General features: G+C 29.7%; 3 protein-coding genes across 11 annotated transcripts; 2 read left to right on the plus strand and 1 right to left on the minus strand.

Annotated features, from left to right (window-relative positions):
• The first annotated feature begins 1058 nt into the window (after nt 1-1058).
• Nucleotides 1059-4621, plus strand: LOC111685703 (protein quiver). The gene is made up of 4 exons (XM_046954199.1): nt 1059-1070; nt 3607-3614; nt 3703-3962; nt 4079-4621. The coding sequence occupies exons 1-4, from the start codon at nt 1059-1061 to the stop codon at nt 4372-4374; spliced, it is 576 nt and encodes a 191-aa protein (XP_046810155.1). The 3' UTR covers nt 4375-4621.
• Nucleotides 4622-26714: 22093 nt separating this feature from the next.
• On the minus strand, nt 26715-28362 carry LOC111685743 (cyclin-H). The gene is made up of 6 exons (XM_023448021.2): nt 28107-28362; nt 27837-28033; nt 27568-27769; nt 27285-27513; nt 27094-27205; nt 26715-26932 (listed from the first exon to the last, which is right to left on the minus strand). Exons 1-6 carry the CDS (start codon nt 28221-28223, stop codon nt 26815-26817), a joined length of 975 nt encoding a protein of 324 aa, XP_023303789.1. The 5' UTR covers nt 28224-28362; the 3' UTR covers nt 26715-26814.
• Nucleotides 28363-29685: 1323 nt separating this feature from the next.
• Nucleotides 29686-42701, plus strand: LOC111685819. Of its 9 annotated transcripts, none has more exons than XM_046955754.1 (11): nt 29686-30164; nt 30978-32562; nt 34432-34567; nt 34654-34895; nt 35044-35198; nt 35267-35434; nt 35506-35735; nt 35850-36253; nt 36329-36429; nt 36532-40196; nt 40816-42701. In XM_046955754.1, the coding sequence occupies exons 2-11, from the start codon at nt 32410-32412 to the stop codon at nt 42345-42347; spliced, it is 6786 nt and encodes a 2261-aa protein (XP_046811710.1). In that variant the 5' UTR covers nt 29686-30164; nt 30978-32409; the 3' UTR covers nt 42348-42701. The 9 variants fall into 9 exon arrangements, with proteins under 9 accessions (XP_046811710.1, XP_046811709.1, XP_046811711.1 ...); XM_046955753.1 differs by having other exon boundaries at nt 29686-30110; XM_046955755.1 differs by having other exon boundaries at nt 29686-29978.
• The last annotated feature ends 14942 nt before the right edge of the window (nt 42702-57643 follow it).

A 57643-nucleotide genomic window follows, 5' to 3' on the forward strand; every position in this document is an offset into this window, starting at 1 on the left:
GACTATAGACTAGACTATAGACTAGACTATAGACTAGACTATAGACTAGACTATAGACTAGACTATAGACTAGACTATAGACTAAACTATACACTAGACTATAGACTAAACTATAGACTAGACTATAAACTAAACTATATAATAGACTATAGACTAGGCTACAAACTAGACTATTGACTAGACTATAGACTAGGCTACAAAGTGGACTATTGACTAGACTACTATATTATAGACGAGACTATAGAGTAGAATATAGACTAGACAATAGACTAGACTATAGACTGGACTATAGACTAGACTATAGAGTAGACTAGACTATAGACTAGACAATATACTAGACTGCACTATAGATTGCACGATAGACTAGACTACTGACTACATTATAGACTACACAGATTATCAAAAGTTTATAAGTTAGAGAAAGTACTAAAAATATTTTCCATGTCTATTATATATGTTCCTGAACAGTGGGTCGTAAACTCAATACGCCGTTTAAGAAAAAGAAACACTGAAAAAAATAACAAGAAAACAATTGCCGCAGTATTCGCAGTATAATTAATCGATTGCATGCCCTAACGATAACTCGTTTACTAGACTACATACATATTTATAAAGAATCCATATACTAAATACATATTTACTTTGTAGTATAGGTTTTTACAATTATCCACTATATACTATACTAACTATTCTCCGTCTATTTTTTCCCGTAAATTTTGTTGTAGTATACATATCATTAATTGTTTTTAAACTTTATTATTTGAAAATTTACGAATTCAGTTTAGGAGTTTAAATGATATACTTTTTAAACGATATCTTTTGACAATATGTCCGATTCTTTAAAATAATCAAATCCCTGACAATGAAAAAAAAAAAACAACAATTACAAATTTAACAATCAGTTAAATTTCAAGAAGGACTTCATTTGGAGACATTTTGCAATCCATTCTCTCGATTATCAAACTAAAAGAGTGATAGTTGGGCGGTTTTACCATTCCTTCCATGTCATTTATTACAGAGTTTAAGTCCACAACTACAATCATTTGTCCCTTAGGGCAATGGAACCAAAGGTTAGTTTACGATCAACTCTACATGACAAGAAGAATAGTTGGGTCCAAAATTTCTAAGAGAAAAATGTTAAAATATAGAATAAGACTAAATCGTAGCAGGAAGTTATTGTGAACTGACTGTCCGATTTTACTTATTTTCATAAGTAGTTCTCATTAAATCCGGTAATAGAAAATGCTAACGATAAGTATCAACATAACTCCCAAATTAAACCCAACACCATTAATGGTTAGATTTAACTTTATCCGCACAGTACTAAACCGATTTAACCTTAAGAACACAAATTATTTTTGTATTAATAAGTTTTTACACCGAATATCATTGCGGACCTAGGTTTTCCATTCTCTTTCTTGAACTACTACAACTTAGTAAAAGCCTTCTAAAGATGGATTGTTCGTACCGATAAGCTTAAAGTAATCATGAGTAAGATCTTATATTATAGCATTCTGAGAAATTGCTGCAAGTGAAGAGAGAAAATGAGACTTTAGAATGGAGAATCAAGGTCTTCAAAGACACCTGTTAAATAAGGCTGATTATAAAGAGAATCAAAATCTAAAAGAAGTTCCTAATAGAACTTTTCAAGGCCTCTTAAATGACGATCTTGACAGTTTTGGTAAAAACGGATTTTGCAATATTTCAAAATTATGATGTTGGGTTAATAAAATTCGGTCTTATCGAATATACACTCATATACATATACATACATACAATACTATACACAAATAGTTTTCTTAAAAGTAGTTTAGTCAAAATTCAATTAACGGCTTTAACAATATGGATTCTTTGCTCGAGGTCTCTAACTGAACTCAATCACAATAATAAAACTAGTTTTTTTAAGTTTCTTAGTAGGCTATAGAATTTCTAACTATTCTACTTTTCATAAACTTAATACTTATAGTATTTTACTCCAGCAGTAAGTTTACAGGATTTTTAGCATAGTAATTAAAACAAAAGTATTATTTATATACAAACACCCTGTAATTTAAATGGAATGTTAACACTTATTAGAGAAATACTAAGAGGGGAAACTCAAACAAACATCAGCAGAATGTAAACTATAGTTTAGAGTTTCCCTTCAATTTGTTTAACTCTATGTTCAATGTTTTTCTTTTGGCTTTTTTATCTGTAGAATATATATGTATTTTAAAAATGCACGAATTAACCAAATTTTAGCTTGTTATTAATTTTAAGTTTTTTTTATTATCAACAAAAAATGTCCAAGCTTTTTGTGTTAATTTTGTAGTGAATTTTTTTTGTAATATTAAAAGTTGCATAATATTTTTTGAAGTAAGAAATATAATTACATTAAACCGATTAATGAAAATTAATTGCCGGAAAGTTTATAACTTATGCTGCATTTGTTTTTTAATTAATTGTTTGAAGAAATTATACATTGCGATTATTTTTCGCATCGCAAAAACGCAGATTTAAGATATTTTGTCTTTATTCTCGCAAAATAGACTTTTCGATTGTTCGATCTCTAATACAAACATGTCCAAAACAATACAGCTAGTCTTTAAACTAAACAATAGACTAGACTACATACTAGACTATAAACTAGACTACAAACTAGACTATAAACTAGGCTATATACTAGACTATAGTCTAGACATAAACTAGGCTATAGACTAGGCTATAGACTAGACTATAGACTAGACTATAGACTACACTATAGACTATACTATAGACTAGACTATAGACTAGACTATAGACCAGACTATAAACTAGACTATAGACCAGACTATAAACTAGACTATAGACTAGACTATGGACTAGGCTATAGACTATACTATAGACTAGACTATGGACTAGGCTATAGACTATACTATAGACTAGACTATAAACTAGACTATAGACTAGACTATAGACTAGGCTATAGACTAGACTATAGACCAGACTATAAACTAGACTATAGACCAGACTTTAAACTAGACTATAGACTAGACTATAGACTAGGCTATAGACTATACTATAGACTAGACTATAGACTAGACTATAAACTAGACTATAGACTAGACTATAGACTAGGCTATAGACTAGACTATAGACTAGACTATAGACTAGGCTATAGACTAGACTATAGACTAGACTATAGATTAGGCTATAGACTAGACTATAGATTAGGCTATAGACTAGACTATAGACTAGACTATAGACTAGACTATAGACTATAGACTAGACTATAGACTAGACTATAGACTAGACTATAGACTAGACTATAGACTAGACTACAGACTAGACTATAGACTAGACTATAGACTAGACTATAGACTAGACTATAGACTGGACTGTAGAGTAGACTATAGACTAGACTGTAGACTAGATTATAGACTAGAATCTAGACTAGACTATAGACTAGACTATATACTAGACTCTGGACTATACTATAGACTAAACTATAGACTAGACTCTTGACTAGACTATAAACCATAGTATTTTCCATTCGACTTTTAAAATATTTCAAGAGGTCAGCTTTTTTACTTTAGAAAAACTATTTTCTTAACGTATTCAATCTCAATTCAAACCCTAATATTTTAGAGTTATAGGTAATTATTTTTATAAATGGCGGTCTAATGTACTTATATTGTAAATAATTCCAAAAAATGTATTATAAAATATATATTTAAATCTTTTACAAAAGCCGATTACTAAAATAAAACTTTTCTTTCTCAAACACAATAATTTTCAACTCAAAATCAATGTGATAATTCAACACATTAATTTAAAACAACAACAACAACATGCAGCACGTTCTATATACTGTTACGAGTGTGATTCCTGGACTGATGCTAGATGTAAGGATCCCTTTAACTATACGGCATTGCCAAGAGATCAACCACCCTTGAAGAAATGTTATGGTTGCTGTGTTAAAATGGTGCGACACTCAAAATCACGTAAGTTTTAAAAAATCCAAAATGAATTTTGAAATTTTTGAAAATTTTATTTAAAACTTTAATAACATGTATCTATTTTTCTTTAATTTTTTTTGTTCTTCATTCAACAAATCTAGTTTATGAAGTTGTTCGGCGTATGTGTACGTCACAATTACAAATAAATTTATTTATGGTCGATCATGTGTGCATGATGGAAAGTTCAGGCAATGGACATATGTGCTTTTGTGAGGAAGATATGTGCAATTCTAGTAAAAATTTATACACTTCATCCAACATACCATACATAGTAGTTACATTACTAACCATATTGGTAGTGCTAAATACACGTCTCTTACATTCAATATCTGCATCTGCATCTTCATCAGCATCTTCTACTATAACATCTATTTTGAATTCTGTAACATTTAGATAAATACTTGAATATCTTTCACTTACATACATATAGATAAACAAAACACACACATACATACACACAGTTACAATACACTCATAGATATTATCTACTACTTTTACTTTATCTTCTTCTTCTCATATATAAAAATATAAAACTATATATCGTCTCGTATTTCGTAGAGTTTGTATTGCTATTAAAGACATGTTTGAAACAACAACAACAACAAAAACAACTAAAAAACTTTACTACTATTTGATTTTTTTATATAATTTAATTATATTATATAATTGTTATAATTATTATAACAATTACTTTTTTGTTATGTAATAAACTTTTTCTATATTTAATATTAAATTTCTTAATTTTTTTAAGTAGCCATTGTTCTGCTTTAAGGTTGTTATTAAATATTTATTTTAATTTTGTTTAATTTTATTATTTTAAGTATTTTTTGTAATAATTGTATACAATTTTTAGTCGTCATTTGGCAAATTTTATTGTAGTAAATTTAGTAAATTTTAATTATAGTTTTTATGTTTATTTTACTATTATCTGAAGAAAATATAAAGAATTTACAAACATAAAGTTAAAAATTGTTAAGTTTTGAAACTTACCAGATTCGCCGGTTTAACCTGTAGATTTTACTAGTACTTGAATAGACCAAATATTAAACAAATTCAAAGTGCTATATGTTTATTATTTTATAAAACGTATTTGAAATAATAATACTTTTTTTAAAAAAAGACGACCTTTTGCAATCGAAGTTAAATGTATTGAATTAATGTTATAATCACATGAAATTAGGAATCTAGGAATTTAGAATTTTATATTTCAAAAAAAAAGTCGACTATTTGCAATTTATAAAAAAAAACCCTTACACAATCGACTTTTATTTTTCGGACTTGATTTTAGACTATTCTGCGGAACAGTTTATTGAATAGGTTATAAAGATGCCTATTAACTAGTCTGTGGAGAAGTCTATAGAGTAGTCTGCGCAGTAGTAGTAGTGGTATAAACAATAGTCTGCGGAATAGTCTATGTAATAGTACGCGGAGTATTCTATTAACTAAACAGTTTACTGACTGTAGACTAGTCTTGGATTAGTTTGTGAACTAGATTCTAAACTACTCAGTGGAGAAGTCAATTGACTAGTCTGCGGACTTGCCTATTGAACAGTCTTAAGAGAATTCTAATTATAAGACTTTTATTGCGTAGTCTATGGGGGTAGTCTATTGCCTAATGTGTGATGTGGTCTATGGACTAGTCTACGAAATAGCATAGTCTATAGACTAGCCTACACAGTAGTCTATATAATAGTCTGAGGAGTATTCTATTAACTAGTCTGAGTAGTTTACTGAATGTTGACTAGTCTAATGACTGTTTTGTGGACTAGATTCTGTACTCTAGTCAATTGATTAGTCTGTGGACTAGTCTATAGACTAGCCTGTGGAGTAGTCCAAAGGTCTATTGAGTAGTCTTGGGACTAGTTTATAGATTGCTCTGTAGTGTAGTCTATTGACTAGATTGTTCTGTACATTAGTTTATTGAGTAGTCTGTGAGGTAGTCTATTACACAGTGTGTGATGTAGTCTATGGACTATTCTATGAAATAGTATAATCTATATAATAGAGTGAGGAGTATTCTATTAACTTTAGTGAGAAGTTTACTGAATGTTGACTAGTCTAATGACTGCTTGTGGAGTAGATTATGTACTATGTAGTGTAGTCCAAAGGTCTATTGAGTAGTCTTGGGACTACTTTATAGACTGCTCTGTACAGTAGTCTATTGACTAGATTGTTCTATACAGTAGTTTATTGAGTAGTCTATGGGGTAGTATATTGCCTAGTGTGTGATGTAGTCTATGGACTATTCTATGAAATAGTATAATCTATAGACTAGCCTGTGGAGTAGACTATAGACTATTTTATTCAAAGGTCTATTGAGTTGTCTTGGGACTAGTTTATAAACGGCTCTGTGCAGTATTGACTAAATTGCTCTGTACAGTAGTTCATTAAGTAGTCTTTGGTGTAGTCTACAGCCTAGTGTGTGACGTAGTCTATAGAATATGCTACGAAATAAACAAACCTACAGAGTAGTCTATATAATAGTCGGAGGAGTATTCTATTAACTGTTGTGAGTAGTTTACTGAATGTTGACTAGTCTAATGACTGGTTTATGGACTAGATTCTGTCCTCTGTGGAGTAGTCAATTGTCTACTTAGTAGCATCTGTGGAGTAGTCTATACAGAGTAGTATATAGAATAGTCTGTAGAGTACTCTTTTATCTAGTCTTACTATAGACTAGTTTGTGGACTAGATTTTGGACTACTCTGTGGAATTGACTATTGACTAGACTAGTAGAGAAGTCTGTGGATTAGTCTAGAGACTAGCCTGTGAAATACTCTATAGACTAGTTTATTCGAAGGTCTATTGAGTGATCTGTAGACTAGTCTATTGACAAGTCCATTGAGTAGTCTGTGTGGTAGTCTATTGTCCAGTATGTAGTTTATTCACAAATCTATTGAGTAATCCGTGGGGTAGTCTATTGACAGGTCTATTAAGTAGTCCGTGCACTAGTCTATTGTCTAGTATTTAACGTAGTCAATGGTCTGTTCTACGATGTTGTATATGGAATAGTCTGCGTAGTAGTCTATAGAATATTCTTCGAAGTAATATGTAGAATCGTCTAGGGAGTAGTCTATAGAATAATTTGCAGATTTCTCTTTTAAATAGTATAAGTAGTTTACTGACTATAGACTATTGACGGGTTTGTGGGCAAGTTTCTCGACTACTCTGTGAATAGTCTGCAGATTTCTCTTTTAAATAGTATAAGTAGTTTACTGACTATAGACTATTGACTGGTTTGTGGACAAGTTTCTCGACTACTCTGTGAAACTGTCTATTAAATAGTATATAGAGAGGTCTACAGACTAGTCCGTGAATTAGTCTGTGGAGTAGTCTGTAGGCTAGTTTATTCAAAGGTCCATTAAGTAGTATGTGAATTAGTCTAAAGACTAGTCTGTGGAATAGTCTTTAGATTGGACTATTGAAAGTTTTATTGAATTAGTATGACTACAAAACATTCTCTAAAGAAGCAAAATTATGATCGCCTCCCCTTTAGATCGGAATAAAATTCTGTTGCAGGTGTTCTAACAGAAATCATTTAAATTTCTTCCAACATTTGTACATAAAGCACTTTGATTTATTTAAAAAAATATTAAAATATTTTTCAACAAAATGGCGGCTTTTACAGTCTTACCACAATAACCTAGTAAAGTTTAGATTAATATGAATAAAAACTTTATTCTATTTCTAAAATTATTTTAAAACTTTTATACAAAAAAAAACACCAAAAACTTCTATAAAAAGAAGCTAATAATTGGGCTAGTCTAGCAAAAAAATAAAATGTCTAAATTAAGAGGTAACCTCAAAATTTTAAATTTACTTAAAAATGCTTTAAAAGTTTTTTGCATGTAGTTATATTAAATTTCTTTTTTTTAGTAAAAGGCATGTTAAGAAAAGGATTTCAAAAAAAATATTTGAAATATTTTTTATTGTTAAAAGAAACTGTAATAATTGCTCATTAGAAAAAGAAAAACATTTACACCATTTCCATGATATGGTTTAAGGAAAACTTTATAATTTTGTTTTATGTTATTTATAATTATAATTTAATTAATTTTTTTATATTAAAATGTTTATTATTTTTTGTTAATTTGTTAAATATATATATATATATATATATATATATATATATATATATATATATATATATATATATATATATATATATATATATATATATATATATATATATATATATATATATATATATGACTGTATTTTGAAAAGAAACAAAATGACATAGAAAAAAAGGCAAAAAACTAATTATTATTATTATTTAAAAAGATTTTGTAGTTTAGTTTAAGTAATTATATATATTGATTGGCTTTATAAAAGATTAACTATATTTTTAATTTAATAAAAATAAAATTTAAAAAAAATTTTAATTATATTTTAACAAAATTTAAATGTTATAATTTCTTTTATTATTTAAGTTATTAATTTATTGTTGAAAATTTTTAAGGAAAAAAGAATTAAATAAAAACAAAAATCTTTTGGAAAACAAAATGATTATTATTAAAACAATTAAAAAAAAGGAGTTTTGGAGATTTGAAAAAAATATGAAATTAATATATAAGATTTGATCTAAAACCAGAACTCCTCTTTAAAACAAAAACTTTTTTATAAATATTTCTTTAAAGCTGCTGTTTTTTCCCTTATTTTAACTTAAAATTCACTTCACTTTTAAAATTCTTTTCTCAATTGTTAAAAGCATGTTATTTTAATTTTAATTTTGTTTAATTTCTTAAGAAAGTTTTTTTCTTTTCCTTTTGGTTTCTTTAGGACCTTTGTTATAATAATTACACTTTGTATTATACTTTAGTAATTGAACTGAATTTGATTTGCACCCTATACTAGAAAACAAAACAAAAAAAAAATTCGAAAAAATTAACAATAAAAAAATTGCACCTTTTGCACTGTGAGAAAAAATAAGAAGTAATGTTTGGTTCTCATTGAAGCATGTTTAATGAAAAATGTTTTAATCAAAAAAACAAATACTTAGCACACTTTTCTAGTTTAAAAACGTGTTACTTACTACTAGTACTAGATCGGCATGACGTCATTTCTATAATATATAACAAAATTTTTTTTTTTCAAACAAAACATGAAAAAAATTTTACAATATTTTTTTTTAAACAAAATACTATTTGGCTGTTAATGATTATCGTTAAAAGTTAAGAATTAACATTATTGGGAAAATAGTGTTCTAAGTATGGATCAAGATAATAAACATCGTCAGCGTTAGAAATTCATTTACAAACAAGCACCTTATCGACATTTGTCTGTTCTTTTCGTTTTGGCGAAAATTCCTCAAAATCTCCCTACAAGAGAATCTGAAGTTTTTTCTTTAAGTTTTAATAACTATTATATGTACGGTAACGATTACATAAGCTAAAAGCCTTGATACACTATTGTCAGATCTTACAACGTTGTCAGTAAAATGTTTAGAAATTGTCTAATAATCGTCTTAACTTAAACGTTGTCAGAATAAACATTGCAAAACAAAATATTTAAGTTGACAATATTATTAGACATTTTACTGGACATTTTACTGCCAACATTGTAAGATCTTACAACATTGTATACATAGCATAATGAAACGTTTTGAAATCTCAAAGATATTAACAGGTAAAGTGAATTTATGGTTAAATTGTTAATAAAACAATAAAAGTTTAATATTTCAATTAAAAATATATATTTAAATCATTAAGAGCGGGGTTTTTGAGTTGACAATCAAATGTCAATAAATAATCAGATTAGTTAATCTAAAAATAAATTAATTCTGAATTGATATTTCGAAAGGGCACTTCACACGATCACACTTTACGTACGATAAGTCTAATGAAAAAGTAAAATGAAATTCCATCCCCGCATAACTAAAAATAGAATAAAAGTCGTATGAGAAACTTTTGATTTTGTGTGTGAGAAAAAGAGATGGTTGATATTTCATTTTCTTTATCTCACACACAAAAATCAAAAGTTTTTTTAAAAAGTTTCCTAGTGTGAACCAGGTCTAACAAAATAAAATGGAAACAGCTGTTTTACTTTTTTTCTATGTGTTTACATAAAAAAAAACCCTGATCTAATGCGATCTGCTTGTTTTTTGAATCATTTAAAAAAAATGAAGCGAGCCATACGACTGTCAAATTTTCCATCCGTATTCTCTCTCAATGTGTTATGGTTTCATTACATATTGCTTTTAGACGATCCCATCCGTAATCTTCTACATAAAATTTTCACATATTACTTGTGTGATCGTGTAAAGCCGGCTTAGAGGACACTTCACACGATCACACTTTACGTACGTCAAGTCTAATGGAAAAGTAAAACAAAATTCAATCCGTATAACAAAAAAAGAGAATTAAAGTCGTATGATTTATATTTTTTGTATTCACACGATTGTTATAAAACAATAAAATTTTGGAATCTTAAAATTTAAATGGAGCCGTATAAAGCAAGCAGAGTGCCAGGATAACAATCCAAGAAGCCTTGACCAAGAAACACCGAAACGACCTATACCTTTGTATGGGAAGCCAAATCGCTTAGACTTAGCTCTGTACAACTCAAAAAAAAACAGTAACGCGGTACCGACGTTATCCGACGCCACACACTAAAACAATGCGGTAGTAAAACGTAAAACTCTTGAAGGCAGAGCAAAAAGGACGGCCTTATAACCCTTAAGAGATAATGGCAATGACGCAGGACGATCTTTCTTCATCCAGAGCTGAATTACGAATGTGTTGTATGTATTTACATAAAAATACATCCCTGATATAATGCGACCAGCTTGTTTTTTGACTCATTTCAAGAAATGAAGAGAGTCATACAATTGTCAAATTTGCAATCCGTATTCTCTCTTAAACCTGGTTCACACTAGGAAACACAATTTCATTATACTTTTTTATTATACTTTACGTACGTAAAGTGTGATCGTGTGAAGTGCCCTTTAACAAACATATAAACTTAAATGTATACCGTGTTGTGATCTCAATCTCTTTGGAAAAGTGTCGCCCAAAATTCAACTTAGACTTACTTTAATATTCGTCAAGACATTCTACGTTTTTGTTCTTGCAACTTCCAGCATACAAATGCATTGATTCTACTTTTTTGATAGACGCGTATAATGCGAGAAAACGTAGAACGCGTAGTGTGGACCTCCAGTTTTAAGAATTTTATGCGTCAAGCCATTCTACGTTTGTATGCTTGTTAGACCTGGTTCACACTGGGAAACTTTTGTAGAGAAAGTTTTGATTTTTGTGTATGAGAGAAAGAGATGGTTGATATTTCATTCTCTTTCTCTTACACACAAAAATCAAAAGTTTCTCTACAAAAGTTTCCCAGTGTGAACCAGGTCTTACTGTCAGCATACAAATACATTGATCCTACTTTTTGACAGACGCGTATAATGCGAGAAAGCGTAGTGTGGACTCTTTACCCCAACTTAAACTGAACTGAAAACCAACCAACCTTTAAACAACCATCCACTTCAAATTAAAGGTAAAATATAAAAAAGTATTTAAAAAAAGCTTAAATATAATATAATAAAAGTCTTAAAAAGATGAAAAAAGCGTTTTCTTGTCTTTACATTTACTAAGCCATGGATTAAACCATGGCATTGTCAAATACTTATTATAATACATAAATACATTGTATTTATTCTTTTGTATTAGAATTTCCACTTCTATGACTTTGGCAACGCATTCGATTTATTTATAGTGTTTTTTTTTGCGTTCTACTTTTTGAGAAAAAAGTACTACATAGTATTTAAATATTTTCTTTTTACGTGTCAAAACTATATAATTAAATCAATTTTGTAAATGGGAACGTTCAAATTTAGTTTGTTTAATTCACTGCAGTCATTTAGACGGACAAATTTTGTTTTTGTGCAAAAATTTATTTAACATTTAATAAGTGAATAAAAGCGTTTTTTTTTAATTTAAAAGATTTTTTGTAATCGTTATAGTAAAAATATCGATTGTGATAAAAACTGCATCTTTTTGATCTTTCTTTTAATGTTTTTTGACACTATTACTGTTTAAAAAATCAATTTTTTTAGTTTTTGTTCAAATACAACCCTAAACAGCTGACAACGCGTTAAAAGTTTAAAGTTGCTGACACAGTGTATAAAACCTGGTCCACACTAGGAAACTTTCGTTGTTCTCTTTTGAAGTTTCCTTAATGTCTACACATAGAAACATTTGTTTCAAAAACTACTGATTTGTTGTTGTACGAATGAGAAGAATAACAAAACAAGTTTCCGAGTACGAGAATGATATTCCTTCTCTCTCTCTCTTTCTCTCTCACGCAAAATCAAAAGTTTGCTAGTGTGGACCAACACTAAGACCTTGTCCACACTAGGAAACTTTTGTTGAGAAACTTTATCTTAATCAAGTTTCCGAGTACGAGAAATTCCGTACCGCTAGAGAGATGAATGATATTCTTTCTCTCTCACGGAAAATCAAAAGTTTTCTAGAGTGGACCGATACTAAGACCTGGTTTACACTGGGTAAATTTTGTTGAGACACTTTTATAGAACTTATTCTATAGCGCCATCCCTGGTACAATTATATACTCATGTTTTATCCCTTTCGGATCAACCCGATCCACATCAAAAGTTCTCACCCGGGGCATGTTACCTCGATTATCTTCTTACATCTTGGTGTCATTGCAATCCAAGGGAAAAAATATGCTATAAGTCTGCCTGGATTATAAACTAATAATGTCAATTGTATCCTTTTCTTGCTGCTCCGAACAAGAGCACCTATCTGCTGCTGCAGGTAGATTGGCTGCTGAGTCAGAAAAGTGGCTAATGAATAAGATATCGACCTAACTACACTCTTATACTCGTATGAACACACCTACCCATTTCCAACTTAGTGCTGGGTTGAATTGGTGATGGTTATATTGTATCTTAAACGAATGACGCCATAAAAATTCTCTTCTTTGTCCTGATACATTCAGGCTTAGCTGTGTCCGCATCAGTCTTACTTACCCGTGTGTAACTTGTCTTTGGCTTATTTGTTGCATCCATATTTCAGTTTGCCGATAACCTCTCTAGGAGCTGTTTCTGAAGCATCTACATGATTTAAAAACCACACTGATGTTTTTACAGCACAAAGGGGTTATGGTGAGTGGTGAAACCAACGTGAAATACGCAGTTTCACATAAAGCTTACGACAATCGAACAATCGATTTTTTCTGTCGAAAAATGTCGAAAAGTCGAGGTAGACTATTTTGTTCCAAAAAGTCGATAACTCGACTATCGTTTATGAAAAAAGTCAAAAAGTCGACTTTGTAAATAAATGTCGAAAAAAATCGAAAAGTCAAAAAAAGTCGTAAAAAGTCCAAAAGTAAAAAAATAGTCGAATAAAGTCGAAGATAGTCAAAATGTCGAAAAAAACGAAAAGTCGAAAAAAGTCAGATAAAGACCAAAAGTCGACTATTTATAAAATACTAAAAGTCGACTCTTAACTAAATAAAAAAAGTCGAAAATTCAAAAAAACTACTTTGCATAAAATGCAAAAAGTCGACTTTTCGTTTCAACTGTAAAACCCTACTTTTGAGCTTTAAAAGTTCTCTGTTTAAGTTTGAAAAGTTTGTTACTATTTCAATCTATAATTTTCTATGCCTGGGACGATGGTGAGTTGTATGTAGCTTACTTTGTGATTGATAAAGCGCCAACGAGAAATGCGCCGTTTCTCATAAAGCACTCGACTTTTAAGCTTTAAAAGTCCTCTGTTTGAGTTCCATGCCTGAGATGTGACTTTTAATCTTGAGATATTAAAGATCAAAATATAAACTTTGTCCATTTGTTTGTAATTGGCTTTCCTAAAAGTTAGATGTAAAACAATTCCGAAATTAATCAGAATCGGGAACGAAATCAATCGGTATAGTAGTGAAAACATTGCAATCGAGAGGTGTAAGTGCTGGTCCACACTAGGAAACTTTTGATTTTGTGTGAGAGAGAAAGAGAAGGAATATCATTCATCTCTCCCGCTGTACGGAGCTTCCCGTACTCGGAAACATGTTTTGTTATTCTTCTCATTCGTACTACAACCAAATAATGCAATTAACACATAGTTTCTGAAACTTAAGTTTCTATCTGCCGGTCCACACTAGGAAACCTTTTTTGGGAAACTTTTGATTTTGCGTGAGACAGAAAAAGAAATAAGACCTGGTTCACACTGGAAAACTTTTGTTTTTGTGTGTGAGAGAAAGAGATGGTTGATATCTCTTTCTCTCACACACAAAAATCAATACTTTCCTAGTGTGAACCAGGTCTAAGGAAACTTCAAATTACAAAAAAATTTCTCAAGAAAAGTTTCCTAGTGTGAACCAGGTCTAAGAGGTCTAAATTGCACACAAATAAAACATCGTTATATATACGACACAACGATACTCATGCAGCCAATTTTAAATGTTATAAATATTGTAAAAATTTTTAACTACACTTAAAGATTTTAAACAAAAATTATTTTCCTTTTCAATAAATCTCTACAGTCATTTGTTATTTAAAATATGTATTCGTAACTCTAGCATTTTATTATCAAATCCCTTTAAAACAACAACAGAACGTCAATCATACCATAGAGTAGTAAATGTAGTAAATATCAGTAACAATAGTAAAACCGTAGTAAACATTTGTAAAATGTGAAAACAACAACAAAACTAATAAATTATCTTAACAAAACGTATGTAAATTTTTACTAAACGCGTTGGTAGTAGAAATTGCAAAAACTAACTAAAAAATAATAAAAAAAAAACAGAAAATAAATATTTGCAAGAGAAAACTTTAGGCCTAATTAAATTAAAAACTAGTGAGTAATTTACCTGATATATTTGGGGTAGCGTAAACAGAAAACCATACATTCCTCACAATCTAAAAAGCACTAGAACTTCATAAAAAAATGAAGCTAAACAAAAAAATGAATTTAATAAGTAAATATCAAAGTTATGACAAAGTTATAAGCTAAATGTTTTTTTTTTTTCGTTTGTAAAACTTTAAAGGCTAATTTTTGTTTGTTTTTTATGTTTTATTAATTTTTAAATTATTTAATTTGTTTTAGTTAATTTATTGTAAACTATTGTTTCGTACACTAAATATAAAGAAAAAAACGCTTTTAGTTTTAAGTATTATTTTTCTACAAACTTATAAAAATCAATCACTGATAACATTTTTAAACATATTTGCCATTTCAATACACTTTCACTTTTTTCAGCCATAAATCCTGATCCAATCTAACTTCACCAAAGCGTTTTTTGCATGTTTTTTTTAAGTACGTTACTTTTGGGTTTCAGATTTTTTATACCCTTCATCCTTTTCACCATATAATTTACCGAAAAAATGTAATCGAGTTCCGTCTGTTCATATATTTGTTGAAAACAATTTTCTGGATCTACTTTCTAGAAGTTTTGCAACAAAATCGGTTCATTAACAACAAAGTCATAGAGACTCCATCAGATAGAGAGAGAGTCTAAACACAAGTTCATAGACTAGTTAATAGAATAGTTCATAGACTAGTTAACATATTAGATTATAGAGTAGTCAAAATACTAGTTCATTGACTAGTTAATTATATGTAATCGAGGTCCGTCTGTTCATATACTTATTGACAACAATTTTCTGTACCTACTTTCTTGAAGTTTTGCAACAAAATCGATTCATTAACAACAAAGTCATAGAGACTCCATCAGAGAGAGAGTCCAAACACAAGTCTATAGACTAGTCCAAATACAAGTCAACTGACTATTTCATAAACTAGTCAATATACTAGTTTCTAGACTAGTTCTTAGGCTAATCTATAGACTAGTTCATAGACTAATCAATACACTAGTTTATAGACTTATCCACAGACAAGACAATAATATTATTAGACCAGCTTTCTAGAAGTTTGCTAAAAAAAAATCGGTTAATAAATAACGATGTCAAGAATTTAGTCGATAGACATGTTCATCCTTAGACTAGTCCATAGACTAGTTTATAGAATAGCCAATAGACTAGTTCATAGAGTAGTCAATAGATTAGTTTATAGACTAATCAAATGACAAGTTCATAGACAAATTCATATACTACAATAGACCGTTGTATTGACTAGTTTATAGACTAGTTAATGGACTAGTTCATAGACTAATCTACATACACTTCGCTCTACTACAGTCAAAAGACTAGACCAGTACAGTCAATTGACTAAATCAGAGACTAACCAATAGAATAGACTAGGCAAAAGACTATAACTGGAAAAAATACTAGCCAATAGACTAGACAAAAGACTAATCAATAAAGAGAACAAAAGAATAATCAGAGACTAGACAATAGATTAGTCTACATAATGATCAATGGACTAGTTCATAGAGTAAACCATAGACATTCCAAGAGACTAGTTCAGTACAGTCAACAAACTAATCCAGTACAGCAATAGACTATTCCAGTCAAAAGACTAAAGTGGCCAAAATAATAATCAGAGACTAGTCAATAGATTAATCCATATAATAGTCAATGGACTAGTCCATATAGTTCATAGACGAGTCAATAGACATAGACTAATCTATAGAGTGTAGACTAGTCCATATAATAGTCAGCAGACTAGAATTTGTCTATAGACTAGACAATCGATTAGTCCAACGACATATCATATAGTACATAGGCATGTCAAGACAGTAGATTAATTAAAAGTCTTATCAATACAATAATCACAGACTATTCAATAGTCCATTGATTAGTATATAGACACAGAGAATACAGACCAGTCCATATAATAGTCAACAAACTAGAATCAGTCTATAAACTAGTCAATATATTAATCCTCAAGCATATCAATAGTCGAGTCCAAAGACATATCATATAGTAAATGGACATGTCAACTAGACAGTAGACTAGATAGTAGTCTAATCAATAGAATAATCACAGACTATTCAATAGATTAGTCCATAGATTACTATATAGACACAGAGACTGTAGACCAGTCCATATAATAGTCAACAGACTAGAATCAGTCTATATATTAGTCAATAGATTAGTCCTCAGACATAGCAATAGTCGAGTCCATAGACATGTCAACAGACTATATAGTAGACTAATCAATAGTATATTTAGTAGAATAATCACAGACTATTCAATAGATTAGTCTATATATTAGTATTATATACTAATATATACACATAAACTTTAGACCAGTCCATATAATAGTCAACAGACTAGGATCAGTCTACACACTAGCCAATAGATTAGTCCTCAGACATATCAATAGACGAGTCCAAAGTAATTTGTCTATTCCATAGACATGCCAAAAGACTATTTAATAGATTAGACAGTAGACTAGACTATAGACTAGTCAAAAGTCTAATATATAGGCTAGAATAGTCTAAAATCATGTCAATAGACTAGTCAATAGATTAGTTCTAAGACATATGAATAATCGAGTCCAAAGACATGTTAATAGTCTAGTCCGTAGACATGTCAAAAGACTATTCAATAGGTTAGACAGTAGACTAGTCAAAAGTCCAATGAATAGGCACGTCAGCAGACTAGTCCATGGACCAGTTATAGACAAGTCATAAGTCTAGTTAATGGAATAGATCGTGGACTTGATATTAGACTAGTCAAAGTCTTGTCAATAGAATAGGCACAGACTAGTGAATAAACTTGTCAATAATTTAGACAATATACCGAAATTTTAAATTTTCAGTTCAAAACACATCATATATACTATGGTGAAGGGTATATATGATTCGGCATAGTCGATTTTAACACTTTCACTAGATTCTGGCTTAATTTTTAGTTTAATCATTTACCCCTCATTTCACCAACTTCAGTTATTTTTTAACTTTAAATTATATAGACAGTTCTCATAGAAAAATTGTGTTAACTGAAACAATAACTATCAGTTAAACGAACGATAACTGAAGTCGATGAAAATAAGGGGTTAAAGAAAAAGCTTAACTAACAAACATTTTCTTCAAACAATAAACAAATACACCAACAGTTTTAAGTTTATTTTACTTTAGTTTTTTTAAGTTTTTTCAGTTTTTCAAAACTCAAAAATATTTTTAAAAAAAGTACGCCCAGCTTATACATGACAACAAATAAAATGAATTATTATTATTCAAAAAAAAAAAAATTCGTCCTTAAAATCATTCAAAGTGGCACTGCGTTTTGTTTGTACCGCTGCAAAAAACACACACTAGCTTTGAAAATTTTAAATTGATAAATAGAAGAAATCTACAAAATGTAATACCACTTGAAAACGATTTAAAAGAATTTCTTTCGATTGTTTTTCACTAACAAATAAAAAAAAAAATTAAAAAAAAAATAATAATAAAAAATCCAATGAAAGAAATTCCAAAAAATAAAGTGCTTTTTCACATACGATACCAGTGGTCTGATACAAATTTTTTCATCATGTACCACCAAATCGCACCAATGACAACCAAATCAAAAAAAAATATATATATATATAAATAAAATCAATCTAATCAATCGACTTAAAGAAACAACAACAACAAAAAAGCTTATGCATTTATGTAATGAAAAAGCTCTAAATTTAAAATCGATCGAAAAGAAAGAAATTATATAAATATTTTATAAATAACTAAAATAAATAATTGAAAAAAGAATTATATTTAAAAATGAATTTGACAAATAATTGTTTTTTATGTGTCTTTAACGTAAACAACATAATTTGTTAAAATCATTTTTAAATAATATCAAATAAAAGCTTTCAAGAAGAAAAAAAGCTTAAAATACACATGAAAAAAAACATACCAGATATCAACAACAACAACAACAAAAAAAACAACTAAATTATAAGATTTTGAAAACAGCAGTGTCGCTTTAAGCTTTAACAAACTTAATAAGCTTAAAACTCAAACAAACATTTTTAAAAGCTTTTTTTTTTAAAACATATTTAATCAAAACAAATAAACTTTAACATAATGTTAACAACACTTAACAGCAGCATTTCAACAAAAATAATAAAAAAAAAACCAAAAACAAAAACGATTCTCTAAGGACAGCTACTAATTTTATTATTATAAAAGTTAATAAAACTTTAACTCCTTAACTTTAAGTATCTCCTTAACTTTAACTTTTAATTATATATTTGTTTAAAACAAAAGCTTTTCTTAAAACTTTTTATTAGATTTAAGTGTAAAAATTATTAAAATATAAAATATATTTGTTAATAATTATAATAAATTAAGTGAACTTGAATAGAAAAAAAGCTTTATCTTGTTTTTTATAAATTCATATTTTATATTAGAATTGTTTAATTTTTTTGTATATAATTTACCTTAAAGCTTTTAAACATATAAAGCTTAAAGCTCTTCTTTTAAAACGTATGTATTTTAATAATTTAATTATAACTTAAAAGCTTAACAAGCTTTTAACAATATCAAAAGTTTAACTTTCTTATTAATGCTAACATATTTAAGCTTAACAAGCTTTTTAAAAAGCTTAAGCAGTTTTTGTTCATTACAAAATTGTTAAATCTTTTTAATTATAAACAAAAGTTTTAATTTAAGTTTTAATTTAAATAATTATACTTTAAAATTGTCAATAATTTTAACAGGAAGATATTTCAAAAATGTTGTATAAAAATATATTCAAAACTTGAAAGCTTAACAAGTTTTAATTTGTTATAAAAGTTCGAGTTCTTTATTTACAATCAAATTTTTAATTTAACAAAATTTTATAAATGTAAAAACCTAGATGGACTGGTCTAATGTCTAGGCTATGGACTAGGGTCCTAACTAAAGCAGCAGTCTATTGCCTAGATAATTACCTTTAGACTTGTCCATTAACTAGTCTCCTGAATAGTCTATAGTCAATACCATTGACCAGTCTAGGCACTAGTTTGTGATCTAGTCTATGCATTAGACTATTGACTAGCTTATATACTAGTCAATTGTATAAGTACTTAGACTTAAAAATATTAAATAAATTAATTTAGAATTAAAACAAAATAAAAATAATTTAGAAATTAATACAAAAATTGTTAAGCTCTTTAAAAGCTTTATATAATTACAAAAAAAAATCACTGTAAAAGATTCTTTAATAAATTAATAAAATAATAAGAAAATTTAAAAAAATTTAAAAGCTTTTTATAACAAAAAATTTACATATAAAAGTATTTCCAATATTAAGCTAAAGTTTAAACAAAGCTATGCTTAGCTTTAAGGGAAGACTTTTTGAAAAATTTCGCTTTAAGCTTGCTATTTACAGCAACAAGAAGATTTGTTTCTAAAGGATATAAAAACAAAGTAAGTTGTACATTAATTAATTTTATTCCAACAATAACGACTAAACTTTTATAAAGCTTAAAGCTTCTTCTTTTTATAACTTTAATATAATGTTTCATTTAATAAATACTTGATTTTATTAATCTTAAAAACTTTGTAATTTAATAAACGATAAAAGTTTTTCATTAAAACTGAATCATATCTCTAAGTGCATTTAGGTATTTTAGTAATTTTCTTCATTTTTTAATATTTTTTTTTTTTTGTTATAGAACATCTTTTGGATATACAAAAGTCAATAAAATAGTCCAAAAATTAATCTATTAACTGATCATAATAATAGTAAATATACTATTTTAACAACTAGGGCGGGTTTCTTACTAATCAGTTCTACTAGGCTTAACTTGCTGTTAGATAAAATTCGAAACAAATTTAGGCGGACTTTAACCGATCATTGTGTTTTTCAGTTTTAGATTTAAGCTCAGTTAACTTTGTTAGTATTGCCAACTTTTCACTCAAAAACATAAACAATGAACAGCTGTTTTTTTTGCAAATGTCACTTTTGTAAAATGAAAATTTTTGGAAAAATGTTAAAGAAACATTTTAAACAATAATAAATAAAACAAAACAAATCAGAAAATTGCAATTTACTTAAAATATTATGTTTTTGTTCTTACGAAATCATTGTTTTATTATTTTTATTAATTGTGTTTTCTCACTTATAACATGAGTTTAATTGGCCAATTGGTCGCCAATTACACTTAGTTAAACTAAGATAATAAGTAACTTTACTAATAACTGGAAAACACGAAACATACATTAAACCAGAATAAAGATTATCTTTATTCAGAAAAACTCGCCCTCAGTTATAGAATTAAGATCAGTTTACTTTGTTAGTATTGCCAACTTTGCCAACAGCTTCTCTTTGCAAACATTACTTTTGTTAACCAAATAATGTAGATTATCTTTATCAGAAAAACTCACTCCTAGTCAATAGAATAGTTCAGTCAACTTCTTAGTATTCTAGAGTCTAGACCATATTATAGACTGGCAAATAAATTAAACGCATGAATTGTCCAAAATCGTCAAATACTAAACAATAATCTAATGCATAGATTTGGTTAATATACTAGTTTATATACTAGTCAATAGACCGATCTATGGAACAATCTACAAATTATGGAGTAGTACACACACTAGACGTACGAATAGAGCACACAAGTATGTGGATATGTCAACAGACTAGCCAATAAATTCGTCCATTATTATAATAGTCCAATAGGTTTTATACTAGTTCATATACTACACAATAAATTTGTCCAAAGACTAGCCCATAGAAAAGTAAATAGAAGAGTCAATAGACTAGTCCATAAATTATGTAATTGACTAGTCAATAATTAAGTCCATGAAATAGATCATAAAATAGTCTTAAGACTAGTCCATAAAAAAGTCTATCGAAGGGTCCATATACTATTCTATACATAAAAAAGAAAGAATACTACATAGAATATCAATAAACTAATCCTCGGAAGAATATATTATTCCATAGACTATTAAAATAATGGCCAATAGACTAGGCCAAAGACTGGTTAATATATTAGTCTATAGACTTTTCAATGAACAACCCAGGAAAAAAGCTAATTAAACCTCTTTGCACTACTTCTTTATTAGCAATTTGAGTCATTATTTCAACACGGTGATGTCATTGGAGGCAAGTACTTCTACGCTCACTTACAAATATGGAGTTAAAGAAGTACTTGCAATTTGTCTTACAAAACAGTTGTTGAGTAAGTTGTTTTATTTTTAATAATAAAAAAACCCAGCTAGAATACGAACCAGGGACTTCGGTTTGTCAATCAAATATTCTACTCACTGGACCAATGCTTAGCTATTTTATTGCGCGTCAAATAATTGTTTTCACATACAAAACCAATTTTGTTTTCTTTTTTGTGAAACACAATTTCTAACACGCAATTGAATAAAATGTGCAAACAATATTACAAAGCCGAAAATAAAGAACTTCTATATCAGATTAGAAGAAAGTCATTACTTGAGTACTTCTAAGTAATGCAGACGGGAAGTAGTAGTCATTGAAAAGTAAGTGGTTAGGGAAGTGCAACCCATTACCGAGTTTTTGCTGGGAAGTTAATAAACTAGTCTAAAAACTAGTCCATATAATAGTCAACAGACTGATCAATATACTAGTTCTTAGATTAGTTTTTCACAAGTCCACATACTACTTCATAGATTATCTCTTCCCTAATTATGGACCGCTGATGATCCTCTAATCTAGATGCCAATATTTCTCATTTAAAGCGCAAATATGTCAAAATATGAAGAGATTATTAGATTAGGTTGATAGCAGGATGTATACTACATCAAACCCGAAGAAATACACCTAGGCCACAATAGGGCCTGTTGTGCGTTCCTTGTCATGAGAAGAAAAAAAGGAACTGAACTGAATGAATTATTTTTCAGTGTTCAGAAACTCAGTTTTCTGAACGTAATACCTAAGAATTTTCCCATCAGTGTTAGTCAGGAATGTTATTTCCGGAATAACATCACTTCGAAGATACTTAGATCTAACTTCGACGAATGCCTGGCAGTGGCAAAGAAAGTGCTCCAGAGTTTTACTGTACTCTCCACATGTTCTACATACGTCTGAATCCGCATGTCCAGTTTTGCATAAATTTGCTCGTAATCCTGTGTGTCCACTAAGGAATACGTACTATCATACTAACTTCAGACTTGCTCATTTTGAGGAGATTTATCGTTTTGCTCTCATCAGGGTCACCCCATAGGATTTACGTGGTTCTACCCACTGTTTCATTATTCCAAGAGGTCTTATGGGATTCTCTCACCCATATTTTTAGTTAAGCTTTTATGGCGTCGAAAGGTTTTGTGATGAGATTAAGAACATAAATTTTCGTCAAAGAATTTGAATAAAGTTTTAAACTAAAAGTGGAACTTAGAGAGCAATTTATTATTGTCAACTTCAAATTACAAAGATTTTTGAACCAGTATCTTTGTATCTATATAGGGATTATTAAAAGGTGAATGTGTTTCCTATAAATCCCATTTAACTGTTAAATACTTAAACATGTGAAACAGATGCTTTGTTCCTTGTTTACTAGTACAAACCTGTAAATCTGACAGGTATAAGGACAAAATTGTTGTTTAAAAAGGACATTTACGAAAAAAGGTTATGGGTTAGTTAAAGATTAGCATTTTTTGTTCATACCTGAAGAGTTTCGATATAAATTTCTAGTGAAATTTGTAACTAATATTACCAGACATACAAACAGTAATTAAGGTTTTCCAGTCTCAAGTATATTCCATAATAGACTTTAAACATTGTTGAGTGTATAGGTATGTATGTAAGTATGTAGTAGAGGCCTCTGTTGATAACAGGTAAGCCGCTAAATAAAGTTATCAAATATGTCGGCTATTAAGGAATTCCCCCGTGCGGTAATTAGCCGCTAACTATATACGCTACATAACGTTTAAATTTCATAAAATTAAAACTTGCTTTCTATTACAGTTTTAGTCGTTAATTTAAGAATATGTCTTCTAAAGAATATGTGTAAATATTATTTGAAAAACAAATCTAATTTTTATTATAGTTTAACTAAATTCAAATAAAATTTGTAAAATTAGTAAATTAATTAAATATAATTATTTCTAATTCTAAAAAAAAAAATTAAACAAATATAATATAAAAGTTTATAAATAATATTTGTTAAGTTTGAAATTCATAGAAATATACCTAACAGAATTTAAAGAAAATATTAAAAATATATAAAGCTTTCTTTAAATAAAAACAAAAACTGAAATTTAAATTAAATATAAATAAAAGAATTATCTTAAATATTGTGAAATTAAATATAAAAACAAGTAAAAAAAACTATTATTAAGACTAAAAAGCCTAAATATAAAAAAGTAAGAAAAAAATAAATTATTTAAAATTTGAAAAAAAACGTTTTTTATAAAAGTGTTGTTTTTTTTAAATAAATCTGGGTATAACTTAATGGATTTTAAATAAAAAAATGTGTAAACTAAAAAGGTAAGTGTTATGTTTATTTAAAAGCGGCAAACACGGCAGCACAGCATTTCCCAATAAATCGCTCATTAACACAATGAGAAAATTTCCCACTTAATTTCGGAATAAATTGTCTAAATATTCCTATGTGAAGGAATATTATTGATCTTCAACATCTGTTTTGACTTAATTTACCGAGCAGGCTAACGATAACCATATGATCGTTATGGTGAAAATAGAAATCATAGTCTATGGTGGGAATCAAACTCACGTCAGTCAAACTGATAATCAGCACACTGCCATTAAAGATATAGATTCTGCTTTCGTTTTAATTTCTCCAAACAATTTTTTAATGATTTATTTCATTAATCCCAAAATTCAATTTCTTATTAGAATTTAAAGTGATTTCACTTCAATTTTCTTTATATATTTAAGTTAAATTTTGACTACAGATCAAACTATATATTCTTTTATTTACTACTCAGTTAAACTAGGCTTAATTTGTTGTTAAATTAAACTCGGAAGAAAATTTAAGCGAACTTTAACCGATGATTGTGTTTTTCAGTTTTGAATTTAAGTTGAGTTAACTTTATTAGTATTGCCAACTTCTCACTCAAAAACATAAACAGTGAACAGCTGTTATTTGCAAACAATACTTTTGTAAAATGAAAAATTTTGGAAAAATTTTAAATAAGCATTTAAAACAATAATAAATAAAACAAAACAAATCAGAAAATTGCAATTAACTTTTTTATTGTTTTGAAATCATTGTTTTATTGCTTTTGTTTAATTGTGTTTTCTCACTTATAACTTAAGTTTAATTGGCCAATAACACTGATTTAAACTAAGATAATAAGGGAGGGTTTCTTACTTCTCAGTTAAACTAGGCTTAACTTGCTGTTAGAATAAACTCGAAATAAATTTAAGCGAACTTTAACCGATGATTGTGTTTTTCAGTTTTGGAGTTAAGTTCAGTTAACATTGTTAGTATTGCCAACTTTTCACTCAATATCATAAACAATAAACAGTTGTTTTTTGCAAATAATACTTTTGTAAAATAAAAAATTTTGGAAAAATTTTAAATAAACATTTAAAACAATAATAAATAAAACAAAACAAATCAGAAAATTGCAAAAGGTTCAAACAAACTATATAGATTATCTTTATCTGAAAAAGACGCCCTTAGTTTAAAATTCTAAAAAAGTCGATAATTTAATTTTTTAATCTATCTTTAATTAAATGCTTTTAAAGATTTTTTTAAGAAAATATCTATCTATCCAAATTATAAACTTCACTTTGTTTTGTTTTATTATTTAGTATGTGGACTAGACTGTTAACTAGTCTATGGACTATGCTATTGACTATTCTATGGATTAGACTAATGACAAGTTTATGGACTATTGATTAGTTTATGGGCTAGACTACTGACAAGACTAAGTATTGAACAATTGAGTAGTTAAGAGACTGAACTACTGACTAGTCTATGGACTAGACAATAGACTAGTCTAAGCATTGAACTATTGAGTTGTTTATAGACTAAACTACTGACTAGTCTATGTACTAGACTATTGTCTTGTCTGTGGACTAGACTAGATTATTGGCTAGTCTAAGACTTGTTAATGGACAGTACTACTGACTATTCTATGAAATGGACCCTAGTCTAGTCTATTGATTATACTATTGAATAGTCAGTGAACAAGAATATTGACTAGCATAAAAGCTGGGCTATTAAATAGTCTAAGGGTAAACTGTGGACTAGACTATTAACTAGTCTATGAAATAGCCAAATGAATTGTATACGGCCTGGACTATTCACTAGTCTATGAACTATTAACTAGTCTATGGACTAGACTATTAACAAGTCTGTGGAAAAGATTTTTCTCTAGTCTATGAACAATGTTTGTAACTAGTCTATGAACTAGATCATTGACTAGTCTATGAACTAGATCATTGACTAGTCTATGAACTAGAACATTGACTAGTCTATGAACTAAAACATTGGCTAGTCTATGAACTAGACCATTGACTAGTCTATGAACTAGATCATTGACTAGTCTATGAACTAGATCATTAACTAGTCTATGAACTAGGTCATTAACTCGTCTATGAACTAGAACATTGACTAGTCTCTGAACTAGATCATTGACTAGTCTATGAACTAGATCATTGACTAGTCTATGAACTAAAAAATTGACTAGTCTATGAACTAGATCATTGACTAGCCTAATGACTGGACTATAGACTACTGACTATTCTATGGACTGGTCTATTGTCTAGTCTAGTAGTATAATCAATATATTATTGAATAGTTAAAGGACTAAACTACTTAACTCGTCACTAAACTGAACTATACTAAAAACTCGAAATTTCCCTTTAAAACCCAAATTTCAAATTCAAATTTTTAATAAGCAATCAAATTTTCACAAAAAAAAATCTTAATTTAATTTTAAAAAACAAATTTTTACTAGATTTTTTAGTTAAATTTTCAAAAATTTTATTTAGTTCTTTTAACATAAAAAAAGAAATATTCAAACGAAACAATATAAAAAAATCGGTTAACTTTAACTATTGACTCATGTTCAGAACAGACATATCAGCGCTAGAGTCTGCTATGTGATAGGAGGTGTCTTCGACAACATCTAAATCATCATCACAATACATTTTGCGCATGCGTTCTTTGTAACTAAAAGTAAATACAAAATTTTGTTATTATTAATATATATAAATAAATTTTTTTTATAAAATTCATTTTCAAGATAAAGGAAAGGTGTTAATGCATCTATGGCATTATTAGGTAGTAATTACTATGGTTTCCCCTAACTAATTACAATTATTTCTACTTACACTTCACTGTCTGGATTATTTTCTTGATTGCGACATTTTTCCAATTTCTTTTCAATAGCTTTCACTCTATCTCTGGGAGGTATTTCATACTGTTTCACCAATAAACGTATTTCTAGATAAAAGTTTTTTTTAGAATTAACAAACAATAAACAAAATGTTGTTAAAAACTAAAAAATTAAAGAAATACTTACTACGTATGGCTTCAATTAAAGCGGGCAACTTTTCTCTGGCACCATTTAATAAATTATCTGTAACATAACTATCCAGATTTTCCTGTTCTCGACCAGCAGCATGTAAAATAGCAGCCAAAGCTATCTGTGAAGGAGCATACAATAGGCAGGCATCGGTGAAAAAGGTTTTCTCAATAAAACTATCAATGTGAGGACGCAAACGCTCTGGATTAGCCATATTACTGCGGGTCTAAAAAATATATATGTAAAAAGGAATGATAACTATACAAATATAAACACTTACCTTAATATCTATTAGAAAACCCTCGATGGGACGATAGGGATTATGTACTGTTAGATAGTAATTTAAATGTTGCATTAATAACAATTCATTAGACAAAATAATATCCATAGCTTTGTTACGATCACCCTTTATGTTGCTAACAAATTGTCCTATCGATACATTGAATTCCTCTACTTTGCAAGCCAAATAAACCACTGTAGCTCTAAGCAAAGAAAAAAAAATACACTTAATAGACTTCAACTATTTTCTTGCTTTAACGTAAAACTTACAAAATTTCTTTGGGATGATAATCCATGGTGGAATTGTGTAAATAGAATCTTTTAAAGTAATGGAATGCAGTGCCTACCACACATTTTGGCATCATGGGCTCAAAACGCCGGCAAAAATCATTTAAATAAATTTCATATTGTTTTATTAGTAAACGTTCTTCTGATGCATCTAAAAAGTACTCCAAACGTTGCTCTTCCTAATAGAAAAACAAATTTTTTATGAAAAATAACTTTTTTTCTTTAAGAAACTTGTTTCTTTTTCAAACTTACATCGATTTCTTGACCATGAGTTTCTATGAATTTTTGATTTTGTTTTTGTCTTAACTCATTCAATTGATCCATGCTGCTAAAGGTCCAAAATTTTTTCTGTGAACTTAAGGGATACATGTTGTTGGCTGTTTATATTTTTTTTACTTTTTATTTAAAACTTTTCAAAAAATTGCATGAAAAGGATAAATTTTGCACAAAAATTCGTTTGTTTACATTTATTTTAAATAATTGTGAAGTTGGTTGCAGTTGTTTGTATTGAACAAAAGTGTTGTCAACACACAATGTTAATAAACTCTGTTATGTCAATAAACATTAGTTTTGTCAATAAATAAAACTGTTTTTTATTTTAAGGCCAAATATACTAAACAAGCGGCTTAACAAACGTACTTTTTCATTCCAACACATTACAAACATCACAAACATTGCTCGTACAATGACCGATTTTTTCACGTTTTTGTGAAATTGCAAAAATTCTGATGTAAATTTCCCTTCAAAATGTAAATAGAAAAGGATTGGCAAAAATTCAAACAAACCGTAAGCATTTGTGCAAACACAAAACACCCTCATACACTACACAAAAAGCTTGCACAAACGTAAAATACTGGTAAGTTGGTCAAGCCGCTTGTGTAGTCTATTTGGCCTTTTTGTTTTTTAAAGTTATTGCGACATAAAACAATTATACAAATATAAATTTTATATTTTGTCTATGTTAGAATACAAATATCTATCGAATTAAAGAAATTCTGTCGACTTTAAAATAAAGTTTTACCAAAATTTATAACATATTATTTCAAACATCTAGTCTTATTGAGAAATTTTAAGACCAAACTCGTATTCAACTCTGCTAATCTTTTAGAAAAGTATATATAATTGTGATATTCACAAATATTCAAGCTCAACATTCTATGGTCATATATTTTTTTTAAAATTTTCAGTATTTTTTTAAACAAAGACTCAATATTCTGTCCTTTGAAACTCAAGCTCAACATTATATGGTTATATATTTTATAAAATTTTCAATATTTTTTTTAAACAAAGACTCAATACTCTGTCCTTTGATTTTTAATATGCCTTCCTTGACTTTTCCACATGTAAAATAAACTAAGATATTATAAAGAATTCATTAATTCAATAAAAATTCCAAAATATAAAAACGCTAATTTTCATACAACTATTGACATTACTTTTTTATAAGCAACCGTATAGCTAAAGCAGAGTTGTTATTCTTCAATCATTCATAATTGTGTTGTTGTTTTTGTATACAAAGATTGACAAGCTAATTGTATCAAATACAACTCTGTGTTTTTATTATACTTTCGATGTCGAATTTATGAAATGCAAAACATTGTTAAATTCCAATGAATTCTTCTTGAATTTCTCTATATACACAAAAGCTCATGTAAAACTTTTATATTTTTTAAATAATTTAAAAAATTCCCTACATTTTAGTATATTTGACATAGGAAATCATTTGTTGTTATCATTAATATAGGGTGTGTAAATATTTTCTATGAATTTTGTTAGTTTATACAACTCCGAAAATTTTTGTTTTGTCATTGTACGATTGTGAACATTCGTTCGTTTTTCTACTGTATATATGGCCGCCATTACACACAGTGAAAAACGTGTCCCTGTGAAAAACTCGTGTCGTTGCACAATAAAATAAAGAATTTTTACGCAAAATTCATAGAAAATTTAAAGAAATTTGTGAAAATCATTGCAATTGAATGTTTTGCATATAATTTTATTATAAAATAATGAAATAAAAAGTGAATTAAATGGAAAATTGAATGTGAAAAAAGTATGAATTCATATGAGAACAATCGATTTTTTCGATGAAAAAATTTTTTTCTATCGTTCGTTGTCTTTTAGGTAGAAGAAAAAAAAACGAATGAAATCGTGAAATAAATAATAACTCTCTCGCTCTGGCATTAAGCCTGACAGGGGAAGAATAGAAAGAGTAGAAAATATAGTGAAGTTTTGTGCTAAGAAGAAGCATGTTAGGTAAAAGAAGAAGAAATGCGCGCGCCTTTTAGTAAAAATTGTGTAAAAGTTTGTGTGAGTGCAAAAAAAAAAGAATTTTCGGAGTAATGAAAGAGTGAATAAATTATATACTAGCAACAAAGGCAATTTGCCTAAGAAAGAAGAGTGATACAGCAAATGTTCGAAAATTCGGTGTTAGAGGGAGATGTGTGTAGCTGTTAGCTGTTTCATGTTTGTTGTCTTTGTTTTTTTTAACGAAGTTATTAGTTCGTATTTGGCCGCCATTACGGCGTATAACAACCACGCTATCTGCGAAAAAAGCAAACATTAAGAAGTTATTTTGTTAAATTTCTCTAAAAATATTGTAAATATTTAATGAAAAGTTACTTAAAATGTAATAAAAAATGAAATTAAATTAATTTTGTGTAAGAATTGTTAAATTAATTGAGTTTTTCATCCGAAATTAAAGTAAACATTTTTGCATTGTGTTTTTTATATGCAAAAAAAAGTGACCAAGAAAAAAATTTAAATTCGCCGCAAAAATATTGTTTGTTTCATTTCGCCTCCATTGAAAAGTTTTTGTTTACTTACTGTTTTTAAAACACGAATTTAATGCTTTTGTTGTAAACATAGAATATATTTAAAAATAAATGAAAACAAAGAAAAAATAATTTGAAAAAAGTGAAAATAAAAGAATTAAATATTTTTCTTTATAAAGTGCTAAATGTTTTTAATATAAAACCCGCCATTTCGTACTCTCAGTTTCTTTTGCACTCTCTTTTTGTTGCTCTACCCCCTTGTTTATATAAATGCATTTTCATGTTTTTTTTGTTGTATTGTTTGTGTGCATTTTTTTGATTATTTTTTTTTTTTTTTATTTTTTGACAGATAATAGCGTGGCAAGTTGTCATTAATAGAAAAGAAACAAAGTGAATTCGCTTTTAAATCTGAAAAGAATAAATTACTCTGCTCGGAAAAAAAATTTTATTCTAAAAGAAAACAAACGTATTAAGAAATAAATAAAAAAAGAGAGCAAAAATAAATAAGAATAAATTCTGTTTAAAAATATAAAGAAAAAGCAAATAAATTAAAAAAATCAATTGTGTTAAAGAAAAGAAATAAAAAATATATTGAAATTTAACAAAAGGAAATAGAAATAAATCGGTATCATGTTTTCAACAAAAAATGCAGTTTAATGTTGCAAAAATTCAACTGCCATTGCTGCTGCTGCCGTTGTTGCTGTTGTTCTCAGTTTGAAACGAAAATATGAAATGTATACAAATGCTGTTGTTTATGATTGTAATTATGCAAATTTATTTAAGTTTTTCGATTTCAATTTGAAAAATGTCGTCGTCTCATAGCCCACACGATTTGTTATTGTTGCTTCCATTGCAAAAAAGTAGTAGTTGTAATTGTCAATACAAATTAATAAATAAAAATAATAATTATTATTATAACAACAATAATAATACCAACAACAATAACGTTATTTATAATAATTACAACAATATTAACAACAAAAAGCCAGAGAATATATTGTTGTGGGTCCTGGTGGTACCACTACTGATCTCTACAACACCAACAACATCTACAAAACACAATTCATCGCAAACAGGCCAAGATCCTGCAACGCAAATACAAATTCAAACTTCAACGACAACTGTAAACACAGTAAATACAACTACGACGACGAGGAGTATAGACGTCCAACAATTAAAGAGCATAGAGCTCTTATTAAGAACCTTAACGGGTTCATTATTAATACAACAGATTATTTTGAAAAATCTTATTAATAAACTTCAAATACTACTACTGCTGCTACTCCACAGCGCCGTACATTTAAACCCTTTCAAGGATTTATACTGTTTGCGTAAAGTGGATTTAGTGTTAGAACAAATTTCTAATACACGGTGGTGGTGTAGTTTTCCCATCTCCCCCCATAAATTCACATCCAACGCCACAACAATACTAAAGAAGAGTAGCAGCAGTGCTGCTTACTTTGTAAACCAACCAGAGGAGGCTTTTAAATTTAGATTGTTGTCCATAACAAACGATAAAACAACCTTAACTCCCAACAAATTGTCCATAAAAGGCTTTTGTCATCCATCCACAACACTGCATTGTCATCTTCAATATTTAAGGATATCGTTACAAGGATAAACCCTCTAATTGCTATTACACCTTAAATCCAGTATCCAGTATCATCTCTAATACAACAAAACAAAAAAGTTATCATTTAGTTCCCGTTTATATACTGAAATAAAAAAAAGCCAAATTTAGTTTGTAAAGTATAAATAAAAAAGGAAATAACTGCAGCATCATGTCGAAACTATCATTTAGGGCACGTGCCCTTGATCCCTCCAAACAAATGCCAATTTATTTGGCTGAGGAGTTGCCCGATTTGCCTGAGTATTCGGCCATCAATCGAGCTGTACCACAGATGCCCAGTGGTATGGAAAAAGAGGAAGAGTCGGTGAGTTTTTTTAAATCTTAATGTAACATACATAATAACATTTAAAAATTTGTGGTTTATAATCAAATTTAAAATAGAATTTATATATAAATATTTAATGTGAGGTTTTAGACGTTTAAAGTTTGTTTAATTAAGTGTTTTTTAACTTAAAACTCCCAATAAAGACTGACATACCTATGTTAATACTAATACAATCTGCTCCTAATTTGTTGTAATTTTGTAGAAACAATCTATATTTTATGGTATTCAGGTAAAATTTTGTTAAATCATTTCACATTTAATATGTTTACTTTTATGATTTGAGGATACTGATCTATAGACCATATTAATGGTGTTTTAATCTTTATTTGAGGATTGTAAGTTTTTAGAAATCGTTTCTTTCAATTGCTTCCATTGTTTTTAATTCTAAGGTATATAAACTCGCTTATTGTTGAATAGGGTATTGCTAGGAATAATTTACTATATATTATATTCCAAAAGGGGCTAAATAGTTTCTACGTTCTGTTCTGACTCAGCTGATTCATTTGTGACTTACGGAAACCAGAGCAAGTCGAAAAAGAAACGAATCAGCTGATTCCTTGCGAAGCGAACGAAGAAGATAGTTTTTAGTCAGGTAATTAGTTAGTTGATAGATAGATAGATAGATAGATAGGTAGATAGATAGATATATATTTAGATAGATAGATAGATAGATAGATAGATAGATTAATAGATAGATTGATAGATTGATAGATTGATAGATTGATAGATAGATAGATAGATAGATAGATAGATAGATAGATAGATAGATAGATTGATAGATACATATATAGATATGTAGATATATAGATATATAGATAGATAGATAGATAGATAGATAGATAGATAGATAGATAGATAGATAGATAGATAGATAGATAGATAGATAGATAGATAGATAGATAGATAGATAGATAGATAGATAGATAGATAGATAGATAGATAGATAGATAGATAGATAGATAGATAGATAGATAGATAGATAGATAGATAGATAGATAGATAGATAGATAGATAGATAGATAGATAGATAGATAGATAGATTGATTGATTGATTGAAAGACAGATAGATAGATAGATAGATAGATAGATAGATAGATAGATAGATAGATAGATAGATAGATAAATAGATAAATAAATATATATACAGATAATTAGTTATTTAGTTAGATAAGTCAGTTATATCGATTAAGAAAGTCTGAAGACAGATTATAGTCCAGATTCTACAACAAATATAAATCAATATAGAATAGACAAGACATAAGTTATCGGACTAGATAATGGAATTATCAATGAAGTAATTCATGAACCAGTCAATCAACCGGCAAATCAATAAGACAGTTAATTGCATTGTTAAATGGATTAAACAATGAAGTAGTTCAAAGATTAAAGTCTTTGTCTGAAATCTCCAAACAATTCAGTAGTTAAAAGACTTTTCTTCAAAACTTTAAACTGTTCACCTAAGAGATTGAAGTGTGGATATTTTGTTGTCCTTTGAATTATACTGAAGACACACAGTAGTCATATGTATATCATATTCTCTATAGGGAAACACACCATATGCATGAATGACTAAAGTTTCTTCAAGGGAAAATATTTGTAATTGCAACATCAAATTTAGCCTCCACTGTTTTACTCCACAAAAAAATTGAAAATACTTCATAACATTGGAAATATTATTCAGTTCCATCACTACTTAAAGATCTGTAATGATTATTTTAAATGGAACTAGTTTCAAAAATATTTTTCTACGCTACAACTTTGTATTCATTTGTATTTTCTACTATACACTAAATTTTAAAATCATCTTCATAAAATAATATTAAAAAAAATATATATATAAATTTTTAGGAGCATCATTTGCAAAGAGCAATATGTACGGGTCTTATTATACCAACGCCAGAAGTCTATACCACCGAACAAGATTTCTATGATAGAAATTATCCACCCAATTATCGTATGCCGCGACAATTGATACATATGCAACGTAAGTTAAAACTCAATCTCACTCTCATTCACTAACTTTAACAGACAATTAAGATTTAATAAAATGTTTATCTTAATATTATTTAGCGCTTGGTTTAGAACAAGATGTACCCGAATATGATATGGATAGTGAAGATGAGTTGTGGATAAATCAACAACGAAAACGTCTCGATCTAACACCATTAAAATTCGAACAAATGATGGACCGTTTAGAGAAGAGTTCGGGCCAGACAGTGGTTACACTAAATGAGGCAAAAGCGCTGCTCAAACAGGACGATGAGATCAGCATAGCCGTGTACGACTACTGGCTGAACAAACGTCTGAAAATGGTAAACAATTGGCCTTCATTTGTTTTTAGTTTTCTCTTTCTCTGTTACTATTTTCTTTACTTTCAATGAATAAATATAAGAAATTATTAAAAATTTCATAATTTTTTCCAAAAAATAAAAAAAAAACTTAAAACAACTACTACTACAGCAACATCCATTGATATTGTCCGTTAAAACTGAGAATCGACCGGGAGCCTCATCAAATAATCCGTACTTAGCATTTCGTAGACGCACCGAAAAGATGCAAACGCGAAAGAATCGTAAAAATGATGAGACTTCCTATGAGAAGATGCTCAAGTTGAGGTAAATAGAATTTTAATATATATAAATGTTTAGATCATAATAATTAATTATTTAATTACATTTTCTAGACGAGATTTACAAAGAGCCACAACAGTTTTGGAAATGGTTAAGAGACGTGAGAAAACTAAGCGTGAACAACTGCATTTGTCCATAGAAATCTTTGAGAAGCGTGTGCAACTTAAAGACTTTAGCGGAGCTTTACTTTCAGAGCTCAGTGCAACACTTAAAAATGCTAGGTATATTTTAAGTTTAATTATATGTTAAGCTATAGTTAATTAATTGTTGCATATTTGTGTTCTATTTACAGACCTGCCTTTGCTCCATTGTATGCTAATCAATACTCGCATCATTCATCCTCTTCGGGGGCTACCCCTACTGCTGTGGTACCAAGTGTGGCATCCTCGGCAGGCGGTTTAAATAATGTAATGGGTACGACAAATTTACTTACACCAGGTTCTGCAGGTAATGTAACAACTCCAGGTGGTCATTTGTATTCATCAGCATCGCCGTTCCTGAATTCAGCGAATCTTGCTATGGGTATAGAACACCTTAAAAATACATTTTTTATATTACATTTCTTTCTTCTTTACTCGTTTTTCTTGTGATATTAAAATTTGTTTTTGTTTTCCCTTAAAAAAAAACAATAAATAGCAGATGGAATAAACTCGGGTAGTCGCAAAGAGAAACGACAGTATAAGAAACGCAAGCATAAAGTACCGCGTGATAAGCAACAGCTGCATCAACAGCAACAACAACAACACTTACAACAGCAACAACAGTATTTAGCGGGCATTGGTGTTATACCAGCGTCCGCAGCAACGGGAGCTGCTTTAGGTGGTAATGTTGCTGGTGGTGTTGGTGGTCTGACTGGTACCGCTGCACATCCACATCTGCCACATCATTTGCATCACCTGCATCGTCAAAGTTCATCGCCAGCGCCAAATGAATCAAATATTGAGACCGAAGAAGAAGATTTAGCGCACAAAATCGGTTCGGAGAGTGAAGAAGAGGCTCCATTTGCATTTAGAAGAAAACAAGGCTGCGATTATTTGAGGGTAAGTGTTTTTTTAAAAATTAACTCTAGATTTGAGAAAGTATTTATTTATTTTTTTGTTGCTTTTCTATTATAGACGAGAACCCATACCGGAAATTGGCCCTGGGAACCTAAGGAGGATTATGGCTTTGGTGACTCTAAATATCGTTACACACTCACTTCTATTAAGCATCCAAGGTAAGTAGAAACTAAAAATCATTTAATATAAAGTTCTTTTCTTTTCCTGCTGGAATACATTTTTTTATATTTTTCTGTTCGTTTCCTTTCAATTCCCTCTAGACCACGTTGTATTGGCTTTGCTCGAAGACGTATGGGTCGTGGTGGACGTGTACTACTCGATCGTGTGGCAACGAATTTTGATGAATTCTGGTCACAGCTCGACTATACAGTTCTGGAGACGAAAACAAGCGATCCAACAACCAACACCTCAGATGCAACAACGACTAATAAAGATACAACTAAACCCGCCTCACCACCCACTGTCGTTGATTTACTGCCGCCAGCAAATAGTGCAGCCAATCATATTGCTGGAACACTGGCAGTATCAACGACCAACAAAACATCTGTAAATAATGCAAATACACCCGCCATAACAATTAAGAAAGAAAACTCTGAAGTCATAGACCATCATCGTAATCATAACAAGGCCATCGAAGTAGAAGATCTTCTGAACAAAGAACAAAAACTTGAAGATTCAGATGACCTGGAAGAATGTGATTATGAATATTCAGAGGATGAAAATGATTTGGAAGACGAATTTGGTGTGCACATACAACGTGATAGAAGTTATCATTCGTGTGTCTCCATGGCCAGAAAACGTCGACGCCGAAGAAGACAACAACTGCAGCAAATGGAGAAGACAAAACGACGCAAAATCAATTCAACCATACAGCAGAAAAATATGGAATTGGTTACGCGCAAATTGTTGTACAAGTTGTCACAATCCTTGGCCGTGGCAGAAGGTGTTAGTCCAAATGAACGTGTAAATAATTTATTAAACCATACATCTGTCGCCCTCAGTACAGAAATAAAGCAAGAAAAGCTTAATGGTTTGAATAAAGAAGATCAATGTTTGATCAACGCCCCTATCAATTGGCCAAATCATCGTTGTTCATCTACTGTCGTCACAGCAGATAACAATAAATTGATTAACAATTCTTCATTCATCTCTTCATTTTCATCCTCAACGGCGGCGACGATGGCATCAGCGTGTGCGAATGTTATTGTGGTGGGCAACACTAACAACAATAATAGTAGTAGTAATGTTAATAAGAACATTAGTAATGGTAGTAGAAGAAGTAGTTGTAGTTTAAGTGACAAAACTAATGTGATAAAAACCGAAGTTCATGATGTAGATAACGATGAAACAACAAACATCAGCCGGCCGTCTTCTGCGGCTACTGGAGCTGGTGGAGACTCGATGACTAGGGTTATAAAGCAAGAACTAATAGATTCTTCAGCAGCCTCCCTAGGTTCGGCAGATGATTCGAATGAGCCTTTGAGTAGTATACAAAAATTGAGTACTACTGCGGCAGCCGATATGATGGAGGATGAAGAAAATGTTAATTTGGCTGAATTAAGTAATCTTATAAAGATTAAAAAAGAGGTGGTCGATGAGGCAGACAGGGAGCTAATGCGAAAAAGTAGTCGCCACCTGCAAACATCGTCTAGACCAGGTAGTGATGATGACGAGGTATCTTGCTTTAATCAAATGGCCGATGTTATTAGAGTGAAAAACTTGAAGAAACACAGATCGACACCCTGTTCTAATAGTGAGGCACTGAAGGTGTTCAATGCTTTGAACGTAGACAACGATGATGAATTGTCTATGCTGGGAGGTCTGTCACCTACTTCATCACAACGTTTGGATATTTGCAATGAACTTTTGTCGGAAATACGACGAGATTGGTTGCACTTTCGTCCTAAAACTCCCACAGAAACCGAAAAGGAGGAGGAGAGCTATTGGGGCTTAAATATGGATTACAAGCTAAGCTCTCCTCTAGTAGAATGGTCACAACACACTCCTATAGCTGTAGAAATGGTTAGAGAACCATTAGAGAATGAGGAGGAAATTCAAAAGTCTTCGGCGTCTCGGTTGTGGAAAACGGATTCGGATGATGCCAAATCAGCATTTATTAGTTCAGCCTTTAAGTATGATGATTTAGAAGCCGATACCCAATTGTTACAAAACTCCTATTTGTCCGACTTGACGCGGGGCAGTAGTAAAAGTCCGGAAACAAATAATAGTGCGGCTTGTTTGGATCTGAATTTCAGTGGGGATTCATTGAATGATATTAATCTTCTTGGTGATGGTGATGATGCGGATATGTTGGACAATATCTTGCAAGAGGTACAAATCGACGATATTAAGACTCTTAATCAGGCCACCAACTTTTGGAATGGAATTTTGGACGGTGAGAATGTAGACGCCGAAGTAGATGGCGATGTTGAAGTGGCAGCGGGGCTGCTCGACAGCATCGATGATACAAAGAAAGGCGATAGATCTATGGGTGACAAAAAGGTAGCCAAGTTAAAAGGTGGCAAAAAATCTTGTGCTCTTTTAGCTCCCGTAGGTAGTTCCACATTTAATTGTTCTCCCTTAGAAAAAGAAAATATTACCGATGAAACGTTCTTTAAAAAAGAAGAACCCAAAAAAGAGCCCGAAGAAGTTGAGCCTGAGGTGGCTATAAAATCTGAACCCATGGAGGTAACAGAGACAAAAACCAATGTTGCTGTAAGTGTTAATAATCCACGTGTAACAAATGTGCAACAACCGCAGTTGGCGCCAATGGCACCGCTGATAATGAATTCGTTCGTTAATACAGATAATATGAATTCACATCGTGAATTACTGCAAATGGTTCAACAACAGCAACAGATACAGCAAAGCGCACCTACCACCAATACACCAATGATTATTACACAAACAATACAACAGCAGCAACAACATGTACATCAACCTCAACTTCAACCACAACAACATCAGCAACAGCAACAACAACATTTAATTGCTCATTCCACACCAGTACAAGTAATTGGTAATACGATTTCATTGAATCAAAACGAATCGTTGGTTGTACAGCAAAGTCAACAGCAACAACAACAACAGCAGCAACATCATCAGCTGCAAACTACAACGACGACTAATCATCCTGCTGCTGTTTTACATGCCGCGCAACCACAACAAGCGCAGCAACAATTGACAACAATCCAAGTGTTGCAACAACCAAACACTCAACAAATACGAAATGTTACCGTACAACAACTCCATCAATTGCAGCTGCAACAGCAACAACAGCGTAAGTTGCAACTACAACAGCAACAACAAAAACTACTCCTGCAAAGAGATCTGGTTAATACATCCGCCGCCTCAGTTATAGCCCAATACGTCCCAACATCGTCAGCCACCACAGCAGCAACAATAATGCGCCAACCTACACTTACCCCAATCGGTGCATCATCTGTTAATAATGCTGGCGGACAAATGATTTATACAACATCATCTGGCGATGTTATAACAGCCGGTTCACAAAAGATCTACCTACAAAAAGCTCCCGTCTCCGTTACTTCAGGCACTCAGGGTGTTAATATCATTAATACAAGTAGTGGTCAACAATTAACAGTACAAAATATTGCCGGTGTTCAACACATAAGTTCGGCAACGGGTGGCAATGGTTCGACATCGACGGGTCCCTTAATCGTTACGACATCAGCTCGCAATGCCGTTCAGCAGTTGTCCCAACAACAACAGCAACAACTGGTCGGTCAGGCGACACAACAAATTGTTTGGCGTCAAATAGGTTCAACAAATGTGACGACTAATCCTGCCGGTATGTTGACGGGTACCGCAAATACTGATGGTACGGTCGCGGGAACTGGTAATAAAATTGTTTGGACAAGTCGACCGGCTCAAAAGAGGCAGCTAAATGGTCCCGAGAGCACAGGTGAGTTGAGTTAAAATGAGAAAATAAAAGTTCCAGTTCAATTCTAGTTCAGTGCTTGTTCAGTTCTGTTCTAGTTCTGTTCTAGTTCAGTTCTAGTTCAGTTCTAGTTCAGTTCTAGTTCAGTTCTAGTTCAGTTCTAGTTCAGTTCTAGTTCAGTTCTAGTTCAGTTCTAGTTCAGTTCTAGTTCAGTTCTAGTTCAGTTCTAGTTCAGTTCTAGTTCAGTTCTAGTTCAGTTCTAGTTCAGTTCTAGTTCAGTTCTAGTTCAGTTCTAGTTCAGTTCTAGTTCAGTTCTAGTTCAGTTTTTGTTCAGTTTTTGTTCAGTTTTTGTTCAGTTCTTGTTCAGGTCTAGTTCAGCTCTAGTTCAGTTCTAGTTCACTAGTAGTTTATTTTTAGTTCAGCAGTAGTTCATTTCTAGTTCAGTTTTAACTTAGTTCTAGTTATGTGAATAACTTCACCAATATTCTGTGAAAAAATGAGTTTGCATTTTTATAATACTTTTTAAAGAGAATTGCACCATAAGTACTCCTTAAAATTAATTGTAAATATGACTCTTTTTATTGCATTTATGCTAATTTGTTTTTCTTTTCTTTCTAAATTCTGCTTATTCAACAAAAAAAAGACATCAACAAGTTGCTATTAAATCGTAAATTTTCACAACGAAAAATTGTACAACAACAACCGCAATTGTTGCAACAACAGCAGCAACAACAACAACAAACACAAGATGATGAATTGTCCGGTGTTAATGTAACAATAAGTGGCCAGGATACAACAACCACAACAGCTGTAACTTATAATACACAACATCAACAACAGCACCACCAACAGCAGCAGCAACAACAACAGCAAATACAAAAATTACCTGGTGGAAAAGTTATTAAAATGCCCTCCTTTCCTCTACTAGTCTCAGAAGTAAATCTGCAGCAACATCAACAACAACAACAGCAGCAGCAACAAAAACATAATACAGCTGCTGCCATAGCAGCTAATCATAATTACAGTTTACAACCAACGGCCATAATAACATCGCAAGCCTCACAACAGGGTAATAAAATATATTTAACCACAAGTTCTAGTGGAGGAGCTGCGACAAATTTCACAATAACAAATGCTTCAGAATTGCAGACGGCAGCACAAAAGCTTCAACAAACAAATAACTCAAATTTGAAATTAAATTTTGTTGCCACAAATCCTCAACAACAACAGCAACTGCAGCAGCAGGCACAACAACAGCAGCAACAACAACAACAGACAGTGGTATTAAATAAAGCCAACATACAGCAACAACAACAAATATTGCCACAACAATTGTTACAGCAAACGGGTAAATTGAAAAGAGAGCGAATATTAAATATTATTGGGGCCGCACAAGTGGATAACAATACAAATAGTGCAACCGGGTTGGGTACAGTGACTGCCACTTCGGTGGGATCCAATACGGGTGATAATAACAAAAGGGTATTGTATACCAGTTTGTTGAATGTAAAACCCTTGCAGAAAAATAATGCTGGCCAAATGCAGGTACAAATTGGTCCTCAAGGTATGACACATGCTGTTTTACGTAGTCGCATTGCCAACAATCAAGCCATATTCGCTAATATGCGAACTGTGCCTGTAGCTACCGTCTCAGCGGCAAGTAATAACAGTCATAATAATACAACATCCGCGGGAGCTGGAACCACCACTTTGCAAGTTGTCTCACAGTCCACGCAACTCAATGCAAATCAAATCACCTCCAACACTAGTAACCCTCTGGGAGTCACGCTAAATGCTTTAAGTAATAATAATAACAATAACAACAACAGCGATGGTTCTTTGCATATGCAGCAGCAGCAACACTCATCTTCATCCCTGGCAGGGGACATCAACTCATCATCCAACTCACTAACAAATATTAGTCATTCTGTAAACGATCTGAAATCCGCCAATAATGTTTTAAATATGGAAAATTCTTCTACAGTCGTTAGCAGTTTAAATAATACAAATAGTACAGCAACGGTAAATAGTAGCTCTTCAGCAAATGGTTCTTCCGCCAATAATAACAACACAACGACTTTAATGGCCAATACAAATAATATACAAAATACAAACACTAATAACAGCAACAACAACAACAACAATAATAGCAACACCACGACAATCAATAGGTGAGACGAGGCAAGATAACTACCATTTAGGGTCTTCAAAACAATGGATATTCAACAAATAATCAATGTAAATATCAAAGATGTGGCGAAAACTTTGTTAAAACTTAATAACAGACGCCCCAACAACGATGATAATGATAATAATGATGATGATGATAAAGAAGTTAATAAAGATGAAGTAGTTAATGAAAAAGGAGTTGTGAAAAAGAACAAACACAACAATAAGAAAAGTTTCACAAATTTAGAGCAATTATTTGCTGCTGTTTGAACTATTTAAAGAGAGACAATAAAGAAATCATAATCAACTTTTTTTGTGTACAACAACAACAACAATAATAATAACAACTACAAAATATCATTCCACATGAATACAGTTATAAATTTGAAATAAGAAAAACCTATTAAACAGCCTTTAGCTAGTTTAAAGAAAATTTCGAAAAAAAATATATAGAAAACAAAAGCTGTGAATTATTAACAAAATGGCTGGTTTTTCTTTAATTTTGTTTTGTTTGGCAATTAAAAGATTTGAAACCTTACACATACACACATATTTAAAACAAATACAACTCTTTTTTTATTTATATTTAATGTAATATTTAAAGAAATCCTACAAAAAATAGTTGTAACAACAACAAAAATACACGAAATTTTTAAAATTGTTTGTTTAGAAAAGTTTTGCTGAGTTTTTAAGCGATTTTTAGGTGATTTTTTTTTTCAAAATTGAAATTATTTTACAATCCTATTGTGCATTTCGATTACCTTTACGTATTTAGTAAGGCAACGATCGAAAAAAGATATTCCAACAAAAAAACTGAATCGTAAAAAAGAGAAGAAGCAATTTCATTTCGTTTCAATGCTTTACGATTGTGTGTATTCAGCTTTACGATCGGTACCTACGTTTTTGTAAGTTGTTGTTTAGGTGGCGGAGAGTCGAATCGAAATGCAGCATACCAATGTTGCCAAACGAAGAAAATTTCGATTTGAATTGAAATGCAGAATAGGGGCCATAGTTTGTTAACATTTTTTGGTGGAGAAAGTTTAAATTTTAACTTTTTTAAGGTTTAAGTTTAGATTGTTTTAGACTGTTTTTAAAACTGTTACTATAGATGCCTTTTAAAGCTTGATAACTGAATGCAAAACGCTTATGTTTATATTGTTATTAAAACTAAGCTTAAATAACGAATGCTTCTGTTAGACTTTTGTTTATAAAAGGAAACTTTTCCTAGAACTTTAGACACCCCTAAGGCCAATCATCATTTCACGTGAAATATGTTTCCTTTTTTTTTTTTTGTGAAAAAATTTTTCTATTGTCAAATTTGTTGATAGAATTTTGTAAACATTAAACAGCTGTTTTATACAAAATCAATGAATTGTTCACAACAAGTTGATGATAGCAATTCTTTCTTTTCAAGGGAACAAAACTTAGACTTCTATTGGCGGTTAAACTTTAAAATATTGTATATAAACAAAATGTTGCATTTTTGCGCTTTTAAAACAAACAAAAAATCTAACGTTTTTTTTGAAAACAAGTTAAAATTTAAAGAAAATTAAACAGTTTGTTTAAAAATGTGAAAGAAAGCAAATTTTGTATGAAGTTTTTCAAATTATTGTTTTAAAATTTTATAAAAATTTGAAAAATTTAAGATTTTTTTTAAAACAAAATCGCTTTTTTACACAGTTTATAACTTTTCTTAAAAACATTTGACATTAAAACATATTAATTAAATTCTACAACTATTTTAAACATTTTACATTAAAACCAACACACATACAACTCATCTCACGCCACAAACACACGCAATAAACAAAACAAAAGAAAAAAAAAAAGATTGAAAATATAATGAAAAACTGAATAGTTCTTATGAGACCAGATTTTTGTTAGCATTGTATGATAAAAGAGAAAAGAAAAGAAATGAAACTAAAAACAACAACAACAAACAAAACTTTAGTATATAACAAAAAAAAACAAATTAGATTTTCTTTGTAATTTAAAAATTTAATTTTTATCATTTAATGTTAAAAAAAAAACAAAATGGAAAATTAAAACAAAAACACACACACTATAATACTATTAAATTAAAAACAACAACAACAACTCCCTATATAAATATATAATAATATAAAAAAACTACAACAAAAATTTAAACAAAAAAAAAACAAACTTACATTTATGCTTAAACAAAAAAAATGTATAAAATTATAATAATTAGTTATAAATAATATTGATAATAATAATAATAATATATGAAGTAAAAAGAAAATAATTTAACTTAAAAAAACAAAACAAAAACTCTACTGCTCCTCTTACTCTTCATGTCTGCTGCAAAAAAGCAAAAGTAAGAAAAAAATTTTCACACACACGCAACTTTTTTTCCTTGTCTTTAAAATGTTTAAAAGGAAAACTTAAAACAAATATAAATAATTTCTTTTTTTATATATAATATATATTGTTATCATCTTAAAACAAAAAAGATCTTATTTTCAAGATCTTTAAATTTTTTTTATTATTTAAAATCTTTTTTTTTTCTTTTTTTTTATTCTTATTATTTTTTTAATTTAATTTTTATTTTCTTTTCTTTAAAAAAAGTAAATACTTTATTAATGGTTAAAATCCCAGCTGTTTTTTTTGTTTGTTTTATAACGCTTTACCTCCTTTTAGTATTGTCGTTAAATTTTATACTTTTAATTTGAACAGAAAACAAACCACAACAACAACAACAAAAAATATCTCAAACATAAACTTTATATTTAAAAAAAAAACATTTTTTTATAAAAATATATATAATAATAAATCTTATGATTATTAATGTAAATAGTTAGTTTTAATATTAAATAATAATAATAAATAAAACAAAACCAACAATTAAGTTTAATTTTACATTTAATAAAAAAAAACAAAAACAAAACAAAAAACGATAAAAAGTATGTATTAAATAATTAATAAAAAAAAATACAGCTATAAAACATTAAAAAAAAAAACTTTATAAAAAAACACTAAAAAAATACACAAAATTTTTGTGTTTCTTTTTTTTTTTAAATTTTGCACCAAAATTTTAAAATTTTATTTTTTTGGTTAAACACAAGTAAAAATTTTGCTTATTTTCTAGCAGTGTTCGTTAAGAATTTTGACAAAAAAAACTAAATTATATTTAACTGGCTGTTATGTTATGTATTGAAACAAAAAGAATTCATTAAAGAAAAAAAAGCTAGATATCTTTTTTTATATAAAAAAAATAAATATTTTAATCGTTTCCGGAATACTATATGCAAAAATATTTGTTTCTTTCTTTTTGGTTTTTAAAACTTTAGAACTAATTCTGTGACAATGTTTAAGAATCGACACTTGTTAAATGAAACAATTCTGAAACCTGACACAATTCTGAAACCTAACATCTAAACATCTAAAAGAGAAGATGTTGTCTTTGGTTAACCAGTCCATGTCCAAATATCCTTTTTCTATCCATGTTAACTTTATTCGCATGCTAGAGATCGCAAATTTTTATAATTTAATTCATTATTTCACATGGTCCCCATACAATCGCAATCAAACCCTACCTGCCGATTCCCCGCATTAGGCTAAATATGTTAAATGTTCTTGTGTCTCTACAAAGTTCGTTACAACTTAGATCTCTATAAAGGGCACATCACACGATCACACTTTACGTACGACAAGTCTAATGAAAAAGTAAAATGAAATTCCATCAGTATGACAAAAAAGAGAATAAAAGATTGTTTGATTTATATTTTTCGTGTTTACACGATTGGCATAAAACAATAAAAAAGTTAGATGGAAACAGCTGTTTCACTTTTTTTTCAAATGTAATTACATAAAAATACAACCCTGATCTAACGCGACCTGCTTGTTTTTTGCATCATTTAAAAAAATTAAGAGAGCCATACGACTGTCAAATTTTCCATCTGTATTCTCTCTCAATGTGTGTGCGTTTAGACGATCCCATTCGATCCCTCTTCTCTACACAGAATTTAGACAGATCCTATTACTTGTGTGATCGTGTAAAGCCGGCTTAAGTCGTATAGGTCGATTATTTATTTTAGTTGACAGCCTTCAATATAAAATAATGATTTCAGTCTTGAAATGGTTAATGTTAACCAAAAACTCATGGGGTGAATATTCCCCCTATTCTGAATTTCGATTACGTTTACGCATTAAAAAAAACTGAATCATTAGAAAAAGAAGAATTCCATTTTCAATGCTTTTCGGCATTTCGATCGTAATTACGTTTTTGTAATGTGGCGGAGAGTCCGATCGAAATGTACAATACCAAAGTTGCCAAACGGAGAAAATTTCTATTTGAATTGAAATGCAGATTAGGGGCCAATACAATGAAATTTAGTACATGAACTTATATTGTTCCAGGGACGAAGCCTATTGAAAATTATTAAGATCGGTCCCTTATTTCACAATTGAACCCCCGAATTGTCACCGCTAATCTGCATTTCGATTACGTTTACGCATTCAGTTACGCAACGATCGAAAAAAGGTATTCCAATAAAAAACTGAATCGTAAGAAAATGAAGAAGCAATTCCATTTCGTTTCAATGCTTTACGAATGTGTGTATTTTGCGTTACGATCGTACCTACGTTTTTGTAAGTTGTTGTTTAGGTGGCGGAGAGTCGAATCGAAATGCAGCATACCAAAGTTGCCGAAGAAAATTTCGATTCGAATTGAATTGAAATTTAGTACATGAACTTCTATTGTTACAGGGACGAAGCCTATTGAAAATGGTTAAGATCGGTCCCTTATTTCACAACTGAACAAGCCAAATAAAGCTTGTAAACTTGTAATCAAACTACATTTCGCAATTCTGAAGATAACATAATGAAATTTGGTACGTAATCTTCTATTGTCTCAGGGACGAAGCCTATTGAAAATCGTTAACATCGGTCCATTATTTCACCTAGCCCCCATACAACTGAACCCCCAAATAAAGCTTTTAAACTTGTAATAAAACTACATGTCGCAATTTTTGAAAATAACACAATGAAATTTTGTAAATGATCTTCTATTGTCCCAGGAATAAAGCCTATTGAAAGTGTTTAAGATTTGTCCATTAATTCATCTAGCCTCCATACAACTGAACCCGCCGAAATGAGGCTTTTAAGTTCATAATTATGTCTAATATACTCGTAGGTCGACAAAAAGTTGCAAAACCAAGTTCTTTACTAGCACTGATGACTCTCATGAAGTTTATAATTATAGGGACTCATTTGACCCCAGCCCCAGTCAGAATATCACTCCAATCGCAGTCGCTGTTGCCGCTTATTTCTGTAACTTCTAAACGGTAAAGAGGAAATGTTTTCATGGTTTCACCAGAGTACTATCTGCAATTCGCAGTTGAAATATAATTTTCAGAATTTTTTTTTTGTTTGCCATCCTACATCAGTACTAATTTCTTGCAGCACTACAGTGGGGAGGGTATTTGTGCTGATGTCTGCAACAGCCTAAAATATTGGTCCTACCAATCGTCTAGGAATCACTTTCTGAGTCGATTGAGCTGTGACCTGCCCGTAAGTTTGTGTTTCCATATAAACCTTGTGCGCACGCCACAGTACGCAGTTTTTAAGATAATTTGATAAAAGTACGAAACCTAGATCACATATAACTGCATCCTTCGAATGGGGCTCTTGAGCTCGTAATTAAGCTAAATGTTTTAGTATCTCTACAAAAATCAGCACATCCAGAAAAAATTTTATTAGTTCCACAGCTAGTTTAAGAACGCATGATTATAGACTGTACTTGTTCTAGTTTGGCGTTGAGACCAATGATTTTTGTTCGAAATTATCACATTCAGAACTGGTTCTGGAACAAATTTGTAACTCAGTTTTGTATACTGCCAATTTTCGTAATTTGACCCAAGCTTCCATACAAAGTGCCCTTTGGAAAAGGACTTAAAAGACAATTGTCTCTGTTCTGTATACAATGTATATAGTCTAGCCTATAGTTTAGTCTATAGTCGAATCTAGTCAACAGTCTAGTCTAAATGAATTATTTTGGATGTTTGGGTCTAATATCGCGGGCTTATTAGTCTAGTATATAGCATGGTATATAGTCTAGTATATAGCATGGCATATAGTCTAGTCTATAATATAGTCTAGTCTATAGTATAGTCTTTAGTTTAATCTATAGTCTAGTCTGTACTTTAGACCATAGTCTAAAGTCTAGTTATATTCGAATCTATAGTCTAGTCTAATTTATGGTCGTGTCTATATTCCAGGCTATGGTCTAGTCTACAGTCAAGTCTATAGTCTAGTTTGTAGTCTAGTCTATAATGTGGTCTATAGCCTAGTCTATAATATAGTTTATTGTATAGTTACTAGTCTATTGTATAGTTACTAGCCTATTGTATAATTACTAGTCTATTGTATACTCTAATCAATAGTCTGTGTATCTTGTCTAGCTGATTTGGTTATCCATGCTCGTGTAGAATATCTTTTAACCCCCTAGGGTCCTCCTAGGGAGGTATACAATGTTTGTAAACTGCAGAAGATGATACATATATAAGAATGATATAAAAGAAGAATTTGCAAAAATTGGCGCAAAAACATGCAACTGCGCGCAAAAAATTGCAGAATTTTTCCTTCAAACATATTCTGTTTGATGTCCCATTTAAAATACATATGTTTGATGATCTAGGAAATTCTGGTTTGTCAAACAGCAATGTATTTTTCGTATCTCGTGTTTGCTACAAACACAAATTGTTTAAAGTGCTAGCAGAGAATAAATTGAAGTAAATGTTCTCAATGAAATACATTTTTTTTACAAAGTGTTTATTAAAATTTAGTAAAGTATATTTATAGGCTTTAAATTAAATTGAAAATGTTTTACAGTGCTGTCAACAACTAATTTAATAGAACTTGAAAAGAAACAGTATGAAAAATTAGTGGAGAAACATATTTTTAATAGGGTTTTTAAATCAGCTTCAAATAATCGAAGAATCGACTTTTTGTCAAAAAAAAGTCGTAGTCTACTTTTTCATTGTAACAAAGTCGATAATTCGAAAGATCGTTTCTGCGAATAAAAATAGAAAAATGCAAAAAAAGATCGAAAAAATCAAGAAAAGTCAAAATGACGGAAAGTTCAAAAAGTCGACTTTTCATGAACTAAATTTAAAACACTTACCCCCATATTTACAAATGCTTAATAAAGTTATTGATGGTTTATTGTACATATTTTGTATGGAAAATGTGCGCAATAAACCTAAAATAAGCGATTAATATCTTTATGAATACGGGCGTTAGTCTGAAGGCATTTGAAATACTTTTACTTTAGAACAAAATTGTTTGGAACCTTATTTAATAACTTAATGATCCTAATATGCATATGAATATGAATGCTTTCACTTACTATAATAATGAGAAAGCTGTTTTTTAGATTGATTAAAATATTGTGTACATTTGGGGTAATATCTTTTAAAGCCGCCTTTACACGATCACACAAGTAATATGTTCTGTCAAAATTTTGTGTAGAAGAGTACGAATGTAATGAAACTAACACATATTGGGAGAGAATACGGATGAAAAACTTGACAGTCGTATGGCACTCTTCATTTTTTAAAATGGTTAAAAAATCAAGCACATCGCATTAGATCAGGGATGTAGTGAAACAGCTGTTTTCATCTTACTTTGTTATTGTTTGATACCAATCGTGTAAATACAAAAAATATTAATTATACGACTTCTATTCACTTTTTTATTATACGGCTGGAATTTATGTACATAAAGTGTGATCGTGTGAAGGGCCCTATAAAAGTTTTTACTTATATTATTAAGTGATTAATACCCTTTAATTAAAGCATTTTTTATAAACAAATGCTTATGTTATGGACAATTTGTAAATCAATTTTTTTATGTAAATTTAGTTTTTTAAAGCTTTTATAAAATAATTGTTGTCGAATTTGAATTTTCAAATAAAATTTTTTGAAACAAAAACAAATCAATAATAAAAAATTACGATATAATACAATACAACCCTACAACACCGATTGTGAATTGGACAAATATGTTAATTTTGAATATAAGGTTTAATGTATAAATGTTTCTATTATTAACGAATTGTAATTTGTATTAAAATATTAATTCAAATCAGGGGCGGACAATCAAATTAGCTTTCGAAAGGAAAACATTCGTATCGAACTTCTGACAAAATTTACTAAATTACTTGTTCGCATTCAATATGATCTTTTAACATAATTCGATTGCAGAGTTCTAATAAGCTTTCGCATCGAAAACACATTTCGATATTATAATGTATAAGATTTCTAGTTTGATATCGAATTATATACACGATCTAAAATGCAGTAATTTAACCCATACCTTTAATTTTTGGGGATTAACGTATAAATGTCTCTATTTTTAATGAATTGTTATTTGAACTAAAAGATTAATTCAAATCGGGGGGTCGGGCCGCTTTTATCGTAAAGGCAATCAAATTTGCTTTCAAATAGAAAACTCGAAATTCTTTTCGAACTTTTGACAATATTTACTAGATTCCTTGTTCGATCGATGTGATCTTTTAGTATAATTCGGTTGCAGAGTTCCAATAAACTTTCGTATCGAAAACACACTTCGATATTAAAATGTAAAAGATATCTCGTACGATCTAAAATGCAGTAATTTAACTCAGACCTTTAATTTTGCAATTTATTTAAAATATTTAAGAAAATCCATTTTTTTTTTGTTTAAAGTTTAATAAAATGTAAATGTTTTCATTTAGACGTTTGTCATGGAAGAAAATTGGTCTTTAAGTATTTTTTTAATGTTTAATTATTTATACATACTAATACAAATATATATATATATATAAATATATATATATATATATATATTGTAATAATAGCTTTGTAATTATTTTAATGAAATAAATTAATTAGTTTAGTAGTAATTATAATAATAATAACGATTTAGTATAAGTGAACAAAAATACATTTTACGCTTATAGAAATAAAAAAATCATTTAAAACAAATATTAATATTGTTTATTTTGTAATAAAAAATTGCATGCAAACCTAAAAAAAGGAAATATTGAAATTTAAGGCAAATTTTTAAAAATTTTCATAAATCTTTTATAGTTGTTACGATAATTTATAATGAATATTTTATATTACTACGTTAATTTTTTAAATATTTTTTAAATGATTTCGGAAATTTTAGTGAATTTTCTTTTTGGGAAAATTTTCTTAAATCTTTTTTGTTTAGAACATTTGTTCTATAAATTTTTGATAAATTGTTATAATAGAAGAAATACAATTCTACGGAATCGGTTGCGTTTTCTAGTTCTTATAGAAAATGCAATTTAAATATAGTGCGGCTGCATTTTTGTATTTCATAGGACCTGGTTTACACTGGGAAACTTTTGATTTTTGTGTGTGAGAGAAAGAGAAAGAAATATTAACCATCTCCTTCTCTCGCACACAAAATCAAAAGTTTCTCAACAAAAGTTTCCCAGTGTGAATCAGGTCTAGTTGATTTTTCCTTTTTCTTTCTTGGCATTCACATAAAAATATTAAACTCATGATTTTAGTTCATAGTTTTGATCAAACTTTTCACCTCTTTCGCGGTAAGACCTCGTTCACACTCGGAAACTTTTGATTTTTGTGTGTGAGAGAAAGAGATGGTTGATATTTATCTTTCTCTCACAAAAAAATCAAAAGTTTCTCTACAAAAGTTTCCTAGTGTGAACCAGGTCTAAAGAGTTTCTCGTAGTCGGAAACTAGTTTTGTTATTCCTCTCATTCGAACAAGAACAAATCAAAAGAGAATTAAAAAAAAGTTTCTCAATAAAATGTTCTTAGTGTGGACCAGGCATAAGATCTATGTATGGCAAAACTTTATTATTTCGAAAAAATTTCTGTGGCAAAATATGTTTTTATATTTTGTAATTTATATACAGTGGTTTTTCGGTTTACGAAGATTTGAGAAACGGGTAATTTTTCCTAATGAGTACGAATGAATATGTGAATTTTGTCCTCAATATAACGAATTTTAAAACTATTTTTAATAAAAATAATTCATTACCACTTATTTTTATCACTGAAGGTGGGTTTTTGTTAAACTTAGTTTAATATAATAATATAATAAAGTTAAAGTTGGCAATACTAACAAAGTTAACTGATCTTAAAGGCGGCTTCACACGAGCACACAAGTAAGACCTGGTTCACACTGGGAAACTTTTGATTTTGTGTGTGAGAGAAAGAGATGGTTGATATTTCTTTCTCTTTCTCTCACACACAAAAATTAAAAGTTTCCCAAAAAACTTTTCTAGTTTGAACCAGGTCTGATATGATCTGTCAAAATTTTGTGTAGAAGATAAAGCCCTGAACAAGTCAACAACAATTCGACAATTTGCTAAAAAAATTTCGTGGGCTTACAGGATAATTTTTTTAACAAATTGTGGCATTGGGCAGAGCTTTAGTAGAAGAGAACAGATTAAACGCTATATATAATGAAACCAAAAAAAATTTAGAGAAAATACGTATGGAAAATTTAACAGTCATATGGCTCTCTTAATTTTTTGAAGTAATTCAACAAGCACGTCACATTAGATCAGGGTTGTATTTTTATGTAAACACACACAAAAAAAGTGAAACAGCTGTTTCCATCTTACTTTGTTATTGTTTTATATCAATCGTGAAAACACAAATAATATTAATCTTTAGTGGGTTAGTGCTGATGTTTATAACCTACAAAAATATTCGCCCATACCCACCTCAAAGTACCAATCGGCTTAGAATCATTTTCTGACTCGATTAAGCTATGTCCGTCCGTCCGCCCGTCTGGTTGGCTGGCTGTCCATGTAAATATTGTGCGCAAGGTACAGGATGCAATTTCCAAGATAATTTGATGAAATTTGGCACACACTCTTTTTTTGCACAAGAAATGGATAAAATCGGTCTATTATTTCACCTAGCCTCCATACAACCGTACCCCCCGAATAGGGCCTTTCGGTTCATAATTAAGTTAAATCTTCTATTATGTCAACAAAAGTCGGCAAAACTTACCTAGCACACATACAAACTCCCTCCACAAAATTACTTGAAGGTCATTAATACTTCAAGTACATAATGTGTGATCGTGTGAAGTGCCCTTAAGTGAAAAACACAATCATCGGTTACAGTTCGTCAAAAATTTGTTTCAAGTTTAAACTAACAGCAAAATAAACCTAGTTTAAATGAGTTTTTATTCGGTTTAACAAATTTTTCATTTTTACGAATATTCGTTAAGGCGGGAAACCATTTTGAAATAAAATATTATATTGTTATAAAGATAAAAGGGTTTTGAATATAAAATATATAAAATATTTCAATTAAAGAAAAAGTCCTTAAAATATTTCAATATTTTTTCTTTTCAATTTTTCTAATAAAAACAATTTTTCATATAAAAAAATAAAATAAATACAACAAAATAGTGATAATACGGGTAAAAACATATTTTTATTATTTAAAAATTAATAATTTAAGACAAAATTAAGTCCATATATAAAAACGAAAATATGTAAAAATCAACAAAATGAAATAAATTTTACAAGTGCTTCTCCAAAATATAAAAAAAAATAAAACTGTAAAAATTGTATAAAAAAATAGTACTGATATTAATAAAACTATAAACAAAAAACAAATTTCAGTTTAAAAAATATTAATTTTTTTTCTTAATTTTCAACACACACACACAAAAGTTCCAACGATTTCTAATTAAAACAAAATAAAATTCATACCAAAAGTATTACAATTAATAAATGTGTATTATAAATAAAAAAAAATTTAATGCAAACTGTCTATGTGTATATTAATTAATAATAATTTTCTTATAACTTATATTAATATATTACATAGAAATTTAAAAAAAATATTAAATAAATATGCATGTAAAATTTTCTTAAAAAATACATAATATTTTTTTTAAAGAATTAACAGAAAAATATATAAAGTTTTTTGTGAATTAACTAAATAAGGCATTAAACTAATTATATAATTATATATTAAAAAAAAATATATAAATATTAAAAAAAATATATTCAGAAAAATGTTGTAAAGAAAATAATAAAGGAAAACGACTTATTTATTCCATAAGCAGCTAATTATTGCAAATAAACATAATAAAAAAATATATATTTAATATTAAAAGAAAAAAACAAAGAAAAAACTGAGATTTTAACTTTAAAATAATAAATAAATTTAATATTAATATAATTGCATGCATTACAACAACAAATAAATAATATTAATTAAAAATACTAATTTCAAATATAAAAACAAATAATTAATGTTCAATATGTATGATATTATAATAAAAAAACCAACTAATTCTAATATAATTAATAAAAAAAAAATACCATATTTAAATATATGATGAAAACTTGCAAGGAAAAATAAACTAATAAATAACAACAACAAAAAATGATAAATAAAATAAAGAAAAAAAAAATACTTATTAAAAAACACACTGTAGTTTAATTTATAAAGCCACCTATACACGAGCTCACAAGTTAGACCTGGTTTACACTGGAAAACTTTTGTTAAAAAACTTTTGATTTTGTGTGTAAGAGAAAGAGATGATTGATATTTCTTTCTCTTTCTCTCACACACAAAAATCAAAAGTTTCCCAAAAAAGTTTCCCAGTGTGAACCAGGTCTTATATGTTCTGATAAAATTTTGTGTAGAAGAGTTTAAATCAGAGATACAAGACGATGCAAGATGAACGGCGAATGGCCGCACAAAAATTTTGGACGGCGGCGTCTAAATTGACGGCTTAATTTAACTTTTTCTTTAGAAATTAACCGTTTAAAACTTTGTTATTAGGATTCTATAGTTGAAACTAAAAGTCTTTATTTCGACTTTTACCGACATTTTTCGAATTTTCGACTTCTGACTAGGGTTCTATAGTTAATACGAAAAGTCAATTTTTCGACTTTTTTCAGTTAGTTAAAAGTCGACTATTAGTATTTTGTAAATGGTCGACTTTTCGACTTTTTCCGACTTTCCAACTTTTTTCGACTTTTTTGGACTATTTTCGATTTTTTTGACTTTTTTCGACTATTTTCGACTTTTCTACAATAACAGATTTTTTTACTATTTTCGACTTTTTCCGAATTTTCGACTATTTCAAACTTGTCGACGATTTTCGACTTATTTCGATTTTCGACTTTTTTGGACTATTTTCGATTTTTCGACTATTTTCGACTGTTCTACAATAACAGACTTTTTTACTATTTTCGACTTTTCGACCATTTCAAACTTGTCGACGATTTTCGACTTTTTTCGATTTTCAACAATTTTCGATTGTTTGCCTATTTTTTTCGACTTTTCGACTTTTTCCCACTTTTTGACTATATTTGACTGTTTCGGACTTTCGACTATTTTCGACTTCTTCCGACTATTTTCGACTTTTATTTCCAAACTTGACTTTTCGACTTTTTTTACAGACGATAGTCGAGTTATCGACTTTTTTGGATTGTTCGATTATTTGAAAGTCGATTTATAGAACCCTACTTCTGACTTTTCGACTGGCCTCCGTTAGTTTAGTGGTTAGTGTTCTAGTCTAGTAGACCGGAGGTGGTGGGTTCGATACCCACCTGTGACACTGGTTAAGGAGCGCACAACAGACCCGATAGAGGCCTAGGTGTATTTCGGATTTGATGTATATATGTACATCCTCCTTTCAAACTAACTAACTAACTAACTAACTAACTAGTTTTTCCGACTATTTTAGAGATTTTTACTTTTTTTCCACTTTTTTAAAATTTTCGACTATTTTTTACTTTTTTCTACTATTTTCGAGTTTTTCACTTTCTCCGGCTATTTTAGACTTTTTCCGACTTTTATTTACAAAGTCAACTTTTCGACTTATTTCGCAGACGATAGTCGAGTTATCGACTTTTTTTCAACAAAATAGTCTACTTCGACTTTTTTTGACAAAAAGTCGATTGTTCGATAATTCGAAAGTCGATTTATAGAATACTATTTGTTATGTTAAAAAAAACTCTGTATTATACAGGCCTGTCACAGAATTCCATTCCGATCGAAAGTGGAATTAACTTTCATAATTTTCTTCTTCAATAGACATATCATATTATATGTGTGATCGTGCAAAGTCGGCTTAAAGGGCACTTCACACGATCACACTTTACGCACGTAAAATCTAATGAAAAAGTAAAATAAATTTCATCAGTATAACAATATCGAGTTTACACGATTGGTATAAAACAATAACAAAGTAAGACAGAAACAGCTGCTTCATTAGATTTTACTTACGTAAAGTGTAATCGTGTAAAGGGCCCATTTTTGCAAACATTGCTTTTACACTCTTAATAAAACTGTTCTTTGGGAAATTTGTTGTCAATGTTAATGTCTTAACTAAATTCAATAAATATTATTAAATAATATCAAATAATATTAAATAATATCTGCATGATATTGACAACATTGATTTTACTCTTAATAAAACTCTTCTCTGGCAAGTTTGTTAATATCTTTACTAATGTCAATTAAAACTTAAATAGGTTGTAGTCTTAGCTAACTCCTTACACCTTTTACTTAGAGTAGAATTAAAATATTGCGGCGTCAGAGACGGTTATTTCACTATATATTAAGTTTAAACAATTTAGATCGTAAAAGAAATCCACTTTAAATTAAAATTTATTTTATTAACGAATTTTCTCTCTCCCACATTAGAAGTTGCCATGAAATCATGAAATGCAAAAAAAAACATAAGTGGCTACAAATCCGCAATGAACTTCATTTAATTTACATATTCCTTTGGAACCAGAAAACGAAACCGCAACTGCGAGTTTGTATTTCTACTCTGCCTGTGTCTCAAAAACTGCGTCATCTGGTAGTCAGTGTAATATTAAACATAAATTTAAAATTAAGCATAAATTTATTTTCCAATGACACATAGATGGCGCAATATAATAAATGTAGTTATTTTGCTTAGTATTACCATGAACAATTTGTCATATGTCCCCAATCTAAGACTGGAAATCCCGAAAAAATCCACATATTGAAATTGAAATCCCCATAGTTTTCCCCAAAATCAACATTATCATTGAATACAGTTGAGACACGTTTTACAAATTGTCTTTGATAAGCGTACATTTCATTTTTTAATGAAACAAAGATGGCGCACCATAACATAATATTGAAAAAAAACCTTAAATTGTAAGCACAATGAAAGATTTCTTTTCTAGTCTATAGTCTAGTCTATAGTCTAGTCTATAGTCTAGTCTATAGTCTAGTCTATAGTCTAGTCTATAGTCTAGTCTATAGTCTAGTCTATAGTCTAGTC

The sequence above is a fragment of the Lucilia cuprina genome, chromosome 6 (assembly GCF_022045245.1).
Source record: "Lucilia cuprina isolate Lc7/37 chromosome 6, ASM2204524v1, whole genome shotgun sequence".
NCBI classification, from domain to species: Eukaryota; Metazoa; Arthropoda; class Insecta; order Diptera; family Calliphoridae; genus Lucilia; species Lucilia cuprina.

Bases quoted from the DNA above. Each gene is read 5' to 3' on its own strand.
- LOC111685703 (XM_046954199.1), top strand. The intron at 3,963-4,078 runs GTAAGTTTTAAA...CAACAAATCTAG, and splicing joins GGTGCGACACTCAAAATCAC to TTTATGAAGTTGTTCGGCGT.
- LOC111685743 (XM_023448021.2), bottom strand. From the start codon at position 28,223: ATGTATCCCTTAAGTTCACAGAAAAAATTTTGGACCTTTAGCAGCATG. The intron at 27,770-27,836 runs GTAAGTTTTACG...TTCTTTGCTTAG, and splicing joins TATCATCCCAAAGAAATTTT to AGCTACAGTGGTTTATTTGG. The intron at 26,933-27,093 runs GTAAGTAGAAAT...ATTTACTTTTAG, and splicing joins AATAATCCAGACAGTGAAGT to TTACAAAGAACGCATGCGCA.
- LOC111685819 (XM_046955754.1), top strand. From the start codon at position 32,410: ATGTCGAAACTATCATTTAGGGCACGTGCCCTTGATCCCTCCAAACAA. The intron at 34,896-35,043 runs GTAAACAATTGG...CTACTACTACAG, and splicing joins TGAACAAACGTCTGAAAATG to CAACATCCATTGATATTGTC. The intron at 35,435-35,505 runs GTATATTTTAAG...TTCTATTTACAG, and splicing joins GCAACACTTAAAAATGCTAG to ACCTGCCTTTGCTCCATTGT.